Raw genomic sequence first — 71802 nt, forward strand, 5'->3', positions numbered from 1 at the left:
CTGGAGCAAGAAGGCTGGGGTTTATGAGTAAGATGAGGTAACAGGGGATCCGTAGAGTCAGCTAGCTACAGAAATAATCAGTCAGACGAGGCAGGGGAGACTCCATCGCACGAAGGCGCCAGGAACTGGGTCAACGCTGCTGAGAGCAAATTTGAGAAGCTAGTGGTAGGGATGAGGCTGGGTGAAACTGCAAATGTCCATTTAGAGACCTAGATCAAAGAGGCTGGTGGGGAACGGTGCCTGAATAGTGGAGGGAATCCCACTACAAGCAAGAGGAGGAGAGGGGGAAGACCGAGGCAGAGACCAGTAGCAAGACGGGCCTTAGCTGGATAATTAGCTAAGAAAAGCTGAGGTGTGAAGGCTGAGTAGCTGAGGACTGGAATGGATTGGATTGGAAGTACTGGGAGAAAGTCAAACAGCTCAGAGAGACAATAACAAATGCTAAATGCCTGCAAGCAAGTCTTTGTTGTGTTAAATCATGCCTCATAATCCTTCTTTTTTTTTTTTTTTTGCTCTCTGCTCCCTCCAAAACAGCTCTTTTTCCTCTACATTTCTCTAATCCAAAGCTCACAGTAACCAAATGAGTACAAGCTGTAAATGCGAAAAGAGGGGGATGGGTTCTAGCCACTGCTCCAAAAATACTGACTTATTTAATAAAATCACTCTTATCTTAAAATATTTCTATAGTCAGTGGTACAGATTTTTGTGTTATCTGAGTTTCCAAAAGAAGACTTCTGTTAGCTGTGTTTTTAGCTGGAAGGAGGAGCTGAAAGCCCATATCTGTTGCACTGCTCAGAAGAATTATTATATTCAAAAGGTTTTGATGTCCCAGTAAATTTCTCTGTCTCTGAGGTTAGATCAGAATGAAATCACCACTCACCCTTTGTTTCTTCATTTTGTAATTCAATTTGATATTTTTACCTGATGTGCATATACTTTACTTATCTGCAAATGTCATGTACCCATTAACTTCAGAAGAACACAGCATATTTCTGCTTTCTAGTTAATGATGACATTTGAACAATCTATTATAGGATAATTATTTACTTTGTGATCTAAATTATTTGTATAGAGTAGATAAGTAGCAAAACACGTGGTTGTGTTTCCTGAGGAACTCTGGTGCCTGTTTTAATTGCTTCTCCTCATTTTTAATTACATCTCTTTTCTGTATTTTCATGGCAGTTATATATTTGTCTTGTTCTCTTCCATCTAATTTTCTCTTAGCACAATAAAAATGCTTTTCCTTGAAGAAGACATTTAATGAGGCTAAAGCTTACTGCTTGTCACATGTCCAGCAATCACACAATTTGCAATGTGCGTCTGTGTTTTGCAAATGTTGCTGAAGATAAACAGTCCATATGTCAGAAATCTTATTTTTACAGATGGCAACATCACATCCATTGACTCTCAATACTGATACTTCACCTTCCTGAGTTTAAACTATCTCATACTTTTGTGTTTTTACATCTGACCCTTTTCCTACGTAACATATGGTTCTGTCTCTAGTTATAATTTTGCTAAATCATTGGAGATTACCAGTTTACTTTAGCAGGACTCATTTCTTGTCCTAAGTTTCTTCATTTGATATGTTAACATCATTCTATATCTTAGTCATGAATCAACCTCTACTAGCCAAAGAGATGTGGTAAAAAGACCTTCTCCACTCAGCGTTTGATAATTGGTGTGTCTACCAATTTCTTTTAAACAACAGCATTTGTTTGGTGGATTATATCAGTGATTCTACCCATTAGTAAATATTATTTTCCTTGAAGCAGTCAGTCAAACTTGTTACCAAAACATCTCGTTACCTTATTGTGTAAATATTTGTATGACACTACAGAGGGACACATATACAAGGAGGCGTGAGAACTGTGCAAACTGTGAGGAAGATGAGAACAAAGAAACTCAAATCTGATGCAATGAGAGACAGAAAGCCCAGGAAAGARTTCAAAGAGAAAGGTACTGGTTTATAGTAAGCGGCATTTTGTTTAGACTGAGAAAGAGAGCTGTCAAAAGCAAAGCCCGAGATAGGGCTATTCAGTTTGAAGTTTCAAGGTGTGAGGAAGAGTTTCACTATATGACTTATTTTTAGTTGTATACAGATAATTTTCCTCATATACTTAAGACTGACACAGGAGTGGGACATTCAGAGAGCCAAAATGTTATCTGCTTTTTTCAGTAATGCTTAATGTTGCTCTTGGATAGCTTGAAATTCTACCTTTAGGATGATTTTCTCAAGTGTTACTGTGTTCTGCTCCTTCTCTGCTGCCTTTTATGGTGGGATAGTGGGTGCACTGAATAAGTGTTGTGAAGATAAGGCATGTAGAAGTTCCCTTACTATTGACTGAAATTCTACAAAAGTGGGATCAGCACACCCTACCCACAAACTTGGGGAGTAGACAGCTCTCCAAACAGCAAATCATGTGAACCATTTTTGATGTAAATCCATTGCAATAGAGATCAGTTTGCAAAATCTTTTAGTTTTATATAAAATGTATTCCTTACTGGTACATATTCCAGAGCTCTTTTCATACTTGATATAGTTTACTAAATGTAATTATACTACTTATATCCTATTTGGCTATAACATGTTTTATATCCTGCCTGACCTTTTTAAAAATTTGCATAGCGGGAATTATATAGGAAACTAAATATCCATTAACTGCTGTTGCTAACTGAAAAATACTTCCTCAGAACATGCAGGAGACTGGTTATACATTTTTAGGTTTTACTAGGTTGTGATATCTCTTTGCTGGTTTAGAACTCACAGAATCACAGAATCACAGAATGGTTGAGGTTGGAAGGGACCTCTGGAGATCATCTAGTCCAACCCCCCTGCTCAAGCAGGGTCACCTAGAGCACATTGCACAGGATCGCGTCCAGGCGGGTTTTGAATATCTCCAGAGAAGGAGACTCCACAACCTCTCTGGGCAACCTGTTCCAGTGCTCTGTCACCCTCACAGTGAAAAAGTTTTTCCTCATGTTCAGATGGAAKTGTCTGTGTTTCAGTTTGTGCCCGTTGCCTCGCGTCCTGTYGCTCGGCACCACTGAAAAGAGTCTGGTCCCATCCTCTYGACACCCTCCCTTCAGATACTTGTACACGTTGATAAGATCTCCTCTCAGCCTTCTCTTCTCCAGGCTAAACAGGCCCAGCTCTCTCAGCCTTTCCTCATAAGAGAGATGCTCCAGTCCCCTCATCATCTTTGTAGCCCTTCGCTGGACTTGCTCCAGTAGTGCCACATCCCTCTTGTACTGGGGAGCCCAGAACTGGACGCAGTACTCCAGCTGTGGCCTCACCAGGGCTGACTAGAGGGGGAGAAACACCTCCCTCGACCTCCTGGCAACACTCTTCCTGATGCACCCCAGCATACCATTGGCCTTCTTGGCCACAAGGGCACATTGCTGCCTCATGCTTAACTTAGTGTCCACCAGCACTCCCAGGTCCTTCTCCGCAGAGCTGCTTTCCAGCAGGTCAACCCCCAACCTGTACTGGTGCATGGGGTTATTCCTCCCCAGATGCAGGACCCTGCACTTGCCTTTGTTGAACTTCATGAGGTTCCTCTCCGCCCACCTCTCCAGCCTGTCCAGGTCTCTCTGAATGGCAGCACAGCCCTCTGGTGTATCAGCCACTCCTCCCAGTTTTGTATCATCGGCAAACTTGATGAGGGTGCACCCTATCCCTTCATCCAGGATGAAGAAGTTGAACAAGACTGGAGCCAGTACTGACCCCTGGGGGACACCGCTAGCTACAGGCCTCCAACTAGACTCTGCGCTGCTGATCACAACCCTCTGAGCTCTGCCTTTCAGCCAGTTCTCAATCCACCTCACTGTCCACTCATCTAGCCCACACTTCCTGAGCTTGTCTATGAGGATGTTATGGGAGACAGTGTCAAAAGCCTTGCTGAAGTCTAGGTAGACAACATCCACTGCTCTCCCCTCATCTACCCAGCCAGTCATTCCATCATAGAAGGCTATCAGATTGGTTAAGCATGATTTCCCCTTGGTGAAGCCATGCTGACTACTMCTGATCACTTTCTTGYCCTCCACATGCTTGGAGATGGCCTCCAGGATGAGCTGCTCCATCACCTTTCCAGGGATGCAGGTGAGGCTGACTGGCCTGTAGTTCCCTGGGTCCTCCTTCCTGCCCTTTTTGAAGACTGGGGTGACATTGGCCTTCTTCCAGTCTTCAGGCACCTCTCCTGTTCTCCATGACCTTTCAAAGATGATGGAGAGTGGCTTAGCAATGACATCCGCCAGCTCCCTCAGCACTTGTGGGTGCATCCCATCAGGGTCCATGGATTTGTGGGTGTCAAGTYTGCTTAAATGATCTCTAACCCGATCCTCCTCCACCAAGGGGAAGTCTTCCTTTCTCCAGACTTTCTCTCTTGYCTCCAGGRTCTGGGRTTCCTGAGGSCTGGCCTGAGCAGTAAAGACWGAAGCAAAGAAGGCATTCAGTAACTCTGCCTTCTCTGCATCCTTCGTCACCAGGGCACCCAACCCATTCAGCAAAGGGCCCACAAAAAGGACCCTTACATTAAAGGCTGATCCAGAGATGCTCTTTCTTCTCACAGTAGAATCTGTGAAGCGTGAAGTGTGCCAGACTAATTCATTTCAGAAGGGCAAGAATCTGGAAACATTTAAAAGTAGTAACATTAGGTGGGTAAAGGAAATAGAACAGTGACATAACTGGAGGAGTGATGGCGAGACGGAAAGGAAGAGAAAGGAATAAATGTTGGAAAATCAGGAACTAGAAATACTGATGCAGGYGGAAAGAGAAATGAAATATAAATTTTAACAGAGATGAAATTTCATTAAAAAACTATGAAGGAAACATCACTCTTACTTGTGACCCTTGTCTCAGCTTACAATGAAAGCAGTTTTTACTCCAGGGCTGGGTTTGGACACTTCATCAAATTTTGGCATTTTGTGTACCCTACTGAAGTGGCTTGGGAAACTCTGGTAGTTCGGTAGGATCAAATAGAAATTCATTGGTGGGTTTTCTATATTCTATCACTGTCGTGGAAAGCTATGCAATAAATTTCTTCATCAGAAATAGAAGCCCTACACCTGAAAAAGAATATAAAACAAACAAAGATGAAAGATAAATTTGCGTGTAATTATATATGCAAACAAAACGCAGAAGAAGATGCAGTGTTATTTACAGAAGTTACGTTTAGCAGGCATTCTACAAAAACCTCAAATACAGTGTATCTAGGATAGCATAGATGAGCAGGCCAACAGGCTGAGAAAAGGCAATGGAGATGGCATTGCTGAAAGGCAGGAAATAGAAACAAGAGCTCTAAGACAGAATCACAGAGGTTTTATGTACTGTGTCTTAGACATCAATTTTCATGCTTTTCATACTTTAATTCAGGTTTTTGTGGCATTCAAATCATTATTGTTTTTGATTCCAATGCTTCTTTATTAAATAATAGTATCAATGTGTATTGACAAAGAAAATTCTTACTAGCTAATAATTCGAATCAATCAGGCTTTCCTCATTTCATGAAATGCTGGAGAGAAAAGTGAAGCATAAGCATCCTCAGATCTACAGTGTATATTTCAGGACATTAAACATTGTCAAATTGAACTAGGTGAGCAGCGGGTCAGCAGCTTACAATCAGACAAGGAAACGGCAGGAAACTCTCTTATTTAAAAATAATAAAGCTGTTCTAACAATGCAGCTGTGCAGGAAGACATTTTCAGAAGCACACCCAAAGCCAATCAGTGCTGAATTTCAACCACTCTGAAGAAAGTTTGTGCAAAGTTGAAATTTAGCTAGTTATTAGATTTTATTTTTAAGTAAAATAAATTTGAAACCTTGGATTCAAACAATCCTGAATGACTCTGGTTCTAGACATCAAAAGCCACCATCAAATTTGGAATTCTGCCAAACCATATGATGAATGCAAACAGTTACATTAATCTTTACCTCCCCACGGTAGGAAAGAAGCCTCAGGAAACAAAATAGTTTTTATGTATGTAGGAGGGAAAGGAAGAGAATTTGGCAATGAGCACTCACCTCAACTAACCTAAAGGGAACCAACTTTTAACAGTTTAGCTTCCAATATTAATTTTTATCTTCGAATCACATGCTTGTGTTTTCTGATTCTAGATGTGATACTCTTGATTATTATAACTTACAAGATTTTCTTCCCACAAAGTTAATATACTAGTAAGTACAGACTACTAATGTTTATGGAACCCAAATTAACCATTAAAGACCTTATGGCCCTGCAAGGATTATTATATTATATTATGTTATTATTATAAAGATTATATTTTGGAAACACAAACAATAATACAGTAGTAAAACAGCATAATCAAGTACAAAGGTTACCAATACAAGATATCCCCATTTCCCCATCTTACAGCCTTGTGGCCTGGATGTTTTCCCAGGCTATATAACATATATGTTGAATTTCCCCAGGTAGAGAAAAACCTACAATTCAGGTGACTTTCTTTCTGGGGGAATACTAACTATCCAGCTATCTTATAAGAATGGATGCCAATATTCTCCCTCCCCTCCTGTTCTCCCTCTCTTTCCCTCTCCTCTCCTACCCAGCCTGTACTTTTGAAGGAAAAGCATGAGAAAAACTGAACTGCTAAGTTCTTTCAAAAATATTTCTAAGTGCCTAGTGTCTGGAGATGCCTTGGATSCTAAACAGATGGAGGTGTTTACCCACAGCTTGATTTAGAAGCATAATCTCTGGAAAGGCCTGGGTCACTGATATTTTTCCCTTCCTCTTTGCTTTTCCAGTTTGTTAGTGGTATGTCTTCCCCATGCTCAGTGCGTGGGCTTCTTTGGCTTGCCCTTGTGAAGCATCATCTAGGAAGCTCGGACACTGAATTCTGGGATTTTGATTCTAGTTGAGGGATCGAGTACTGAAAACCTGAAGCCTCCAGCCCTGCCAGAAATTCCCCAGGAGGGTTGTGAGCCTGCCTGTAGAACTCAAAGATCTCAAAGGGCAGCATGAAATGATCCTTCCCTAACACATCCCTCCTGCCCAGAGGCGGGGTCATATGAAGAAGTGTCGCCATCTGCCCTAACAGAGCAGTGCCTGAGTCTTTTATGAGAACTGGTCTAACAGTGCAAAGTGAAAAGTCTTTCTAGTGGACATGGATCCTATCAAATCTTAATCAAAGTACCGCACTGTTTAAATATTTACCACCAAGATGAAATTAATTCAATCAATAATACCTAAAGAATATATTAAGCGTGCTTTTCTTTATGATGCAGTAATGATTGCAGCTAGGCACAAGAAAATGGTCATTTACAAAATAGGCAGTTAAACATTTGAACTGGTCTATAATATCTTTTCCTATTAAGTATGATTTCTGTATTGCAGTGTCCTCAGATCCATAAATGGAATATAGATACATTGTGTGGTGAAACTGTTAACAAGACTTGACTGTCTTCATGTAATTTATGCACAATACAGAGCAGGAAAAGATTGATAACATAAAAAAAGAACTTAAAAGATAAGTGTTTATTAAATTGTTAATTAGGCAGTATGAAAAAAATGATATCTTATAGGTGAGTACCTCTGTTCTTGGGGAAAAGCCTATTGCTGTGGTCTCCCCAGCAGTTAGGATATAAAACACTCCTTTGACATATTGCCTCTGTTAAGTAGGCCAGAAAAGCAAAGTCACAATAAGCAGGGGCTGGAATGGGTGGGTTAATGTTGCTGTGAATGTGGAGAGAGGTTTTGGATCTGAATTTCCTTCCATTTTAACTTGAATTCCAAAGGAAATTGGGCTTATGGGATGGCACTGCCTCTGTCTTGTTACCTGCCATTCTGTCATTCTCTATCTCCTTCAATAACTTTTGAACTTGCTAGCCAATTTCAACTGAATTTAACAGGGATGCAGAGGTCTCAGCAATATTAAATTTCTCCAAGCTGTAGGAAAATAGGCTGCTGAGAACAGGAGGAAGAGTCAAATTGGCATCCCGCTGTTGGGGACCCCGCAGAGTGAGCTCAATTATGTTATTAGATACCAACGAATCCCCAGGAGAGAGACATTATGAATACTCCAGTCACAGGAAGGCTTAGAGCAGAGCTTGCAGTTTATCAGACATTAAATAATCCAAGCAAATGTCACACAAAACCAGACTTAATAATTTCTACTCTTAGAATTATTTGTTTAGGTATCGAACTGTGACTGCAACAACAAATCAATGAGAGTTGTTTATCCCATAGTACCCTCCCATTCTCTTCTCTACATGCTGTGGAAGGGAAGTGTTAGGAAATTTTTATGTGTTTGCAGTTGGATCGGTTTCCCTCCTACAATTTTATTGTCTTTTTTTGTATAGTTATGCTGATTCACTATAAATGACAGGAGAGATGCTGATCTACAGAAAAAATTCTACAAGCAGTACTGACCAGCCTTCAACATATTTTTAAGAATCCAGTAGAGACCATTTCTATTTCTAAGTCCATGTGAGAAGTAAATATAGAACACAGCATAAAAATAATACCCTCAAAAATGACATTTGAAATGAAATTACAAAATTACAGAAAAAAATCTTCCATGGGAGTTTTCATAAAAAGTAGTGTTTTATAAATGTTGTGACCTAAACAAAAGCAGCAATTTGTATTAAAAAACATTTTAGTGACAAATTTCAAACCAGTCTTTCACAGAAAGCTGAAGAATTTTGCCATAAGCCTGGCAGTTCTGACAGGATATTTCTAAGCAAATGGTTCAATGCTTCAGAGAAGCCACTCGATGTCAATAAACTCCTTTGACTTCATCATCTCTCAGAAGAACTTAATGTGACCACTTGCGTCTATTTATAGCCATATTCTTTGTAAAGAAAGGTCAGATGAAAAGATACGGCAAGAAATACTCTGGCCCTCTTCTTAATCTTTGAGGAAAGAATGAAGAGTATTAATGTTTGTTATGGTTGTAGCACCTTTAGGTGCTCTTTTGGATAGCCCAGCTCTCCTCTGTATGTTATACCCATTTAAGTGTATATAAGGTGACTTTTACTGAGCACTACTGCTTATGATCTATTCAGAAAGAAAACTTGAGGGCTGTCATAAACAAGAAGACGGAAAAACAGACAAAATCTAATTGAAGATAGGATCGCATCCTTCCACAGTACACAATATGATAGATCTTGTGTATCTTTTAATGATTTTTTAAACTGAAGATCTTTACAAAATACATGTTTGTCTGACTACTAAGAAAGTGAAAGAATAGTTACAAAGTTTGTCCTGTGTTAAAGTAAATGGGAATATACAGAACAAGATATACAAGTAATGACAGATCTTTATTTTTTCCTGCATACTTCCATCTTTTCATCTTGTGCAATAAGCCAACAGAGGATAAATATGAGTTTCTTCATTTATATAAGCTTATGATGAAATAAGAGCAGACATGGAGTTGCTGAAGGCAGGGTTAATACAGTCCTAAAAGCTAAATTCTTCAGCTTTCAATCTCATTCAATCTCTTCTATTTTCTTATAGCTCAAAAGAAATAATCACCTTTTAAAGGTAAAGAAATCTTTCATGTCCTTTAGTGTATTGTTCAGTCCTTTCAACTAGCTATGCACATCACAAATTTGCTAAAACAAATAGAATATATCAAATCTGGTGGCCAGGAAACCATAAAATATAAGTGCTCCCAGCAGGAACATTGGAGAAAGCACTGAGCTGTGAAAATGTGTGACACAAGTCTGAAAGCAAAACTACGTGCAGTGGAATAAGATTTATAAAACTGGTGGTTCCCATCCACATTTCCCATTTTTAAAACTTTTGTTTTGCCTTTAGAATTAATGAATCTTGGATAAATTTCTTCAGATGGAACTGACAAGTTTTAAATTTTGCCCTTACCTACGATCACTACACCCTTATCCATGCCTTCAGCATGGTTCTTAAACACATGTTACTCTGAGGTAAACTGGAATGGGGTGGGTGCCAAATTCAGGCATCACGGAATATGTGGAATATGTCTTGCTGTTGATCTGAATCCACTTCTGTGAGTGCTATGCAGCCTCTGACCTGAAAGCCCTGCTGTGTTCAGAAGCTGGTTTTTGTGTCCCTCTGGGCTCAGGCTCCCGAAGAGAAGCAGCTTCAGGGGCCAAGATTTGGCGCTTCCAGGGGGATGCGCTTTGTGAGCCCCGCGCAGCCCAGGGACTGACCGAATTATGGCATTGCATTACCAAGAGGTGTGGGGCGCATGAGCCTGATGCTTGAAAGGCCGCACATAGGAACTGGAAGGGTCTTCAAAAGCGTGAACTGGGACAGATGTAACATTAGAGATCTGTGAAAGCTGAAGTTTGGGTTTTTTTTTTTTTCCTTTTAGGCTATTTTCCTCATCATTTAAATACTCCTCTAACTAAGAAGTAAAAGCTAATAGTGGCTGCAATACAGGATTTAGGGGAACCTCAGAAGTTTTTGTATTCTTATAGTACTTTATTAAATGATGGCTCCATTGAAACATTCTGCTCCTCACAGCTCAGATTGTAGCGGCATTTTGGTTCCTTTAGTTGTTTCTATTCTGCATACTCTATTTCATGAGTACTGTTAATCAGCAGTTTTTCTGTTTGCTTTTTTATTGCTGTTTGGCAGAGCAGGGAGGTAGAGGGCAGTTTTATGCGGTGCCTGCTTCCTGAATAGCACTGTGTGATGAATGTGTCTGTACTCAGGCACCTGGCTCCTAGGGACTCATCTAGAAAGCTGATGTGTCAGCATTAGGAGGCACCTTTACAGCCCAGTCCACACCAGAGCACTGAGTTCGAGACAAACCCCAACAGCCAAAAGCATTCACAGCCATACTGTTGCTGTAAGTGATGCTGATTTTTTTGAATAACAGCTTGAGAATTACAGTGGGAAACCTGGAGGAGATCTGAATCAGTGTTTTCCGTGTTCTGGAAGCATTCCCTAAGTATCAAGCTAAGTTATTTTAGGGTTGCCTGAGCTTAGGAATCGTGGAGGCCTTCGGGATCAAAATGTTGTGACTGAGTTAATTCAGCATTAAGTAAGTTTTACAACTCCTAGAAAGAGAGTTTCAGGCAGAACTGGGTTTATTCCCTCACCTGATTAATCATAATTTCTTTGAGGTTTTTACTCCCTTTTTACACTCTAATTTTTGCTTCTGCTTGATGTTAATTATTATTTCATTTATTACAGATGTCTGTGTTCTAAAATTAGCTACTGTATGGCTTCAGCTAACCAAATCGATCCAGACTCTCACATCAAGTGAGAAGGGAAGTTAGCAAATTTTCTCTTGATAATGTTGTGCCAGTTACCATGTGCATTGAAGGAAAATTTAACTTGTGAATGTGGATTCTCTTTGCTCAAAATCCAAAATATAACCACTTTATCAAATTAGAAAAATAGGACATGCAGACCAACRTAAGACATCTAACATACTAATCTGTCAAAACTCGATATGGTTCTAGTATTTTTAAATCACAGTGTCTTTTTTTTTCACATTTATCTCATCATATTGTTGCTGTATAGAAGCATCATCCTTTATGACTTTACACCCACATGCTCAGATCTGCACTCCTGTAATGACACGTCAGAGCTTGCTCTCATATACTTTTATAAGTCAGGAATAACCAAAAACTTTTTTTGAAGGTTGACCAACGTTCGCAGCATTTGCAGCTCATTTTACATGAGTCTTTAACTTTCCTGTGTAATGAAAAATATTCTGTTTCTTTGTCAAGTTTTAAGGTTAATGCAAATAAAATACACAGTGTCCCCCACTGATCTGGTGGTCAGTTGGTTGCACTCTGAATAATAAATCCTACCAGTGACAATGGTAATCTTATGATGTATTACACTAATATCTTTCCTTCATCCTGAATACCGTTCATCACCCAAGTAAATCAGAATATCCACAACTTTGTAGTGAGAAGTGATGTATTTGGCAAGAGCAGGGCTCACTTGAGATGCATCAGGAACAGAATCAAAATGCTCRTTATCAAATCATTTGCTCTGATTTATATGACAGAGAATCCCATCTGACTTCTACAAACAAAAGCAGAATGTCATCTTAGGGAAGTGATTATTTCTCACTATTGCAAGCAACCTTTTCTCTTTTTGCAATTTAGCTTCAATGTTTATTTCCCAGTGGTATAATATTAATGGGCTTGTTTAATTTTGCTTGCTCCACATTTTGCCACTGATGTTTWGTCCTGGCTCTGTCTTAGCATATATTTCATTCGGATGTCTTTTTGTCCCATCCTGGAAATATAAAGCAGAAAATTAATTCAGAACATGGTTTTAATATGCTGATTTCTCATGAATGCAAAACACGCCAATTAATCTTTCATTCTCTGTTTGAGTCCAAAACAAGTCCAAAACGTAGTTTCACCCAAGCAATCCTGAAGGGGTCTACATGAAGGAGTCTGGATATACTGTTTCTAAATCTATACTGCCATCAATCCTACTTTGCTTAAACTAGAGAAGTCTGATCCCTACTATTTATTCTGTGAGCAATAYTTGAACATATAACTATCACTTTAAAGTGTTTAACTCAAGTATTTGTAACAATCCAGCCATGGTAGAATATAGGTAGGGATAGACTGAAAATCTATGTGAGAAAAAGGATAGATTACCTTGCACTGAGCTGCTACTATCCTCTGAACAAACTAACTTAAAGATCTCTGGTATATATCCACTCTGTGCTGCAGTCATCAATCTGTGTTCAAACACCTCAATACTAAGTACATGAAATAAATGTTAGGAACCTGATTTTTTTTCTGAGGTGCATAAAATAGGATATACTACAATATAGACATACTTACAATCATGTCCAGATTGTCCACCTGAGTTTTCTTTCAGTAATACTACACCTTTGCCAGCTTTGGAGTTAATACAAAAATGAAAGTAGTGCCAGATTTGATTGGCTGTGAAAGCAAAAATGATACTTTGCTCACTTGTTTGTGCAGTGGAGTGGTTTGTCAATGAAGTTATGGGAATCTTGTGGGAAATTTTCAGTTAGCTTGTCCCTGTTGTTGCTGAACAGAGCAAATCTCCACGTGTTCATGACTTAACGCACAATGGACCAATGGAAATATGTAGATAGGGGCTCTGAATATTGTTGCAGCGTGACAAAAATTTCAAAGAGGAAGCAGAGCAAGACAAAAATAGCCTGCTCTCCTAGGGGGATGTTGGGTGATAATTATGTCTAGTGCATTAAATCATTGTCTTATACTTTCATCTGTTCTTCAAGGGAGAGAAAAGTTAAAGGAAAGTGCACAGGAAAGACATCAAGCTTGGAAAGATATTGCGGGAATTCTCGAGTCTTTCAATTATTTTCAGGGGAAAACATATTTTGTTTTATATACTGTTGAAGAAGACAATAGCAGAAGTTTCATTCTACTGTTTAAAAGCAGTTTCTGGTTTGGGATTTGCATTGTGGGGTGCCTTGGGCTGATGTGCAGGGGATGTGCGAATGGCTGGGAGGGATTGCCGTGCTGCCCAGGGTGAGATGCTGCTGAGCTCTGCAAGGACAGGGGAAGGCTCTTAGTGCACCTCCTGCCATACAGACTGCAGAGGTATCGTGGAATCCAGCCTCAGCCATAGCGTTTCAAAAGGATTACTTTCAGCTCAGCCTCCTCTCATTTCAAAAGCAATTGCATGCTTGGGAAGACAAGAGAAGGGTGTTGTGCTTTGGCACAGCACCAAAAAATAAGCCTTTGAGATGAATTAATAGGAAACTCAGTGACCAAGTCCAAAACACCTAACCTGCCCTGTGGTTGTGATCATTAATCAGCCTCTAAAGTTCAGCATTTTCACATCTCTCACATTTTAGATAAGAGCTTTATCTCCAGGAAATAACAGTAGAAACCATTCTTCTCCTACTTCCTCTAGCCCCAAACTTGTAAAGTTTGAATTCAGGAAAACAAAAAGGGAGGAGAATTCATAACCCTTGTAGTACGAAATGAATTAGGAAAATGATGACTTTATTCTTCTGTTTTAACCTAGGTCTATTTTCACTCCACCCTGGATACGCTGAGAAAGTACGTACGAGAAACATACCATACAGAGGTGAGCCAGTCTGGACTCAGTAAGTCAGTGGGTACTGCACACTCTCCACATGTCCGAAAACTAGGTCAGTAGTGTGTAATAACATATCAGAGATATAATGTGAGAGGACCAGACAGTTTAGTAAGAAATATGAGGTCTGACATGAACATTACTATTGTCTTGATGTATTAGTGTCAAGCTATTTATATCTTTCTAATGGCTTGGCTCACTGAAAAACAGAGTAATAAAATGTTACTTAAGCACTGGACTTAGAAATGGTCGCTCTAGCATGACATATACTTGTTTGTGTTTGGTAAGACTTTCCTTCTGTGTATGCTCTTCTATCAGAAAGATGAAAAATGCCACTGTATATTGAAAATGTTCATTTAGCTTTTCTCCACTTTACCTTTCAAGTTGTCTTTTCAATGTCCATCTTCCTGTGATTTAAACAGACCTGTACTGATAGCCTGTTTGTCCTGCTCCTCAGATTTCTGGCTAGGAATACGAGGCATCTTGTAAATTTTGTTACTTGCTTTGCCCCTTTTCACATTATTTTCTCCACCAACACTTTATTAACCTCCAGTCTGCTACTGTAGGTGCCATCAGTTGGCTCTGTAGAAACCAGTGAGGTAAAAAGAAACCAGTAAAGTAAAAAGTAAAAAACCGGTAAAGTAAAAAACTCATGCAKTAAAAACCCCTCCAAGCTCCAAATGGTTCTTACAACATCATCAAATCAATTTCTGTGCAAACAGACATTCTGTAAATCATAACAAATCATTCATTTTGAAAATTTTATGCATACATTGCAGTATCTCATTTAATACAAGCATTTTCACTCTTCATTTAGTTTAATTCATCTGACACTAATTATCCCAATGCATATTTTTTATTTGTGGTTTATTTCAGTCCCCAAATGAATGGGCTAGGAATGTAGTTCAAAGAGCATATATATGATGTGATACCCCATTTTTGTATATATAGATATAAAAAATATTTTGTTTGAGAAGTGTTGCTTTTGTGAAAACTGGCAAAGAGCACATCACATCTAAGTCATCAAGTCTGCTTCTTGTTATTTTAGGCAGTGATATCATATAATTCCTTTTCATGTTTAACAGCTCCTGGCCTAAATGTAGTTAGGTTTTGTGCTTTTAATGCTTAGACTGAGAAGGTGAATCTCAGTGCTGTGATGGTTAGAAAACCCCTTCAGTTGCCTTATACTTACTTGTGTGTCAAGATTGTCCTTGACTAGCACTTTTCTTTTGTTGTTGTTTAATTTCCAGTGCATAATAGAGGGAAATATTTTTTCTCAGATTTTTTTGTGTTGCTAGGTTGAAGGAAGCAAGTTCTTCTAGTCCTCGTTTGTGAACAGGGCTTCTGTTACCCAAATTATCTTGGTAACTTCTGTGCATTTGCAAGGAACTCCTGTCACTGGTAACTTAGGTGCGTGTCAGAGTTCTCAGAGCACTACAAGTACTTTTTACGTAGATGTACAGGTAATAATTGTCCTACTGGAAGACATACGTGTTCATACAATCAAACACTGTTGATACTCAGAGAAATTTCTTCTTTCATGACTGTTCTTGCTTAGCTGTTTCAACTTTCCTCTGAAACTTTTTTCTTGTCACATGAGCTATTAAAATAAGATTAAAAACCATAAATGATATTTCATTTTCTTATTTTTTGAAAATAGTGATACTATTTTTTTTAAGCCTTCGGGAAAAAGTCCTGCTTGGAAAGCCATTGAAAGTGAGAAATCCAGTGTGAGAATCCTGGGCTATGAAAATAGGGTGATAGTAATGTCTGACACTACAGATAGTTTCAATAAGTTCAATACACATATTGCTCATAGTTTGTTGTATGTGCAGCATGAGAAGATGAATGGTTAGCTTTCATTCATAACTCAGCATCAAGGGTTGTTATAATCTAATGAATTATTTTTGGTGTTGGAACCAGATGGTGTCTGTGATAAACTCTGCCATGAACTTTCAAAAAATCACTGAACTTCTTTTACCATATTTGGAAAGCACATATTGGTTGGTTCACTTCAGTAGATAGCCTTGGGATGTATCAGACCTATTTAGTTAAGTGCTCATTATTGTAATATCTGAGCACTAGAATTTCCATATTACTGGATTTTGTTTGCTTGTTCTCCTGTCTTTTTCTTGTAAGACTCTGTTTTACAGATATTGCTGACTTGACCTTACTGACTTGTCTAAATAGTCTCCAACCTGTACTTTTGAAATTAAAGCACAGTAACTACTATGTTTAGGTCTGGGATTTCCTGAACAGAAATATGTATGTGTATCAGGCAGTGGGTTTTTCATGTCTGAGATGTGCTGGAACTATTGTGCATGCAGTGTGCAAATGAACAGCTCCTGGGCAAAAAATCTGATGCATCTAAATTGTATTAGACTTGCTGCATATGTGCAGATCCAGTAGTGCAGGGCATGTATAATAGGTCCAACATAGCTTCCGGTACTTATAAGATAAAATTGATCTGTGCATATATATCTTTCCTTATCCCAGAGGCATGGGCAAATGTCCAAAAATAATTGGGCTGTATGCAGTGTGTAAAAGTAAACACTATTATACACTGGGAAAAGAGGGAGAATTGACAGGTTTGCATTGTCCTGATGGAATGGTTATGCCATTTGTTCCCTTTGGATTTTGTGATTTTTACCTCACTAAATGTACATAGGTAGTTACTCAAGTCACACAGTCTCCTCTCTTTTGTCATCGGATACCTGTTTAAAACAACAACAACAACAAAAGGTAATGGATAACAGTGAATAAAGAGGAATGCATAACAGGTAGTCTTCTTCATGCATGGCTTTCTTAGTAGGCATTTCCTAAACATCCTAAGCATGATTGCATATGAGAAATTCAGAACCGAAATAGTCAAATGGAAAAAGTATGTTTGCAGTAACTAACCACATCTAGCAAYGTAACTGATACATTTGGCCATTTAGCCATTTATTTCCTACTATCCCTGCAAGGGATAATGCCTGCATGGGATCAGATTTAAATATCTAGGTATAATTTTGTTTTGTTGAAGAACTGCTCTGAGGATGCAATGGTGCAACAAACTGTGTCAGTGTGGAGGATAGTCGTGAAATGCAGCTGGGGAGAGAAAGAAAGCTGAAAGAAGAAACTTCTTTCAGCTCGTGTTTTTTTTTCAGTATACTGAGCAAAGAATTCAGACTTAAAGACCATAAGCAAATAGGGCAGCAAAATAAACACCTGCAACTGATATGCACGGTCATTTGTGTGCACCAAAAAAAGAGTATTCAAGCGATTTAATTTTAGAAATTGAATTTAGGTTAGATAATTACCTGACTGCTCTAAGGAACCTTTGCTCTTTGCTTGGGTTCAGCATGAACGTCTTATCTGGGCTACAGAAAATGTCAAGTAATTTGAGTTAGCTGGCCTTCAGTTACAGAGAAAGAGGACCTATCTAACATAAAGTCCTTTGTATTTGCTAAGGGCATGCAGGTGGACAGTTATCATACCTCGGCTGATGCAGGGTAACTTTTACTTTGTGGTAGTCTGTGTGGCTAATCCTTTTGATTCAGGCTTCACTGGTTTGCTCCCTTTTTCACCATGTACTTTTTTTTTTAAAGGGAGTCAAGACAGATTTGTAATATAATGCCCAAGATGTTCAGTGTCTATTTTTTATGCTTTTGATGCCAATTTACATAAATACTTCCAAAATCTACTTATATAAACAGGGCATTTAAGAAATGCATGAATAGAAATAGCTATAAAATTCCTTGGGTTACACAGAGATTAGATCATTTAGCTTGTAATAAAAGGGAAATATTTTCAACATTTGAGCTGATATTTTCTGTTTGATGGAAAGTGATATCTTTCATTTAGATTTTACATCAGCAGTATATGTTAAAACTTCCTCTGATAATTATCACTTTATATCCTTAATCTACCTGCTAAAAGTACCATCACAAAGTGTCACTGAATGTAGTATGACCTTTTAATAGGTCTACTAAAGGCTGTTTTACTAGGCGTCATAACAAGAGATTGCAAAATGGTAGGCGGTTAATATAATGGAGATCTTTGCCTCCTGTGTTTATATACTACCTATCACATTAGGACAATGTTAACTGAACAGTGGATGCTACTGCAGAACTAATCATTACTGCTGTAGGTATCCGTGATTAACTAGCACCTTAACTGGGGGCAAAATAGCCAGTTATATTCACTTTTTGATAACATGCAAAAAACTTTAAAGAATCGATTAAATAAAATATGCTTTGGGGTATTTTAATCTCTAAATTTAAAGTAAAATTGTGATTTTCAATAAAGTAAGAGCAAACAGACATCTTGAATTTAGAATATTTCCCTATGTTCAGAGCAGGGCGGGCAAAATTTGAGAGGAAAATGACTTTCCAAGCAGGATGCCAGTCTGGCCTCTTTTCCTCATTAAAAGAAGCCCTCATTCTCCCATTGGGACTGAGCAAACTCTTCTTCCTCTTCTCTGGCTTWATAACTTCCCTTTCCCTGGATGATGAGCTCATCACTGGTCCAGTGGCTGGTAATATCAAGGAATGAAAAGGCACAGGCTCCGTGCTGCTTCCCAGGCTCTGCAGGAAGCGAGCTCAGCGGATTGCTGCTCCGCTCACTTGCTCCCTGGCTGCTCCCCCATGCTGCTTCCCAGCGGTGAGCAGGAGGATGCATGGCCAGCGGGGAGGTAGGCACGGAGCAGCACTTGGTGACAGCAGGTCTGTGGCTGTTCCTGTCAGGCTGTCCCCAGCAATCCTCTTGCCCACAGTCACTGTCTAAACTGCTTCTTCCTGCAGCCACCCGTGCTGAGATTTGATGGACTGTTCAGCAAGCAGCCAGAGCCAGGAAAATGAGAGGGGTCTCTCCATGGCCTTGCTTGGGAGGTGACATAGAGACCTAAAGTGCTGMTGCAGTGGTCTCTGGGGATAAAGGAATGACTCGTGTTGAATGTAGTAGCTCTGGATCCAGACTCTGATTCATGATACTGTATTTAGCTATACACGATTCATTCAGCCTTCTCCACTAGAGGGACRGCAGAAGGCTGGGAGAGATGGAGGGGGCTGTAGTGGCATCAGTTATTCCAAGTTAATCTACCTGTAAAAAGGAGCCAGCACTGCAAACAGCATTGAGTAAAATACTGCTAACTTTTCTGACCTAGCCAAAATCCAAGATCCTGTATGTTTTGCCTTTTAAGAGAAACTGTTAATTGTTAGTTATAAGGTAGTGAAAAGTCCTATTATCTTGAAACTAACTTCTAAAAATATTTTCTTGTCCCAATATCAAACCTCTTTTGGCATCAATGTGCACAACAACTCATTTGGATTTCTGCCAGAGTTACAGAGCGGTGTGGCTCAGACTGTGCTGAAATGTCCTTCTGTCTCTGAACTAGAACACAGCCTCTTGCTTTTCCACCTGAGCTGTTGCTCATCCACCCACAAATCATGTTGCCTTCCAAAACAATAATCAGCAGGGCTCCTCTGCTCAGATCATACAAGAAGCTTTTGGGTAGAAATACTGGCTCAGACATGTGTCTTTTATCACTATCATATATAAAGGGCAGTGGTTTAAATCCATCAGTTTAAAGCAGTACAAATTGCATCTTTGTTCTTTGAGGGAAATACAGACTGACTTTATTTTAATGTCTAGATAATGTACCTACTCTAATAGTACCCAGTAATATGTTTTTAATGTTGGCATCTGCCTGTACCAAGAAAGAACTCAGCAAGCATATAAAAAAGACATCAGGTTCTGCCAAAAATACTTCTGTAAGCTGTACCATATAGTCAAAGATAAAATCTAATATTGGAAATACCAGTGGTTTCATTGCCAGTTTGAATACACTGAGGAAAATAAAATATTTACTGTGAAGCATTCATAATTTGACTTCAGCTCTCCAGTTTTATTACAAGGAATGTCAACACTACCTTTTCTTATCATTCAGCTACTCAATATTCTTTGGCAGCTGTAATACTCCCATTCTCCTGCAGTTAAATTTTAATGATCACACTTTTCCCTGTCACAGCCCTTGAGCAATTAATGCTATCAAAAGGAAAAGTAACTTGTCAGATAACTGAACCAGTCACACAGCTGTGTGTTCTAAATAATTTCTTCATTAAAAATGTTCTTGTAAGGATTTCTGGATCCCTTCTGAGCTACACAAAGATGTTATTCCCAAATCTACTTAACTAAACAAATGTACCTAAAAGTTTAGTCGATCCTGCTTCAAGAAACAAAGAACCTGCATATTAGTTGCTGCCTTTTGTTCTTAATATTAAATAAAGTCATGAAATAAAGATAGATGTTGTTATGTTGTGTGTATATGTATAAATACATATACACATGTACAAATATTATACAAAAAAACCGAGAGGTGACATCTTGAAAAGTACTTAAGTATCTAGATTTTCAATGATTCTTAGCTTTCTAAAAGCTAATTAAGAGCCCCTATATGACTGAGGCACTCTGGAAAATTTTATCCAAATTCCAACCCCAAAGCATTTATCATTTATTTTAGATACGTGTCAATCAGGATAACAATTTGTAGTGTCACTGCATGGAGAACACACTGGTGAAGAAATGAAGAATAAATGTTCCCCCATATACACATATTTCACACAAGATAGGCTTAAGACTTTTTTTAGAAATAAAAATGTGATCATTTTTCTCCTTAGTCTGGTCATGCTATGTAAGGCTTCAAGTCTTACATACAGAATCTACATTGAACCGGCATCTGGCATCACTGTTTAACATCTTGTAATAGCAAAGTCATTCAGACCAGTTAGTTCAGAAAGTAGCAGAACTCTCATTATGTGTCTTGTCTCTATTTTTATCTCTATCTGATTCAAATGCATTAAAAACATGTTGTTCTTAAAAGACTGACATACTGTCAATCTAGAAGAGAAGTTTTAAAAGGTATCTACTGATTCCAAAAAAAGATTGGTAAATAATTAGATCTGGTCCAGTTGAAGCGTTGATTAAATATACTCATTCAAATTGTGGGTGTGTGTTTGTTTGTTTTTTTAACTTCTATGGCAATCAAGATGATAATCAGCTACTACTGTAATTCTCTGTGAATTAAGTACAAGATGAAAAATGTCCATAGCTAGTTCATGCATATCAAGGCATTTTCTTTGAAATAGCATTTGTTATTGATTAAAAAGAAATAATAGGTAGCTATTTGGAGAGGTAAACTGTTCTTCAGTCACAGTGAGAAGTGGTGCATGGTACCACTTTTATTCAAGCCAACCTTTCAAAGCTTGGGATACCAGCAAGTGTTTCCTAGGGTGTAACGTGTACAACCCTCAGGCTGCTTTGCACATGCACTAGTACCACTTTATTCTGCTAAAAACTGAAATGTTTAGTGATCATTTACAAAATTTGTAAATTCATTTCAAAAAAACTACTATAACATCCTACTCACTGTCAAAAAAATATTTTGTCTGGGCTGTATTGAAGTATTGGTTTTAGTCAAGTCACAGTCCTTTGCCTGACCATGATTTATCTTTCAGAAACATTGCCGATGTAACTATGTCAGTATAGCTCTGTGCTTAGGCTAATAAGGAGGACATGTGAACAGCTGAATTTCTCTGAGATGGCAATATATGAGATAAAAATAGCTTGGGAAATGCTGATGTAAAATATCAGAGTTCCTAGTGTCCTCTGATGGCTCTATGTAGACAGAAAAACTGGCAGCATGTTATCAGATGCATTTATGTGGTAACAATGATTTAGAACTGGTAGGGTGGGGGCAAAAGGCTATGTGTGTGCATATACATTTATACATACACATATGTGCAGGCACTGGCACAACTTTATTCCATTAAAAACTGAGATGTTTAGTGATCATTTACAAAATTTGTAAATTCATTTAAAAAAAAGGTACTAAAACATCTTATTGTCAAAAAAGTATTTTGTTTGGGCTGTGTTGAAGTATTGGTTTTAGTCAAGACACAGTCCTTTGCTTGAACATGATTTGACTTCTAAGAAGCACTTCAGTGCAATATGCTTATCAAATTTTACCAGTTTTTTCCTGGAAGTAAATTAGGGAAATTTTTATTTATTTTTTAATCCCAGCTGGTGATGAATGGATGCCTTGCAGTGTTATTTGTCCCAGAGATCCCACCTAGTTCTGGTTGTTTCAGCCTGAGCTGCATGATCTAGCTCTAGAGACAGTGCCTGTCATCAGCTCTTTGGGAGGTCCCCCTCCTGGGAGACCTGGCATCCTGGGGACTGGTTCTGAAGCTGACTGATGATTTGTCCCATTTACTGGAGACATGAAGCAATCCTAGCAGTTTTTCATAGCTGTTCCTTCTGGTTACTGCTATGTGTCAGTCTCTTATCTCTGCATCTCTCATCCCCATCCTTGTTTCCATCTCCTCTTCAGTCTTGGTTGCTGATCCTGGCTAAGGTTCCTCTTCTGCTTTCTATTTGCTGAGTGTTGGCTTAGCAAAAGGAAGGCTCATGCCTTCTGTCTCTTCACACTTGATTCCTGATCTCTGATTACCCCTGCCAGAGCACCAATCACTGTTGATGACCAAGCTGTCTACTCCTGCCTGTCTACTCCTCCCTGACTGTGTCTTACTCAGTCGGACTCCTCACCTTTGCCCAGTCTCCGGCAGTGCTGCTGTTTAGCTGTTAAACTTGGTAAATCCCAGCTTAACCAGTTTCCTGAACCTCAGTCCTGCTCCTGACCATGCTTCATACTCAGCCAAGTGGCTTGGCTCAATACTCTGCTCCTCTAGCAGCTGACTTCAGGTCCCGTTTCAGTTGACACCCTGCCCTGTTGCCTTTCCCTTCCAGGCTGACTCTAACCTCTAGGCAGAGCTGTCAATATCCTTTCAGGGATCATCTGAAAAGTTTAACAACTCATTCCCTGACTGGAGATTATTATTTTTATGAGCAGACTTTTTCTTGGATTTAGGAGCTATGAATATTTTTTTTCTGTGGCAGATTTCCTTTTGGACTTCTTAAAATAACTAATGGACATGAATCATTGACTGATGTGTTTTTAATGGCTCATTTTGGCAGTGAATAATTGATAGCTGTATAGAACTGTAGAAAATTGAATCCCAAATGGTTGTCTCATTGAAAAGAGACAGATGGTAACTAGCTCAGCTATCCTGATCTCTACAGAATCCCCTTTTTACTGCAGATTGCAAGATGGAGGCTTCAGGAATAAAAGTCTCCTGTTTTAGCACTAGTGATCAGTTAAAAGTTCCAGACAGCTATCTCTACTGCACATGTCCATGCTTAGTACAACATAAATGGAGATATTGTACTTACCAGCTATCACTTCCTACAAAATGAATATCAGTATTGCAGACACATTAGGATGGAAGATGGAAACTCACAGATAGCATTTCTAGTATAGGCAGCTGTTTATTAACATTAAAAAGTGTTGAATGTGAGCATTTTCCATATAAATAAAAATATTTACTCTTTTGGTAATCTTCTCTTGCCTTCAGGATCAGTTTATCAGAATAGGCCAAGTTCTCTGATCAAAACATTTTTAAAAGAAATCTTAAAAACTGACCTTTAAACAACATAAAAGCATGATCATTAACACTACTGAACAATCAAATTGTAGTATATCCTTTTCCACATGAGAAAAAAAGAATTGGATACAAAATTTAGGAAAAAAAATCTAAATTTACTTCACCTTTAAGCTTCCTAGTTTTGTTCGGTCTTAATTGTAAGTTTTGGATTGGGTTAAATGTCTTCCAAAAAATGGTAGGGAGCAAGAAAACAGTGGTTGAAAAATTATGTCCTCACACCTGCATCTTCTCAATGAATGCTTCAACTGTTATAGTGTTATATGAAGACAGGAGCTTGGTGGTTTTGTACCTCATCTACTTCCTTTCTTGCAGGCCCATCTACACATAGACCTTAGTGAAGCCTAGCACATAGTACTATGGCTGTCAAAAGAAGTCACTAAAGAAGTAGAGATTATGCATTTGATAAATAATTTGCAGGGCAGTAGCATAAAGCTATTACACGCTGAAGAGGGGTGCCTCAATTTTAGTATTTTTGTTTGATTCGGAAAACAGATCCTCAGTGCATCTTGCTAGCTCAGCAAAGTTAAATGAAAGAGTTTCCTCTAATATCACTTCTTCCTAGTCAGTTTAAAAGTAATTTGCAGATAACAGTTATATGGTCTTACAGCATAAGAAAGTGATTCTTACAGATCTTCACATTTTCAGCATGTGTTTTATATTAATACATTAATTACATCCATTTACACTGATTGATCTATCTAAAAATCCAGGGAGATTGCTGAATTTCTGTGAATATTTGCAGTGTTTTTCAAGTTTTGTCAAATCTACATTATATCCCCATGGACTTTAAAAAAAGTATTTCTAAATGGTAGAGGTAAAAAAAGATCCAAGAGAATAGCACTTTCAGTCACAGAGGAATTATCTTCAGATATCACACCTATTGAAATGTGAAATACCTTCAGGGAATCAAGGTAAATAAGGTATCTCTCAGAGAGTCAAGCTAAAGGGGTATTTTGTTAGAGGGTKTCTGTAATGTACATTACTGCAGTAGCTCAGACAGGAAACAGAAACAGCAGCTTGGTGAAAAACTCTCAAAGTAATCCTTAGTACATAGGAGACCTCTTCCCTGTGCATCTGAGATCTCTGAGAAGTACTTGATGTCTGTTTAAGGACTCTCACACAAACTTCACAGAAGCCATGGCAGATGTCGTTCAGCAAGATTTAGCTGGGGCCTGCAACTGTGGAGCCAGGAGCAGCAGGTGGCTTTGAGCTGACTTCACCCTGCAGTACTCTGGAAGGTGGCATTTAGCCTTTACTTAGTCAACTTCTAAAGGAGGGAGGGGGAYTGAGAAGCTAAGGTTTTAAAGATTTTTTTGACAGACTTTTCAGATTGCTATCTTGATTTGATTTTCGCTAGCTATTCTATTGATCCACTCAGAAGTAAGTGAAATTTGAAAGGTTAAAAATTTCTGAAGTCTAAGAATTGGTGTTTTAAAAAAATAAGCATCTGGGCAGGAAAGATACCTATTCAGCTGTWTCTTTGAAGTCAAGCATTCCTGCTGGAGTTCTGAAATTATTTTAATGTAATGTGATATAATACATATTATGGAAAATACATTAATTTAAGGTTGCAACACAGAAGTTTTTAGATGCTATTCTCACACATTTTCACGTTAGAGGCCAGTCTTGCTTCCCCTGGACCCTGCTGAAGTGTGGCTCAATCATGCAGTGAGAAGTGGCAAGATTTAGATAGGGGTATCAGCAGAAAGCCCAGTTTACAAAATAAATCTTGTGTAAAATATGATGTCTTCCTGCTCTGGGAAGGAGCAAAGGTTACAGTGCTAGAGCTGGTATTACATGAATTCAGTAATCACATCTCCTTGCAGAGGGAAAAAATGCTTCAGTGAGGAAGGAACAGAGTTATCCCTCAACAACTTGAGTTAAGAGATGAAAGCAGGTCTTCAGATGATGTTACGACTTAGTTCTGCTCTGTGATTTATACGTAGAAAGAATGTTTTCACCATTCAAGGCAAAAGTATCTCTATGATCTGAGCAAAAGCTTTCTTTCCCACTCCTTTTGACTGATTTTTCCTTTCTTGAATGGAATACTGCCCATGTAATACAGTCTACATAGTGCAGCCTGAACAATAAAATGGAAGACTAAATTCATTTAATAAATGCAAAGCAATCTACAACCCTTGCTCTAAATGAGCTGCTAAGAAAAAGATCATAGAGCTCTTTTGGATCATTTAGGAACATGTCAGCTTGGTGCTTAGAGGTGGTCAAAAAGGTAAATGGTAGGAATCACTGGGAAAGAAACACAGAACAAAACGTAAAGCAGTATTAAGCACTCATATATAGTGATGGTTTGCCCACACCTAGAATACTGCAATCTCCTCTTGTCAGAAAGGATGTAGTAGAATTGGTAAAAGACCATAACAGGGCAGAGATGWTGAGGGCATGATTATTCACTCTCACAGCAGAGGAATTAATGGACCTCAGGGCAGGCATGGCTTCAGGGAAAAGAACTCCTTGATGTTTCTCATGTCCAGTCCCTAAATAAGCTGACAGCTGAGGGCAGGAGTAGTACACTGAGTGTGGGCCCAAACATCTCTTTGCTCGTATGACCAAACTACAAGAACACACTTACGCTGGTCCCAGAGAGGCTGCAGGAGCCAGTGTGGGGAGAGGCAAAACCCCGAACTGAACAAAATGGCTAACTGAGCTCTAAAGAGCTCAATTCATCTTCTGATGACACATGTGAAGAAATTAAAAACAAAGAATGAAAGGACAGAGGAGTTAAGAGAGATAGTAAAATGTATTGGTCAATACAAGAAGGAACGACCATTACCTTTGGGGGAGTTTGATGCAGGAAAAGGCAGAGTGCACAGAATCACAGCACACAGACTTTGTCTCCATGTAGATAGACATAAGGCCATTTATGTCGGTGCTTCATCCTCATGAATATGTCATTCCTACAGAGAAAGCGGAATGTCTGGGAAAACCATCAGCCTGTAGTGTGCTGAATTCAAGGAACACCTTGACTGAGATGGGTTCTGATCCTGCACCTCTGAGCTGATGGGAAAGTCTAGCAATGCAAGTCCCTGGCAACACAATCAGGGCAAAATGAATGGGACATCAGCTCATCCCACTGGATTGGGACCCAGCTGGAGTCTGCCTGTGGTCAGTGGATGAATTTTCTATTTTCTCCTGGATAAGAAAAGAAATTTTCTGATTAAATAAGTAATTTAACAAACTTAAAATCTGTGACCATTCTTTATATTGAAAACAGCTGAGCATGCTATCTATCTGTTGATTTTGTGTGGCTGTGGGAATATAATAATCCAATCTTATTCTCCAGATGGACATCTATAAATAGATTACTTAGATCAGATATAGATTTTCACCTCAACACAGAGTGACTTAACATCATGACAAAGGGCAGTGGCTGAATTAATGAAGTTTTCTGGTGAATCTATTTTGCAAGTTAAATATCTAAAAAAATGTCCTATGGAAAGATTTTCCCAAGAAATATCTTTCTATTTAGCTGTATATCCTTGACATTTATTTGCCAAAGAGTTTTTCCTCTTAGAAGAGAAATTCTACTGCCACTTGCATTTTTAGATGCAAAAATAATTTGTTCCCAGCAGAGAATGCTGTAAATTGAATCATAAAACTGAGGAAAGGTCCAGGCCCTAGTGCCAGTTCAAATAATTTAAAACCCTCCTAAGTATCACAAAAATGGCAAAGCTTGTATACTTTAAAAACTATACAGATGCGGGATAAATTAATAGAGTAAATTAGGTGATTCTGATTGGGATTTGGTAATGTAGAATATAACAGCTGGGACTACAAAATGGTGTCTGCCAGAGTTATTCATGTCCTGCAGGGTAGGTACAGACACACTCACATACACTTTAACTGAGCTATTATGGCTTTGTAGTAAAAGAGTGATTTTTAAAGAGATGTAAAAGCTTTGATGTTTCGTTGAAAACAGTCCTGTTTTGAAATTGCCTTCTCTGGGGATCTGTCATACAAAATTAACATCAGACATACATCTATGGCAAGCATTTAGTTGCCCAATAATGTATATAACTATAAGCATACAGATTTATAGTATTTTTGAAATTTGAATTTAAAGTGCAAGCTTGCAATTCAAGAATGTGGAGAAGAGCATTTGATAAGCATGGCCTTTGCAGGGGTTTTATTGCACATTTAATTATGATCTTTTGTAGCTGTTAGTTTATTTTCGTCTGTATTGTATTCTCAGTGCACTCCTGTTCAGACTAACATCAGATTTTTAAATGCACAAAGGAAGTTAGGCATCCCGCAGTCTGACAGCCAACCGAATAACTTGTGCTAATCTCCTGGACAAGTTTCCACTTAAATAATGTTTTCTTAGTGCCCTCATAAATTTCCCTAAGGTTTTATGGTTATTGTTAATATCAGAAAAGTACAGGATATTGATACCATGGTTTCACAGTCCTCAGAACTGGATCTGTGTACTGCCAGATCATCCATCAAAGTTGGGTGCATCAGTGAGCCCCTGGGAAAGGAGTTTATAGTAGCTTTTATATCAGATTTACGGTGGATGTGGAACAAAATGTGTTACTTGATCAGCATAAAGCTTCTTTGTAAAAAGTTACTTGGTCAAAATGTTTGAGCATACTTTAAATGGCAAATTATTTTTATCTTGTATTGATACTTTGTGTAATGCAGTCACAGCATTTTTCATGCAATGATTTTGGCTTTGATATCACAACTCAGTGACGCACCCTCTGAACTAGCCTCTCACCTCCAGATTAGAAATGAAGGTGGTTGCTGGGTGATTTTGCTTTGCTTTAGCCAGAGCTGTGCTTCTGAAAGGATTTCAGCTGGATAAAACACACAAAAGAAACATGCCAATTTCATAGTTGACATATTCCAGGAATCCCCTTAAAGTAGCAGCCAGGTCTATTCCAAAAGATAACTAGCCATTTTCCATATCCTAGGGTAAAGCTCACATGCAAAGAAAGGAAGTAATTCTGACTTTTACTACAAAGCATTTCTAACAAACACTTCCAATGAAAGGAACAGTTAAAGGTAAGCTAGAAGAGATAAAAGGAACAAAACACAACACAGTATTATAAGGATTTATGGAGGAACACCAGTATTGGCCTCTTACACATCTGTCTGTTTTTTCCAGTTTTCTCAATGTCATTCTGGACTCTGGCTCACACAATGGTTGTATTTTCCATGTTTTCACTCTCCACAGAGCATGGACTATGTCACACATTAGAGGGAAGCATGTGATATAGAACTACTGTTCTTGTGTCCCACTCTACTTGTTTTAATTCTCAAAAGATTTTCATCAACAGCCTGACTGTGACAAGCTGGACTATAAAGGTGGACCTGTAGAAAGAAGGAAATCATGTTGCATTGGTCCTCCTGCTCTCTTCAGCTGAGAGGAACACAGGATCGGAGGAGCTCATCTCAAACGCACTGTGGAATTATGGAAATGAGGACTTTGCCAGGCAAAACTGTTTCAAATGACTGAGAACTGTCATTAGTATAGTCAGAAAACAACAAATTATACTACATGGTGCTTCCCCTTTGGAGGCTTTATTTTAAATTGTACTATAAACCCAAAGAATCTGGGATAATGATTTCACCTGAGTTTATAGATTGTGAGACATTAAGTTCCTGAGACATTCATTCAATTGATTTTACCTGCCTGTATTTAAGGAGAATTTTCTATTTTGAAAAAAGTTTGAATTCAAAATAAGAGCTCTTTTTTTACTTAACAAAATAAGAGCTGCTTTTACAGATAGGAATAGCCTTAAACAGTCTTAAACTGAAACTACAGAATGCTAAATACAGTAATGTACAAAAAAGAGGCAGAATGCAATTTGCAGCTAGCACCAACCTCTGTGGAATTACCTAGAAGGAGATTGGGCGGAATATACAGTGTTTCTAGGCTTCTCTGAATGCTTTTCCTCACATAATCCACTTCCCATGTCACTGAAAACATGAATATCTTATTCAGTAAATTGTATGCCCTCATGGAACACGAGTGGCTAAAAACAACTTGGTTCTGCACCCTAATAGACTCACTAAAGCAACTAATTGCCATCAGAAACAATCAGTTTCAAGCACAGGAAGTATTTTTACATTCCAGGCCTACAAATATCTTCAAAATATGAGCCTGGGAAGTTTCTAACTCTTTTAGATATTAAAATCATGGTCTCAATCAAAATATTGATTTTATCATATACTGTAATTTTCCCACACTTGTAAATCACTCTTTCAGTGCTTCAGATGTTATAAGTATCTGTTTTGTAGCTCTTCTGATCAAAGGGGCTAGCAACCTTCTCACCTCTTGCTTTGCTTACGTACCCATCTGCTTCACAGCTACTAACCACCCTTTTCTTCCTGTGGAGCTTGCTTTTTCTGTTTCACACCACAGAAATGGCTCATATGCCATTACTTGTAAGCCTTGTTCATTCAGCTCTATCTATCAGTCCACTAAGAGTCAATATGTTTTCCTGCAAACCTTGCGTCACGTACATACTTAAACCACCATGATTACAACACTTTCCCTTCTTTCAGCTTTTAAGTTCTCATTTATAGCTTTCCTGACACACAGCGAATGGACCACTCAGCACTAAAGGAAAAAGCTTGTTGAAGCTTGTTGAATTTTCGTAACAATGCATCCCATTCCTTTGCCTTGGTAGATTTAGCTCAACATATATGGGGCTTTGATGCTGAAGGAAATATTGCTGCATGCTGAGAACAGCAGCAGATCTGAATGACTTATTTTATATAAGGAAAGAGTTGTGTCCATACCAAGTGAAGAAAATATAGTATCCTTTGTTACTAAACTTAGAAAAAATTAGTTTGTACAGGACAGATTGCATCAAATGTATATTTGCATATGCAAGTTTCTGACACATTTGTTTTTTCTTCTTCTCATTATGTCTAATTAAAATGTTTGTAAACAGGCAATGTTTTTGTGTAATGTGCCATGTAATGTGTGCTTGGGGAACATTTTTTTTTAGCCAAACTAGCATCCAGAATTTTATATGGGGCAACAACAAGGAGATGGAGTCCTTCCAAAGTAAAGCAATTAGTGAAGACTTTCCTGTAGGAGAGAGTGATAGTGGCTTATCTTGCCTATTATACTGGAACAGCAATTGCTGCAGTAAGAAGCTTGACTGGACCAGAGCCAGCTTGAGAGAAAAGGGATACCATTATGCTACCTGACAGAAGAGACACTTATGGTATATGGAGCCATCTAAAGACAGGCAGCTTCAAACTGGAGTAATTAAGAGAAGATAACAAAGTTGGAGCAGTTATAAAAGGAATGGCATTTTATGAAGGTGTTTGTGAGGGGAGGCAGTCTGGAATTTTTTTTAATAATATTTGTTCTTGCTTGGAAAGTGATGCTTTATCAAAATAGAAACTTTATATGGATGTGTACCAGTCTTGAGGGAAAAAAAATCACAAAGCTTTCTCAAAACAATGGGAAGATAATGACTAATGATTAACTGACAGGTTTGTGGTCAGGACACTTGGGCTCTGAAAGACCTTGGGGGATGAATTCACAGCTGTACCTTTCATCACATCTCATTCCATGTGTCATGGGAGTTCAGTAACAGCCAAATTAATGGGCAGGGTTTGGCTTCATGAACTATCAATTATTTACATAAAGTAAAACAGCTCCAAGAAGGCAGGGATATATGAGTATATATATTTATGAATGAACAATAGCCAGTTAATCTGGACCCTGGCATGAACTCTTTGGGCTTTACCATCCACTTACTGCACTGACTATGCATGGGTTGATGTGCACTATGAGATCTGCCCTTCTCTAGAAGGGTCCTTACTGTTTTGGCCTCAGGCTCATGGGTGGGTTTAGTGGTGATTCTCATATGATCCACAAATGTGGATGTTTCTACGCACTGCTGTGTCAGAGGTGTTCCTTATTGCTGCAGGAGAAGATTCAGCAAACTCATACCATAAAACTTTTGTTCAATCTGAAGAGCATATCTTTGACGTTACCTCTACATGTGAAACACATAGTATTTCCTAACAAAAAAAAAGTTAGTTAACCTCCCAGAACTCCTACCCTGCATTCCAGCCAGCCAGGGGAGGGCAGGGGGCAGGGAAGAAGCCGTATGTGACATTTGACAGGCTTTTAACTTAATTCATGGTTGGCTGATAGTGAAATAATATTGCCATATACTTGGATATAAGAACCCAAATGATATTAGTTGAGAACGGTATGGTCAGGTGATTCTGAGATGCCACTTGAAAACTCTACTTAGGACAGACTACAAGAAACTTTAACTTAGCATAATACTGACTCAAGTTACAGCTTCCAAAGGGTCTAGTAATTTAAGAGTAGTGTATACCTGAAAACTCATAACAGATGATCTCGGTAAAAAAGCCTGACAGGACAATGGGGGAAGGCAGAATGGAGTTCAGCTTCCCAATGTAGTTTGGATACAAAACAAAGCATTTACTAATGTAAACTATATTGAACCTATTTTGGAGGGAAATGAGTCTCTGAATTTTTTTTTTTCTGAATGTTGTTAAAGATGTTGATTCTTAGTGCAAATTAATTTCAGTAAAACAGGAATGACACTTTAAAACAGAATGGACCCAAGAATTCTACTAAAGAGAGGAATAATCATATAGTCTAGGAATGCTTTTGACTGTAAGAAACAAAAACATTTTAGCAACAAGAACGTACCCTTCTGTGTAATACTGTAACATAGAAAAAAACATTCTGTATGTTCATGACTGGTGGTCAGTCTGAAGGTATGAGGATGGAGAACCTTCTAAAACTCTAATGCATTATTTATGTAAAGTAAATCAATTACTATGCAAGAAAACACTCCTATTTAACTTGTCTAGTAGCTGTGCACAGGAGTTGTTCGGTTTATGAAATGCTGGCAGTTATTTTTGTTCTTACATCCACATTATCAAAGTTATCAGTACTCATTCCTTTTAACCCCCTGTGGCACTAACTGAACATTCAGAGTGCTCTCCTTATATTTTCAGCACGGAGTAAAGGCTAATAAATTATTTGTTAAAACCTCTTTTTTTTTTAACCAAACAGTTCAATATATTTTAAACAGAGGAAGGTGAGTGCACAGAACAGCTAAGACATTTAATTTTACCAACACTGTTTGGCAGGGCATACTTAGATAAACTTTTAGCTAGAAATGACTTCAGAAAATGTAAAAGGCTTGACCTTATTTCGTTATTGTTTCTCTTTAGTTCCTAGATGAGATGCTGAAAGTTATTTTATCACATAGTGTGGAATGTTATGATTTACGGTTTAATTTACCCTAATTTTGGTTTTCATTGTTATTAATTGTCTTGAATACTTGAATAATTTTGGACTCCATGGGACTATAACGGTATTAGAATTTTGTTTGGGTTTTTGTTTTTTCCTGGCAAAAAACAATAAAACAAGGTCATTTCTCATCTAACTTTATTATTTTAACTTTATTAGTTTTCCTTTGCCTTATCTAAGTTTGAAGAGGAACAGAATAACAGTTAATGAAACACAGCAGCTGCAGTGCTATATTCCTCTTACTGTTTCTGAAGCAGTAATATGTTTTCAAAGCGTGCATTAATCTAAGAAGTATTGCTATACCTATTCTTTTTGTGTTACCTATTGAACATAAAAACAATTTCATGAATGAGTAATGAACCTCAGAACTGTCTGACTTCATATTCAATTCAGAGAAAGTTTGGGAACTCTTACCCAAACTTTCCCCAACTGCAGTGATTCTTACTAGTGGAAAAGGGGCCTCTACAGGCTCTGATTGAGATCTGGGCTCTGCTTTTTCAGAAGTAATCAAATAAATATGTTATAAGAGAGGGCGCGCTGGCTCCAAAGAGCCTACAGACTAATAGACAAGAGGTAGGAAGGGAAACAGGATTACAACAAATCTGCTGTAGGATCACAGTCACTGAATACGCTGCATTCCCCTCCTGCCCCCAGTTTGTTCGCTTTTTGTGGGGGGAAAAGGAACGAGGGGGCTTACAGATGATAAAATGTATACATTATATTCTCATTTAACTAATTAATCCTTGATACAGAATACTACTGAAATGTAACTGTGTGAGAATTTCACAGTGTTCCCAAGATAGTCATGCAGTAACCTGATTTAAATACAATAAATCACATACACATAATAAACCTTGATATTTCATCATCTTCCTGAAAGGACGTTTTCCTCCAGACAGGGAACATACCCAGTATAAACAGGAGGCAGCTTCTCGCAATCTCAAACAAAAGAGCAAATAGAAACAATGATGTTAAATATCCTTGAGCCAGCTAAGGACTCTTTGCTCAGCCTTGGTGAGCACTGATCCCTGGGAGGAGACCCGCTGACTCCAGTGATACTATTTCTGTGACTAAGTGCTCAGCCACACAAGCAGGGGTTACACAACTCTGCATAGCAGCCCACCATAACTTTGTCAGAAATGTTTCACATCTCTCAGGCTGATTAATTTCTTTCTTACCACACTGTGGAGTAATGCATAGGATGTATTAGTTCAGGGGTCAAGAAGATCCAAATGGTTTTGCCAGTCTGGTACAATATATTCTTTTTTTGTCAATATGTGTTCTGTGGGAGACGATTTATACACACCATTTCTATATGAAATGAAATAAAAGAGGTAGTTTTTAAAAGCCTGTTAGAGACCAAGAGACCCACTGATGGGCTGAATGTCACATGACTCATTAGTGTCTCTGAACTTGCGTGCCTTCTACGTAGTAAACAGCTTCTTTAAAAAGTGAAGCGGTGTGTGCAACTCAAGAAATATTTTCAATACAACAGTTTCATAAAGATTGACTTGCTACTGACAGCTTTTTTACTGTTTTAGTCCAATATACTTTTCTCTGGGTTGTGTAAATTACTTTCTACTAAGAATTACGAAATGGGATTTTTTTTAATTGTTCAAGTACTTTTGTGCTCTTTTACACAAGAAGTTTCTGCTGCTAAACATCATGAGCATGATATTGGCTAAGTGTGACTGGGTTTATAGATTTGCAAAGGGGGCAAGAGGAAGTCAGAATCTTTTTTCATCTCCTCTTTTCCACTTGCTTTCACAGATTAAGGACTTAATCCATCTCATTTCCATTTAAACAGATTATGGAGCACTCAGTGGAGCAGCTCCACCAGTAGGTCGGAGATGGTGACAATTTGAGGGGCGGGCAGTTACCTTAGCTGCTGACATAGCTGCAGCTGGACTTACAAAAAGCCTGTGAGACTGTCTGGACTTTGAATCTAGAAATGCAGGAATGAGCCTGGTTTGCCTCCTATCTGGAGCAAGCAGGCAGTATTAAGAGCTGATATACAAGAGTTTCCAGGACATACCCAGGTGTAGTGTACGATTGTACTGGTTTTACAGAATCAGAGATGAATTTAGTTATATTGTATAGGCACATATATTGTATGTGAAAGGGAGCAGTACTATAGGGGGAGAACATGGGTGAAGAATACAGTTCTCGCCACCCTTTTCTACCACTAGCTAATCTAGCAAGAGGACAGGAATAAACATGTGCTGGTGTTGGCTGATAATAAATTAGTACTATCAGAAGAGAGTTTATGAATCAGCAGTGTGCCTGAGCTGCAACAGCCTTTTGCTCTAATCCCAAGGTGATTCAGTTCAAATGCCATACTTTGCTCAGAGGTATATCTAAAATGAGTTTATCTCAAAATTCCTGGTTTAGGACCACGTTCTGAAACAGGTAAGCGTTTCTTCTGCAGCCCCATGAAAGCCAAGAACCTACATGTAGAGTAGATGTATAGCTTAACATGAGACAGGACCTTACATAGCTGCGTGGCTCAGAGTCCTTAACATCAACATGCATTACGACAGTTTGGCTGTCCTTTCTGGCACTGTAACAGGAGGGGAGAAGCTTCATTGCTTAATTAAATTTAACTAATAATTTTGCAAGGATAAAAAAGCAGACTTACCCTTGAATTCTGTGGATATGAATAAGTAATGCCCAACTGTTTCCAAATACATTTCAAGGCATTGTTTTATGGCAACAAGTTTATCTGAGGTGAACTGGCAAAAACTGTTTTCTGGTTTTCCAAAAGCTTCTGTGCCAGCTGGTTCATGTACCCTTATCTGGGTACATGGAGAGGATTCCATGCTTGAAAACTAAACTGACATTTAATAGACAGATACTGCAGTTGTGGTTAGCATTCTAGTCAAGTACACAGAGACTGACATTCTGATAATTTCTTTACATTACCTCCTGTGGCAGCTGTGTTTCTCCTCCCAGGTTGCATTCAAACTTGTTAATTCGTCATTTTCAAGATTGGTAACTGGAGTATTGAGGCAACATTTACGTAGGTGAGTTAAGGAAAAACGGTATTTACCCTTACAAGTTTGCATATTGCCCAAAATAAAATGGAGGTTGATCAAGATTTTATTTATTAAATATATAAATATTCATATATAAATTTGGAATTCTTTGCAAATAACAAAGAAGTCTGGCCAATAAGCATTATTTGTATCTTATTTAGCTGGGAGTTGTATATGCAGTTATCACTAGTATAGGAGGATGTCCAAGATTAATTAGATGGTCATGGCAAGATAACTCATGGACTCATAGCAAGCTAGAATTTGTTCCATGGCTGATTGATTGTGCTGCTTACTGTTCATGTCACTGGAGAGTGGGGAAAGTGTGTGTAATAAAAAAAGCCATAAGTTGTGTATTACTGCAGAAAGAGCAAAGATTTGAATATATGTGATGCATCTGGTCTCAAGGGGAGAAGGTGAAATTACTTTGTGAATTCTCTGTACTTACAGCCTTGGCATAAGCATCTACAGGAATGTTGCAAAGGTCCTCTGTAAGTGAGACTCACTCTACAGGCAGGTAGGAATGGGTGATAAAAGTGGTGCTAACAATCTTACACTTCAGAGAGAAGAAAGAAAAATGATCAAAACATAGAGAGCCATGCACAAGGGACATCATGCCATTGTAGTCAGTAAAACCRAGGAGAATCACTATGATTAGAGGTGCATCAAGAAGTCTGAATTTGATTTTATCCTAGTGCTGTGAGCTGCTAAGATTGCAGAGGAAGAATAAAGCTGGAAGGGGGTTGATTTTTGCACAGACAACTTTAAATTCCTACCACCAATGTTTAAAATCTACTTTAGAGTAGTCCAGTATTGGTAAAGATCAGTCCTTGAAGTAATGCTATTCATAGACTAATAACAGAACATCTCTGAGATGTGACAAACCCACTTATTACATGCAATTCTGTGAAAAAGCTGAACATCTAATTTGTATTGAAATCAATGGAAGCTAGAATATTCTGCTTCTTACAGAACTGGGCTTTTATGCGGAAAAAGGGATGTTAAACAGTGTGACTTTCACCTTTGCTATTGGAAATGTTTGTGGAAGAAATCTGTCGAGAGCTCTGCAGTGAGTGTTGCATCTGTTATGTTCTATAGAGGATAATTTATGTAATTAAAATGGTTTATTATCCTAAGGGAAGAAACGTATCTTTATTGGCATGTAGTCAGATCAGGTTATATGTTGTTGTTATAAGCTTTATCACAAAGTTAAATCATTGTGAGGCTTCATGGATCATCTCAGGGCCACCTGCTTCTTGCAGGAAGGGCACTGGCAAGAGAGGGGGAATTCTTCCTGGAACCTGTCTCCTGCAGCACCAGCTCGCAATACCCTCCTCTGCTGGAAGATCCAGGTGAAAAACTTGCTGAATGGAAAACAGTCACAAACCTTATTATGTTTAAGAGGGATGGAGCTTCTTAAAAAATAAAAAAGTAAGTAAATAAAATTGGCTGATATCCATTTGTCAAAGTTAGTGTTCTGCTGGCATGCCTTGATTTGTTTTTCCAGAAAGATTATTTTGTTGAGATCAGCTTTTCAGAAGACATAGAGCCACCCAAAACAAAATGCCAGGTTAGATGGTCTTCACTAGCATTTAGGTCATGTGAATTGGGCCCTATCAGATTCTGTGTTAGATTGGAATGTTTCAGGGTTTTTTGTGGCATACCAAATTTTGATTTGGAGTATATTTTTATCTTTGCATTTTTAATGTTTTACATTCATATAATTTCATTATTTTAATTCTAAAATCCAGGATATAAATCTAGGTCTCAACCCTGCAATAGCAGGCAAGAAACTCTGTAGTATAGATTTGGAAATTTCTTATAGGTTCATCTTTTTGACTTGGGCAATAACTTTGCCACAGTCATTAACTGTTAGTCTGAATTTCCTGGAACTCATTTACGGCAGCTAAAACCCACTGAGAAATGTTAAAAAGAAATGGAATCAGAAATTATTGTGAGAATTATTTTGAGCATAATTAATAAATGAAATGCACCTAGCATATTGTTTAGTCTATTATGTTAATGGCAACATGTTGGTACAATGGCCATTACATGATGCTCTGTTTTTTAGCAGAAAGTTGCATTTCAGAGAAGCATGCTAAGGAATGGGTTACGGACTGATTCCTAAATACCTAATTCACAATCTGTTAAAATCCGGTCAGCCTGATATCTGTCCTTACACGTATTGTGTCTCTGACCAAAGACTTGAGATTCCTCCCTAAATTCATTCATGAAGCCATCTGGCTATGTAATACAATCAGCTTTCATGTCCATTTTACTTTCTAGTCTGTTTCTCAACATGATCTGAACATTTTAAATTTCTTCAATACGTAAGACCTGCTTCTGTCACTGAATGGGACAGGTCTTGATTAGACTAGACTGATTTAAAGGATAAAATAAATCTGAGTAGCTTTGTTAAAATTGTGTGCTGAGTTTCATAAGATGTCCCACTGTAACTTGCCAGACATATTACGAGCAAAGGACATGCAAGTCACTAGCAGTTAACACAGAAGCACTTTAGCTGAGCATGTCTTTAATGGTCATATCCTGGAAATTATTTTCTATATGGTGCTTTTAAGTATTAACCAGTGATTGTATCTGTAACTCAACAAAATACACCATTATGCTCTTACGATAATTTATAAGCAATTGAACCTACACATACAAGATGCAATCACCGTGTTAGTGAGTACCTTATTTTCTTGCTTTCAGATAGATACAGTCAAACCTTTAATTCTAATACCATTTGATTTTCTCCTTTCCCCAAATCTTTAGCTGGATTTTGGTATAGTCAGAAATGTTATTCTATGTAAAATGGACTAATTACTCAGTATAAAAGCTCCCTGAACATCAGTGGGCCAGGTTCATATTTTTGATTCATGATATGAAACTTTTCCCTTAGCCATATCGCTTTTGCAGTGTTAGGGAATTAACTGGATTTTCTCTTGGCTCCTATATCAGCAACAAACAGCAGTCAGTAAAGTTCTAATTACAGACTTCTATAACACAAAAAGAGAGTGCAGATTCAGTTTGATTTACATTTTCAAAGAAGTTCATTTTGCACTTTGATAGTTCTTTCTCCTAGATCCTTCTGAGCTTGTTTTGTTTCTTCTTTACTGCTCAGTGCTTTATGATTTCAGTAGTTACATGATTTTATTTTCACCTCTTTGTTTCAGCACACTTCCATTAATGGGAGCTATGTCAGACTGTGGAAACCTAGGAGAGCTGCTGAGTACCTGGTTTTGTCTGCGGGCTCAGACTGCCTCCTGCCTCTACCTGAGAACAAGACCCAGCTATGCACTTCTACTGCTCTATCCTAGTTTCCATGGGAAGAAGGTGCACAGGGTAGATGAGACCTGCAGTATGCTCCAAAAGGTACTGATCTAAACACCTGGGGAACCACCTCCCCCAGGGGTGCTATATCATGTCCCATCACAAAGAGTGTGGAAAAGCGCATTTTTAATGTTTCTGTGCTTCTCAATATTAACCCCAACTACCTGAAATTAAACTCTTAAATGCCATGGGAGTAGTTGTTGCTCTGCTCTTTGCAGACCAAATTCTGAAACAAAGGTTATGCTCAGGAAAATGTGTGTAAGAGTGCATCTCTGTCTGTTGTGAATAGGCTGAAAAGCAAAAATAGTCATCCAGATTTTGATTATTTACCAAATTGCAGAACACTTTTGAAGGCTACAAACTGCTAGTTGTTATTTATGTGGGAAACATAATTTGAGTAAAGCACAAGGGCCTAATGGGGCTTACATTATTGGGTTTAAAAAAGCAAAGCGGGTGGGAAGCCGTAAGTCTTATGCTATACAAAAACTCACATGCAGGTTTCCTGTAGTACTAACATACAAAAGACATTGAGGAACATTAGATCACTCACAAAGTGGTAATAAAAGCACCTTACCCAACTGTTGCATATTATAATCATCTTAGGGAAGAGTTCTCAAAATAAATATTGAAGATGTGAAAACAGGTTTGAGTTATATGTGGGTACGTGGTTTCTTCACAGATACAGTATATTAAGCTTCCTTCCCCCTTCAGGGGTTTCCTTGTACTGTAATTCAGCTTTGCACTGTTTGGTGAGCTGCCCAGTAGGCTGCAGGGCAGCCTGTAGGCATGCAGGCAGCAGTATGAACATTTCTGTGCTCTGGCTAGTCTCAGCTAATTCATAGTCCCTTGGGGCCTGCAACCTGTTCTTATTAAAAAACACAATGTCTTTTGGATCAAAAACTAAATCATCCTTTGCTTTATTATTTCTTAACATTACATATGTTAGCTATTGATAATTTTCTTTATTGCAGTCTCTTTTGAAGCATTTTCTGTGACTCTGAGTATTATTTGTGCCACCACATACTTTCACAAGGAAAGAAAGCTCATTAGAGAACAAATTCAAACACAACCTCTCATTTTTGTATGAATTTCAGCTTCATTACAATTGCACTCTCTATTAGGTTGTTACCCTTCTTGCCTACTCCTTATAAAAGTAGTTCTATACTATTAAAATATAGTATATCAGAATTATTATAGAGTGCTTTAGACTTCCATTGGCATGCTTCTTCATTTCAAAAACTGTTTAAAAAAGCCTCCGTGCAAGCCTCAGTTTGGAGAGCTATGATGTATCAAAGCTTGATTCATCAAGCAATTTCTCATAGCTCCTGCCTTTCTATAATCCCTTCCCAAATTACATCAGAGTTGTAGGCAGTTGTGCTAAGGGAACATTTTGTCGGTTCTATGTCCAATGACAGCATTTTAGAAGCTCATTTAAACCCCTGCCATCACAGTTTCCTTCCAAAACAATCAAGACCTGGATCTACTAAATCAAATAGATACTACTGCATGGATAGTAGCTTCTATGAACATTTGTGAGAGACTATGGTCTGAATATCAATCAACATATGTGCAGATGCTGCTTTACGGACAATTAATGTAAATTAGCTTCCTAAAATGTTTATTTCCACAAAATTGACTATGAGCTCACATTACTCAGCCAAACTAGATCCATATCTTTGCTGTCCCACAAGTCTTCGCTCTAGATGTAATCTAATGCCCCGAATCTGTAAGCACTGGGAAGGATCAGGAGGTCTCAATCAGAACTATCTCTAAGGATTAACTAAGGGTCTGTTGTATTAATTCAAATACTAGAGCCTTTATTATTTGTAATTAGGATTCCCCCCAAAATCTCAGATTAGCCATTTTTAAGCAATAAAGATTTTGGATTCTCCCACCAATACTTTGCATTATTAATTTACTCTTACTTTGTTAAAGCTTAACTAATTTTTCTTTCATCAGTGTTGCTGGATATGAAGACTTGTGAAGAGAAAGATAGTTGATTCAATGCAGCTAAATCATTTTAATTCATATTTATCCAGGATAGCAATGCAGAAAACTGCAAGTAGGAGTAAGTGACAGGTGCATAATTAGGTGCAAATTGCTTGCACATTTATATGAAGTAAAACAGTCAAATATCATATAATGAAATGAAAGAGCTTTTAAGGAAGACTATCAATATTTAAGTGCCATGACTGCCAAATAATCATTAGTCATTTTCTGTCTGCTAACATATAGGAGTGAATTTTTGACAATGCCTCTTGGATTAATTTAGATTTAATCAGGATGCAAAAGTAATATTTCATGAAGACTAGAAGCAGCATTTTCACAGAGCTGCACCCATGGGTATGATAAAATGGGATCTAGGGAGAGCAAGAGCTGTCTTCCAGAAATTCTGTGCTTTGGGGCGAAGCCAGCAGAGGCTGAGAGCCTTGTCAAGCACCGTGCCTAGGCACGTAACTCAGAGCTGTAAATGTCACTATGAGGGCTAGACACTGAAATGTTAGGTTTAGCAGTGCTGAGCTTTTCTGTGGCTAAATCCCAGGTCTGGATCTATCAGCTTAATATAGTTGATTCTGAATACCTCAAAATAGCTTTGAAAATGGAAGGAATCGTTAGAACATGACCTGAATGGGAATGAATACATCTCCAGGATAGTATATTGAACAGATGCCAACTTCTACTAGTGAATAAAAAATTTATTCTAATCCACCATGAAATTGAAAACACACAAGTAAAATGCTATGGCATAATAACACAGAAAAGGCAATCAGTCAGTGCAGCTACCTAAATTTATGCTCTTTTATAATGAAATAAATGATCAAAACTAGAAGAAGACATTAAAGATACAGTAAATAAATGTCCAGTCAAGGTGGTTTCTAAAATGTGTAGGGCATGTAAGAGAAAAAAGGAAAGATAATGACTGCAGTAAAGCCTTCATATGATACTAGAAAGATGACAGAAACCTTTGCTCATAGCGTCATCTCTCTGAAGTTAAGAGGTCTATTTCTTTGCAAGTCTTTCTATGGGACATCTCACCCAGATATGACTGGGGAGCTAGGGTCCAGCAACATAAATAATAACAGGTTTAAAAGYGATTAATGAATTCTGGAAGCATTAAGCTTAAAAGTTTAGGTCAGGGTGTTTTGAAAGAGGTTTATTTTTTAATTTTGAATTCTTGGTCATTGTAGCTATTCCCCTCACTATGGACCATGGCATTAAAAAAAAAAGGATAGGAAGGAAAATTTAGTACTTAAAAGAGTCTTTGCCACCTCCTGCATATCTTGAGCCCCTCCTCTTGGAAAACCAGTTTAAAATCTTCTAAGTCAAGACACCTAACATTGTGAGACTTTTTTTTTAATTTTGGCCTAAGTCACTTGCCCAAGGCAATACAGGAAGCTTGTGACTGAAGCAAGAAAAGAACCTGGATTTCCTGAGCCTGCTCTAGTATCAGAGCTAAGGGATAACTGTGTAAGTATTTGCAGGATTTTAGGTCTTAATGGTAATGAGCAGGGACTGGTACTTAGGGTAGAAAATCTTATCTCTGTGAGTGGTATCATTCTGCTCAGTGAGACTTTAGAAAAATGGCTTAATGGCTTCACATAGCAAACTGCTTGGGCAATGCTGGACGTGGCTGCAAGGGAGATTGAGGAAAAGARTTACAAAGGAGTGCAATCACTCTGCAGATGTACGACAAGCGGCATGAAGCTTCAACGAGCAGGACTGATAGGTGGCAACAGCCTCTGAAGTTCTCTAGTAAATCCTCTCCTATGCCAAAGTATATTTTATTCACATATGTATTTGAGGGGCCTGTATTTATTACCTTTGTATTTATGGAACATATACTTGTATGCTGATTTTATTCTTGACTTCATTATTTTCCCTTGAAGACCTGCTTTTGTAAAGGGATTCATTAGGACTGACAACAGTGAGTGGGTGTTTTCTGCTTTGATTTTAAATCAGCAATTAACTCCATCCAGCAGCATTCTAATTGACAGCTAGAAATTCCATGTAGTACAATAAAGGAATAAAYGACAATGGAAAGGACATGGCATCCAGCTAGCAGTCTCCACAGTAGCAACAGAAAAAACAAGATATTTATAGGAAGGACAAAATGGATGCTCTTGCTTCCAAACTTGGAGGTATTATCCTGTCACAGTGCTTCATTTTAATGTGTTTGTCAGACCAATAATAAGTTAATTTTAACTATGCGGTAATCCACCAGCCCATCAACAAAATAGCACTGTCCATGAGTAAATATGAAAATGATGTACTGTGCTATTAGTGAAGAGCTGGATTTGTCAAGGAGGAGAAATTAAGGACATACTTTTGCTAATCACAATTCACACCCATAAATATTTGCTACTGTTTTGCAGCAGACCTAAATATATTTTCCTGAATGAATCTGTTCTATTAGCTGGAATTTTATTCTTTGCTTCTATCTCCAGAGAACATTATCCTCCTTCTCATATGTGACTTCAAAAATAAAATCTTTAGGCTTTGCCTTTTCTATAAATGCCTTTGCTTCACCTTGGCATTTCCTACTGCAGCAGTAGGCCCTGCTCTATCGCAACACTCTGCTGCTGACATCCCTTGAGCTCTCAGGGGCATAAACTGACGGTGTGATTATATGTCTAGTTAAGCAGACTTTCTTGTTCTTAACTTTTCTCCAACCAAGTGTCAAAAAATTATTACGCAGAGAGGGAAACAAAAATGAATGAAGTAAATCATACCCACTATTCTCACTGCCAGTTCCTGGCATAAAGTCTTCTCAGATGATATCTTCTCTGATGCATGAAGCAATGTTGTGTTGGCTTATGAGCTAGAGGATGCAGCCAGTGTATCAAGCCATGTGAGCAAAAGCCCGGCTCAAGGCTGCAGTGAATAGTGTGCTCACTGACAGGGCTTTTCTAAGCACCAGATACGGCCAGATGGCAAATCCTTGACTGGCACGGTCTGGCACATCAGGTCACAGAGGAGAGATGAGACTAAGGCAGTGCTGCAAACGCACGAGAAAGAGTGTTTCAGCTGCGTGGTAGCAGAAAGTCAGGGGTGAGTTATGTGAGACTGGTTGCTGGACATTATATAATATGGAACACAAAGACATAATCATACATAGTTAGGCAGACTGGAAAGATTGTTACACTGCCCTCCCTTCCCTCCCCCGCATCCTCTTCTTCCACAATGCCTATTCAGCATCTTTATAATTAATATTTATTAATCAGTCTGCCATAATTGGAGTAGATTATAGAAGATTTACACTACACACTCTAATAGCATTGAAGGAAACCAGAGGGTAAATAAACTCCTTCCAGACCAAAATTTGGGTGTTGATTATTTATTAGTGTGATCAAGAGGCCATGAAAAAAATAAACCCTCTAAAAGTGGAGAATATTAAATTATTTTCTGAAAGTTCATATCTAAATTATTACAAAACACACTGATTCATTTTAAAGGTATAATGGACTCCTTGGTGTCTTGGGCTCCTAGAATGTGGAATTCACTTGTTTATCTCTACCTGTAGGGGACTACTTTGATCTAGATCTGTGTCTTGTTTGCTTTTTGGATTCCTGCAATCAAAAGGCATGCTTCAGTGCCCAGTGCCTGATGTGAGCATTTACGTACCACATTTCCATGTGTTCCCAATACAGAAGTTCAGATGGATTTGCTCCTCTTCCTGGGTGCCCTGATATTACACAGTGCCAGGCTGTGTACCAGAAATACCATGTAGTTTCCTGGAAGCAGTATAGATACAGCAGCTTCTTACTCTCCCTACAACAAAGTGGAGGTTAGACTAGCAGAAGCTGAGTGCCACACTAAAAGGTGAGGCTGCTTTATGTACCTGAGCCAGCTCATTTCAACTTAGCATGGATAATGCTGGTACTGCAGTGTAGATTCACCCTGAAATAAACTCAGGCCACGATTTGGTATAACAAACTTGCAATACTTTCTATTGCTGGTAAACAGGCTTCCAGCCTCAGAGGATACAGCTGCCAGCATCATTAGAATTCTTCACAGCAAACATGTTGACAGACTGTTTTACACCCAAACCAGAGCAATTCACTTGCACAAACATCRAGTTCAAAAGTGAACTCTTTGAGATTGTTCTATCCCAATAAAGATGTGGGGTCAGCTCATCAGCTGGTATAGACTGACATAAATCCAAAGCCTTCGCAGAGGGAACCAGATACATTTTTGTGTAACAGTTGCTGGTAGAAATCAAGTATCTCAAAGCAAGAGAACCTCTCCCACCACAGACCCACTCTTTCAGTAACTGAGAGTTTCATCCATAGGATCTGTGAAAAAAAATGCATTAGAAAGGGACAAGCCATTTAAATAGCCAGCCTACACACAGGGCCTAATAATGGTAGAGAAATCTCTAGTGGTGGAGGCAGAAAAAATGGTGTTCTCACAACTGAGAAAATGGAAATAAATTTATGGAGTTTATAGGTTGCATTTTTGAAGGTGAAGATTGTTAGGTTATGTGATTAAAAGMTCACCTCCGTGAAAACAAAGGAGTACAGAGGCACAACGACAGTCAGGGGAACCCCAAAAACCAAAACAGAGAAAATGGAGCCCCTGACCAGCCACCCCCCCCACCCGGCTGTCCCAGGGGAGCCACCAGTCCCATGGGCCAAGGGTGACACCAGTCACTGTGAGTCAGCAGGAGAGGCTCTCTGGAGCGCCTTACCGACTGAGGGGGTTTCTGCTGGGGGGTGGGACACATTATGGGTGCCAGAAAGAGTATTTTAGCATTGTATGAGACTTACTGTGGGATGTTTAGGGGAGGAACCAAAGGCAAGGAAAGGGAGGGATCAAGGTGGATTGAGGAGGAAGAAGTGTGGGAAAACAGAGGGAAAAGGGGATAAAAGGGGCCGGCCGCATGTGAACAGGTGGCCGGTCAGTACACTTATCTGGCTGTACCAGGCACCTGATCAATTCAGTCTGTCCTATCTTCTTATTAAACTCCATTTCTAACTATTTTCCTGGGTGAGGGGCTGTCTGCTCTGTGTGCATGTAGGTCTACTTGCCAGCGACTGGAGCCAGACCACGGGCCATAGGGGCCTGCGTGCCCAGGGTGCTTGCAACTGGAGAGACCAGAGTACATGCATAGTGTGTGAGCGCATATGTCAGTGAGTGTCATCACCAGCAGGGAGCAAGCTGGACTAGCCGATGAGAGGGATATCGGCTTGGGAGCCAGGTATCAAAGCAACCGMAAGTCTGGGCCAGATGCTGGAGAAACCAGATGGTTGGCGAGTTGGCTACTGGAGGGACCAGGAGGCCTAAGCCAGCCACTGGGGAGACTGTGGGGTCTGGGGGTCAACTAAGAGACCTGTTTGCATGTGTGTGTCTCCACATGAGGCAGCAGGAGACCAGGGAATCTAGGGTCTGCTACTGGGTGTCTAGAGCCATTTACTGGGGGATCCAAAACACATGTGCATGTGTGTGTGTGTGCGCGCAGGTCTCAGTAGCAGCAGACCAGGGATCCAGGGGCCAGCTACTGGGTAGACTACGTCTAAGGCCAGCTACTGGAGGGACCTGTATTGTATAAGTGTATATATTTCCCACTAATGGACCTTCATCCTGAACTGTCAGAGAGGAGGACAGGATTAGGCCCTCTGTGTTTGTGTGAGTGTTTCTGTCTGTGTCAGTTTGTGTAGCTGCACACATATATACATCTTTAGGGCAGTCTAGGCACCGGAACATACAGTTTATTTTTCAGCACATACACACACACAAAACATATCTTGCTTATCAACTTATGCATATGACCCAAAATTATAATATAATTAGTCATGAAAAGATGTTCACTTTTTGGCCATCTGGTCGATCCATTTGACAATGCAGGATTGTTTCCACTACTGTATCCAAGACATTAAGCAAATAACATTAAACAGCTTAATAGAAACAGGGAGAAACTGAGCTGAAAACAAATCTGATAATCTTTACTAAAACTTTGAAACAATAAAGTATTTTAACATGTTAGCTTGCTTTCTTTTTTTCTTTTTAAGCTTTTACAGAAAGCACAACCTCCAGGCTTAGACACAGCCTTTGCAATCACTTGCATTATCCTTAACTACTAGTTTCAATATAAACTCTGATCCTGGTGATTTTGGCTATAAAAATCATATCTTCTGGGGAACCGTGTAATGGCTATGAAATAAACTCTTTTTATTGCTATAGTCATGCAGCACTTGTGGCAGCAATACAGAAAACACTCTCATTCTGGGGTGACATTGGTAAAGATTAGTTTGGGCTTCTTCTTCTGCTGACCAGCATATGTTATAACAATATAAACAGTGACTTTTATAGCCCAGACCTTTCCAAACACAGAGGGAAACAGATTGCTTTCCCCTGCTAACTTCCCTGTAATAATAACTCTAAGATTCTCAATAGCAGTACACATTTGAAATCAGATTTTAAAGTGCTAGATGAAGGTGTTCTACTYTAAAATCATTGTACAGATGCAGAAACTGAGACAGAGGGAATAAAAAGTATGTGCAATGGTCGCCATGCAGATCTGCAGCAGAACTGGAAACAGACTCCAGATCTCCCAAGGCCTGGTCCAAAGCCTTGTCTTACAGGTCACATGCTAAACTTCCAGCAAATTATTTTATATAAAAGTCATACTTAGCAAAAAAACTTGAGATCTCTATTGTAATGTAATTGGAGTCATCAAGAGTGCTATTTTCCATGCAGTCCCATTGGTGAATGTCTCTGCCAATAACTTCTGAACCCACCACCTAATTCCAACAACATTTAGCAGAAATGTTGGAATAATTAAGTTCCCGTTAGCATCATTCACACAGGTGGCTGAACAGATGGGAGATACCCTGCAAGTGCTCTGAATGAAGGAAAAGTTGATGCCTGGGCTCATTCCTTGAGACCAGAGGATCTGCACAAGAGAGACCTCTCAATACACTCCCACTTCCAGAGGCACTTTTACTGGAGCTTGTTCTTGAAAGAAGTGGGATTGCTGAACACAAGGAGACCAGACAAGGAGCACTGTGTCTCCTTTGCATTACTCAACAGCTTTCTGCAATGCAGTGACAAGAAAATGGAGAGGAGCTGGTGTCAAGTCAGGGAATTGCAAGGATCAACTGGAGCAAACAGCTGTGTGATTTTAAGTGCAAAGTGACTCCTTCAGCTAGCCAGAAATTGTCATGCAATCCTCAACTGTTCAGATTAAGCTTCTCTTAGCAGCTGGGAGAGAATCTATACATGTGAGAAATACTATAAATGCTTTATTTTTTTTTATTACTTCTCCAGTGTCTTCTGGACAACACTTTCTTTTGACAACATTGCATGTCATAGTGGGCAAAGAGTAGGCAAAAGCTGGTAAGTAATTCAAAAATATATAAATTGTCCCTTAACATTCAAGAGGTAAAAGGAAAGGTTAATAGAGTAAAAAAATGTGCTTTCAGTAATTGAATGCCTGTTCAAGTTTTCATTAAGCAAAGATTCAAACCCAGTCATTATGGTTTCAGTAAAATGTTTTCARTCTGACAGATATTTCTGAAAATATTATTTCCAGGTTGACCTGAAAGTTTGTATAGGAATTCAGTGRTCTGAAATGAATTATGGCATTTTCTTTTGCAGTTATTTTTTGAACTGTGAGCAAAACAGTTATTGTCACAACAGCCCTGAATAGCTAGACTCAACCATATCCATATTGCAGTATTTATTACAGCATTAGGATGTTTTAGGTGGGATGCTGGTGTGGTGGGACATCAGAGCGTAGGGGATATAAAACTACAATAACAAAAAAGTCTCCCCTGTGCCATAGGCTGTATATATATTTATACATGTATTCAGTTTCTTGGAGCAATAAAAGTAACATTTGAAAATAAACACTAGAAGAAACAGGAAGTTCCAGGAGATGACCATTGCTACATGTCCAGTGTTTCCTCATTCAGAAACATGTGTTGGTGGCTGAGACCAGCTCCATCCTAGCCCATCTCATTCTACTTGCAGTCTTGCATAAAGTCTCTCAGCCAGGGGCCTGGTATTAAACTGCCTCTTAAGAAGAGCATAAATCTTTCCTAGTTCCTATGTAATATCTGTAGCCCCATTTGGATGTCTCAGATACCCTAGAGACATCTTGAATGGCACTAGATACATATATTCAGGCAAAGTAAACCTTTAGGCATAGTACATCCTACACAGTCCAAGGAAGAAAGAATCTAGGAAGAGCCCTGTTTTCCCTTCTTCTATATGGTTAAGACTTAATCCATATTGGAGAGGTTGCTATGCATGTGAATTTGAAAGGGGAAGGCATTAAGGAAATTTTTGCACTTTTATATAGCTTATTAAGACTCACATCTTATTCATGTTAAGTTATTAGCTCAGTGTTACAGGCTTGCTATCCACCAGGCAGTTATGACTGAATTAACTTCATAATTGTTAACCAATTCAGCAAAATGATATACACTTATTTTCCCCTTAATCATAAATAAACACTATTCCCATCTTTTCATCCTATTCACCACTGCACTCCTGGCAAGCATTTTTTCCTTTTTTCCTCTTTGTAGGCAAGTTTTCAAGGGCAGTCGAAACCAAGGTTGAGAAAAATCATGACTCACCCACTCATGACTGCTATGGCAAAACTACTGCATTGTAATTTCATGGGGACACAAAGGCCAAGAGTTATGTTATGTTTCACCAGCCATTTAAAGCTACTAACCTTGAAGGCAATGGCAGCCGTTGACTCTAGAAGGCTGAATCTGGTAAGTGCTGAGCAACAGAGCGAAGGGCTGAGCAGCTTTAACTGCCAGTAAAGTCATCAGGAGAAGAAGGGCTCAGCATCTCAAGGGTTTGGCCCCTGACTGCTGGTCATTTAAAACTGTCTGGGCTGAACTGCTGATTCTAGAAAGGTTACTTGTTATTGTAGCTTGTTTTAGGTAGCAAAGTAAGGCACCCAGTGACTGTATAGCTAATAACTCAATTTAGGATCTGATCTTGAAGAATGCCTCTATTCCACTGAACTTCGCTGGGAGCTGATGACATCTGGCACTCTGCAGGGTCAAGCCCTGAGAGCAAAGACAAATGCAATGCTCCTCAGTTGATTTATCACAAATCTATGCAGTGAAGATTGGCTAGCAATATAATAGCCTGAGCTCAGAATGACAGATTGGAGCGATAAAGCCATTTAAAAGTTATGATGCAATATGGAGTATTTATTGACCTGTGGTGTATTGTAGCTGCAATTACAAGGCATCTGGCAAAATTCTGTGGTAGGTAGGGACTAATCTATAAGCATGATTAATTTCCGTAGTAATTTGGCTGAAGGTCTGTAAAGCCAAATTAATTCTCCTGTTACAACGCTATGGAGATATTCACTTTTTAAGACTAGAAGGTTTAAGCTACACTTTTCTGTCTATAACAGCTGACCAGTCCCTTGATTAACACTGAAGTTTTTTCCAGTAGGTTTAAAGTTATTGAAGCCTATATAATTTGTTCTCAGTCTTTGTTATAGGCTGCCCTTGGAGCTTTCTTTACCTGATTTTAATTAAGAATATATCTGAGCTTGAAAGTAATACCTGAAACTGAGAAGAGATTTGAAAAAACAACAGTACTGGAAAGTCATTTGTATTCAGAACATGCAAGTGATGTGGGGATATTGCTAGCTGGTACCCTCGATACCATAGCCATTTTATTCATTTCTGTACAATCCTAGTAGTTGAGCTCAAGTATTGTTGTTATTATTATTTGTATTTCCAGACAAATTAGTTTCTGGGTATTAAATTAGGTATGTGTTTGAAGGTTTTACTGTTTTGTTCTTTGGTGCCTCCTTCTTTCTCTCACTATTAGTGTGRTTCTAATAATTTCAGGGGGAAAAATTACTGGGAGGTTAGATACTGGCTGTGGGCTTCACTGAGTTTAAATTATCATTCTTCCAATCCTGTAGAATGAGGATTTTCATCTGCTGCTGACCAAAACAGAGGACAAATTGGAAGCCTATTTTCAGTTCTTAATCATGCAAAAGTCCCTTTACCCAACACTGTACCCCAAAGCTATTTTGCACATCACTAGGCTGGGATTTTTACCCAAGATTTCAAATATTTCTTCTAGGAAGGTGAGGGAGGGGAAAAAAAGAGGATTACTTTGTTCCTTATCTTGTTTTTGTGATAGCTGGTGGTAAAACTGGTGGAGATGAGGATGTGCTGAGCCTTGCACAGTGTTAAGTTCTGAACACCATACTCCCCCTCATTAATTTTACCTAAGACTCATATGTAGTCTAATCACAGAATAAGTGGGCAGCTGTTAAAAACATCTAGTTGTTCTTAAATTAAATGTGCTGTAAACAATGATTGCTTTTCTAAATATTCCTGAGGTTATTAGTATAACAAAGGAATTTTAGTTACTTCAAAACAATCTTAGCAGACTGCATCTACTGATTCTAATATAAAGTGTTTTTAAGGTTGCTTTTGCTACAACATGAATGTTTAACATCATGTTAACTCTGACTTTTTTTTTAGTACAAACAGAGGGGCAGCTTTCTCATACCCTCTTTCTCTGAAAATCTGTCAAATGCACAGGTGTTAACAAGCCCTCTGAAAACAATGATCAGTGCCTTCAATCACATGTGTTTTGTTAAGTACCATAAATGGAATTGAAGCGACATACTGCATGAAGTCCTTCAAAACTATTTGGAGATACACATGTGGAAAGTTACAGATCCAGTTCTGATCTCACTCCATTTTTAATATAAATTATGGTCATGAAGAGCTTTGCAGTGCTTTAAAATACAACTGAGCCTCCTTTGCTTATATCACTTGAAGCATTTGGTCTGGGAGACACACTTCAGAAACATGTACTGATTCTGCCTCCACCCCAGATGCTGCCACAGGAGCCCCTTGGTGCGCGAGTCAGGGAGGCTGGGGCTCAGCTCCCTCTGAGGAGGGCACTCACCCTATTTCTCCTGGCAGAAAAGCACAGCCTAGCTGTCAGGCTACAAATTAAGCTAAAAGTGAGGATGTGCTTTTGCTGATTCCAGCTGAAGCTGATTTTTTCCCTGCAGTATTCGAAGGTCTAGAAAGGAAGATGATGTGCGAGAGCTGAGTATAAGACATCAGGCTGGAAGTTCAGGCATTTATCAGAGAAGGAATAGCATGGAGGATTGACTTCCAAACTTGTTTTTGTATTACATTAAACTGTAATTTGGTAAAATATTGAAATAGTCATTTCAAGCAGGCACTAGAAAAGAAATCTCCTCTCTCTTAGGAACCTAATTTCAAGAGAAAGTTAAGGGCTATGACCATCCCCCATGCCCTTGGGAGAAAGAAAAACCTCCCTCCAGGGTTATCTGAGGTACTAAGGCAGCTCCAAAAATGGGTTGGGTTTAAGATACCACCAAGTCCAGTACTGCCTCCTGAGTAACGTGGAGCTATGTGTGAATCTCTGATCCTGCAAGGTGTGGGCAATCTCAGCATTCGTTGGAGTTATAATTTATTGAGAACTGAGAGCACTCCTTGCCTTGCAAGATCAGGCGCCTAGACAGCAACATGTTTTCTTGTTCACTGAAAAACTCACCCATGACTATGAAACTGAAGAAGCAGGAAGAATTATACAGCAGCAGCAGAAAAAAAAAAAAAAAGGAAAAACTGTGTGTAAGCCTTAGCAGGGAATCTGTAAACAGCACAATGAGCTCATCACATACAGCCCAGCCATAGCTCAGAAGCAAAGGGAGGATATTTGTGTAGAGTCAAGGGGGAGAAATGTTGCATCTGGCTGAGACTGGGACCCCACAATTGCTGTGAATACTTAACTCCTGGTAGCTGCATAAAATCAGTGGGATCCTGCTGTAATTAGGGAAACAAGGGGCTGAAGTGTAAGCAAAGTGCAGCTTTTGAAAAAGAAAGATTAAAGAAGTCTGCAATGAGCACATCCTTTTCTCTGATTGCTGAATTTTATCACATTGAATTAGGGAAGGAAAAGAAATAAAAGAAAAGGTAATGAAAGTGCAAGCTAGCAGAGCTATCTGGTCCCTTCTTCCTCACCTGCTCACTCAAGACTCCAAAGAGAACTAACCAAAGGTGCACGATGAGCTAATGGCAACCCACTTGGGCAGGCTGGGGCTGAGCCCAGGCAGGTGCAGAGGAAGGAAAAGCTGCCTGGCAGGGCAAGCACAGGCGACGCAGCCCCCTGGAGAGGAAGGTAGTTGTGCCAGGGAGCAGAGTCAGTATCTACCAAGCCACCTCCAGAGCTGCTCTTACTCTAGTATATTTGGATTTTTATAAAGCAATATTGATAATGTACCTGTGGTATTTTCATAATTAGTTATCAATAACAAATAGTTGATAAAGTATTACATGCATATCTGCTCATAAACACCACTGTTGTGTAGAGTGAACTATCAATGACACTAGAGTGAAAATGTGTGTAAAAGTGAACTGTAGCAGGTTCCCTGAGACTATAAGCTAGCAGAGGCATTAGAAGTACAGACACAGGATGGTACCCTGGACGATACACTCAGATGGTGAATTGCTGATATAGAATTGTATAACACTAAAGGGAAGCTGCCCACATAACCAATAGTATGGATGGAGCTGTCTTTTAAGTGTGTATAAGACCACAGCAGAAATGCCTGAGAACACTGTCACCACACATCAGAGTTGGGTATGCAGAACTGATTGCTCTGATACACTGCATGGCATCGCTACATGTCTAAATATTGTCTTCTTATCGCCGAAGGCAAGTATTTGGTCTGAAGTTTTGTGACTGTGTTTGTTTGCTCAGTCCCCATCTCAGACTCCACTGTAGCTCACTTCTGAACTGGAGGTTATTGAATGATGTACCCTGAGCTCTTCACCCAGGTTACCCAGTGGAAGGACTCCCAGGTGCCTGCTCCTTCCCCCCATGGCCCACTTCAYTCTGCCGGAGAAGCCCAACCTTGGCAACAGCTCTGACATAGTATGGCAGCATTGGGCCAAACAAGGGGAATGATGATGGCATGGGAGGGCAATCTGTGTGTTTCTCTGATCTGACCAGACCATCACAAACCTTTCTGTGATGACCTTTCTGGTCATGCAAACTGATTTTAAACCTCCCTTTGGAGCAACAATATACATGAAATCTGAAACTTCAGCTGAGTTTTCTTTAAACCTCTCAAACTGTATTTTTCATGTCTGATCTCTCAAAGCAACTGAACTGATACTTCTGAAATTTTGCATTTAAACTTGTTTCTAAGCTTCTCAAGCATGAAAAGAAAGACACAGTTATCAGTAGAGTGATGCAGAGCCTTATCCCCTAGCTACATCACTAGAGCATGATGAATTGGTGTTTAACAAAATTCCTTAATGCTACAGGCAATGACACAATTAAATCTAAGTCTTGCCTTTACTTTTCCTTTTTACTGTACAAGTAAGAAACTCAGAAATAGCTGTAACTGTTATTTTATCCCAGATCCCCAGGGGATAGTTCCTCACTGAGGTATGACAACATGTAAAATTTGATGTTCTGAATGGCTCTGGGACAGTCTAGAGGTTGAAGTGAAAAGTAAACTCTCTAATTCTGAAGGAAATAAGACACTATGCTTGAAGACACTAACTTTCCTTATATTGGTGTGACTGTACAGAGATCTCTTCAGTAGACTCAGTATTTCTTAATTCAAGGGTCTTTTTATTTGTCCCTTTGAAACATTTGGCACTGGCTGCTGTTGGAAACGATATTGAACTATAGGATCTACTTGGCTGAGACACTGTGGCAGTTTCTGTGCCCCCCTTTTTGGTATTTCTTTTTTAAAAGAGGAATTGTGGGATTGGGAGTGACTTGTATTCAATTAAGTGTGACGTATCTGTCCCTATAATAATTTGTATAAATATTTACACATTTGTAAATATTTATACAGAATTTTTATGGTTAAATGCAATGTTTGTCTCCAAAGAAAATAAATTCTCCCAAGCAATTTGATTTTAAGGGATATGAAAACAATATTGAGTTATTAACCACAAAGTTTATTTTCATTGACTGCCTAGTACTCAGGCATAATGTCTGGTTAAGAAATACTTATCTGACAAGATTTTCCAATTGTATATAATTTAGAAAATTATAATCATAGCTAAAATCAAATGAAAACATCATTAAGTTGATACAGAGCAAAATAAAATGGCTCAACACCAAATAATAAAATTAATTATGTTAGCTAACAATACGGAATAAAATAACAATTCCTGCAAAAATCAAAGGCAGAATTCTTCATTTATCTATCAGTTACAAAAAAACAAGGTATTACCAAATCCAGTACTAAACAATGTCTTTTTATATCCTGTCCACTGGTGTTAGGATTGCTGAACTTAGAGCAAACCAAATGTAAGTAAACAAGTTTGATGATAACTGTAAATATTGCTTTAATTAAATAGATGTTAATAACTAGTAGTTGAGAAAGTGTTATATAAATGTATACATATATTCTTTTAAGAAACTATTGTTGTGCCCCTAGAATCAGAATAAAAGTAGAGTGAATTATTAGTAGATTGTAGCAGTGGCTCCAGAGGGTACTAGTATAGGATGACAGCAAAGGCCTTGAAAGTGTGTGCAGACACAGGTTGAGACCATGAGTCCCAGAGCAATAAATGCAAATCACCAATTACTGATAAAGAATTGTGTAACGACACTTAGAAACTGCCCACAAGTGAAAACATGGGTGGAGCTGTCTTTAAAGGTATATAAGACTGCAACAAAAAAAGATTAGGAGCATGGCTGCTGTTGTCACTTCAGAGTTGAATATGCAGAACTAACTACTCTGGTTTCTGGTAATGCCATATACGTAATAATGTAATGTATGTATTACCTTATTGTCATTAAAGGGAAATACATCTTTAACACTTTAATTTGGTCCAGTCTCCTTCCCCTGAGGCTTGGTCATAACTTTGATGCAACACGTTCAAATCACCTACATGCAGGAGAGGCTCGAACTGTAGCTTAATACCAGCTGTCTCACAGCATTACAGCAATGGGTTATTTGCCTGTGTTACTTTTGGCTTTATATGGATTCTTTTAATTTGGGACAATATTTAGGTAAACAATTTAATGAAAGTAACAGTATTTCAGGACTGAAATCTGGTCCTCAGCCACTAATATTTCTGTGTTTGCAGCTCTTTCAGACAGAAAACCTGTCTTAATTGTTGGAGATGTCATTACCTACAGGTAGTTCTCAGTGTTGGTGTTTTAGTTGCAAGTGTATATCTGTGCATTTCACTCTCTAATATCTATATACAGACTTTATCTGGCCACTGAGGATTAAAAACAGGTTAAATTCACTAGAGCAGGTGTACTGTTTCTAATTTGAAAAAAAGTTGTTACTTATGCAAGGTAGTTATCTATTCTGTTGGGATCCTATGTATTTCATCTGAAAGCCCCCAGGAATACATTAAGCAACATGATAGTCATTTGTCACTCATCCTACCCTGAGGGAGAAATTGCATATTAAATGCAGTGCTCTGTTCCTTTTAAAAAATGTATGCATACTGCTTTGTCTTCATTGACTTTGTTGTTATACAGTACTACGTTTTTAAATCTGACATGAAGGTTTTGGAAGTCAGTGCTACATTTTAAGGTGTGGAGATAATATGAAATTAGAAGTTAGAAGGGGTTTTGCTTCTTTTTCAGCTCCTAAGGGTTATGAGATGGTAGTCTTCTTGTCCTTGGGAACTCCTGGTAAGGAACCGCAGGACTCAGAATTTGAGATATTTCTCTTCTGAAATCATCTGACAAATACATGGAATCAGAGCACAATCATTTCTTGTCGTTTAAGTCTTCCTTAAAGTTTCCTTAGGAAGTCACCCAATGTAAAAGTATCTCATTAGGTATGGTCAGATAGTAATGCATAATGAGGCAGCTGAACAGCGGCTATTTTGTGCCAGGCAACGCTTTAGGCTCCTCTTGGTCTTCAGTTCCTTCAGGACTCCATTTCACCTTGAAAAGCTGGTTCCAGATTTTCTGTCTCATCTCTACCAGATTAAGCTTCTAAAATATTAGATAGTAGGAAGATGTGAATGGGAGTCAGCTACTTCCATATACTCAAGTAATAAACTATTGCAGATTCATATCTGTCTGGTCTAAAAAACAAAAGTTCTGTATTTTAAAAACAATATTAACCAATTCAGAACATCCAGTGTTTCGTTGTTTTTAACAATGTTAAAAAACAGCCTTTTTCTCTTCACCCTCCACCTTCCTGTGACTCCTCACAGCTTAAGTCTTCTCCCAAAACAAAATGACTTAATAAAACAGTTTACTTCAAAAGGCAGGAAAATAAACCTAAAAATAAATTCTAGGAATTCTAGATTCTTTAATGTTCATGAGTTAAGACTGCATTTTTATAGAGACTGTCTCCTGCTTATAAGGAAAATCTGGACTAATAATTGATAGTATTTTAAATTGTCTATTTCATGTACTCTGAGTTGTTGACTAGATCTGAATTTTTAATAGATTTTTACCATCTATTGGAATTTGTAGATTTTCATGAGGGTGCTAGGGAAGAGGCAGTTTCTAAAGAAACTCTTTAACATACTGGATGCTTTAATCTCCTCTGTCTTCTTTCACTCCCATCACACCCTGTTCCTTCACCTGCTCTGATGTTAATCAGAATGACTGGGTCATGGTCTTTTATAAGCTTGCTAGCTTAATTCTTTTTTAAGGTCATCTGTGAATTGACTTTAGTAACCAATTATAAATTGGATGGCATTTTAATATTCAACCCCTTCCCTGAGCTTTAATCTAGACATGCTAAGAGACAAGAAGAAACCCAAAGGACTTTGCATTTTAGGAGGCAAGATGATGAATTCCATTACCCAATACCTTTATAATTTCTCCTGCCTGGACACCCTTATCTTTCCCACTGACTTCAAAGGGAATTGAGAGAAATGCAGCATCTTCCAGAAACAGCTTTTTATTCTTTCAGCTAATATAACTGTATATGATCTCTGGAGACACCTGTCAATATTGGTACTTGAGGCACTTAAGTTTGACATTAAGCGTTCTGTGCTATTATTAATGGATCTCTACTAAGGCAGCAAAAGCAGATCCCTCTCTCTCCCCCCCTCTCTCTCCCCCCCTCTCTCTCCCCCCAGGCTTAAATTATGGTTTTGATATGGAACTMTGYAAMATTTGGGGGTTTGGTAGGCTTTTGTTCTAAGCCACAAGCAGGAGGTGACAGCTGTTTAGTGTTTTAATTTTGTATTTATATGAATTGCAAAGAGCAAAACAAACAGCTTATATGATGAACCTTTGTTCTTGCTCAGTTTATGAGTGTTGATTTCACTGCCATTTAGTGCTGCCAAGAGCTGATCCATATAAAGTCAAGATAATAAATTCAACCCTTGCCTGTGTCCTTTTCTTTTATATTTTCTTTTTGAATGTATGTGGCAGGCATATAGTGTTGGAAAAATAACTGCTTCCTTTTTCTGCAGAACTTACACATCACAGGTAGCAACAGTGGGAACTGCCCCACAGCCACCGAGGCTTTAGCCATTCTCAGGCAGATGACTGCAAGAATGAGAATTAATCCAGACTCTCCACCTAGGCATGAGCATGACATCCTAAGGCTACTGAACTTCTTAAGAATTATGGCATTGGGGCAATGGAGCAAAGGAGCATCATATTGTATCATCAGTTATCTCCACCAGCTTCTTTCCATACAGTGTACAGATTTTTTAAAAAGCTCATAATCTGCATACACTCATGATCTGAAGATAACGATAAAGTTCCCTGTTATCTCATAGAACTATTTCAAATATTTTTATCTTAAGAACAGAAATCAGGCTTAGTGTTGGGCATGTAGAAATGCTGATGCTCCAGTAATTTCTGTAACCTATTTCTCTGTCACTGGATAATAGCTGTTTTCACTTCTACTATGGTTAGAAACAGAGAATGTCAAACTAAAATAGATCTTTTTAAATACATTTTACTAAAATAGAAATGGTATTTTCTCCTTTTAAAGATAAGTAATTTTGAGATTTACAGTTCAATGTCGTTTCCAGGAACCATTAATTTATACTTTCTGAAGTGCTTTGGGTGGTAGCCTGAACTGGGTGCCTTCCTGAATTTAGTGGTAAAATTCCCACTGTTTTAAATGAAGCAATTTGTTCTCAGTCTACACATATTTATACAGTTATTCTTATGCACACACACTTGGATAAATCACTTTAGTTCAGCTCCTATGCCTGCTCACTCTTTGAAATTACTTTTTGTCAGCACAGGGTCAATCAAGTTAACTCCTGAAAACGTTAATTCTGCGTCTGAGTACATGAGGATTTTTATACACTGCATGTTGCTACTTGACCTGGCCAGGGGACAGCGCTCCCCATCTCCTGAGTGAACTACAGCCTCTAATGGAGGAGCCCCAGAAGTGACCAGACTCTGCCAGGCAGGGCTGTACATGCCACTGGGTTTATTAGTGACCGCTGCAATGGCAAGAAAGACAAGAGCTGGAAGATCTGGATGTGACTGGCAGAGTGACCAGCAGCCCTCACAGTGTCCTGGCCCTCCCTCGGAGGTGATTGTCCTGGCAGTTGGCAAAAGGGAAGATAYGCCTGTTCTGCTCCAGTTTAAAACCCCGAGTTTTAGCATGAACTGCCAAGGAAGGCAGATATAAATTGTCCAGCTGGATTCCTCCTGGAAGCAGCTGACACAGAGGAGTGCCATTCCCTCCCTGGGAATCATCACTAGAGGGACAAGCAAGTGCGGAGGGTGCTAACTTCTCAGGCCAACATGGGTTCAGGCTTCCCACGAGCCATCTGCAAACGCCTGAACTTGCAAACGCAAGGGAGGGAGACGTGCGTGGGGTGCGCACCCCACCAGGAGCGGGCCAGGCAGCCACTTCCCTCTGCCCCTTCGCTCCTTCTGGCTGGGACGCCGGAGGGCCAGGGCCAGGTCCGGACTGGCGAGCTGCTTCCCTCGGTGCTTCTCCTGCGCAGGAGTGCGCTATTGCTCCTAGCTATGTAAAGGATGATTTCCCAGGAGTCTCCCTGTCTCTCTTTTTTCCTTCTCTCCCTATTAGTGGAATGACAAATTGAAAATTAAGGTTTGACTCAGAAGGTGCATTTTCAGTCTCCTCTAGCTGTAAAAATACCCTTCTGTACCAGAGGTCTGTCTGTCAGTTATGCAGCTATGCCTCCCTGGCCCATAAAGTAATTTGGGTTTCTGTCAGGAACACAAGGGTGGATTGCACTGCAAAATAATGTTTTGTTACTTTCTAATATGCTAAAGAAGCCATAAAGCTGTGGAAACTTGCACTGTGGACTGAGTGAGCCCCAGAATATACCATATAAGCACAAAGAGGACTTATATACTTATTTATTTTCCTGTTCCATCAGTAGCCCAGTATGAATGAGAAGCACAAGTTTCACATTTGTATTTAGGAGGTCATTTGTCAAACACGGAGAAATAAATTAGGGAGAACATTAATGGTGACAAACATACAAGAACAGTAAAAGCATTGGCTTCCCTTGGGAATGAGGAGAGCAAGGATTCAGGACTCTCTGGTCCAGTTGCCATAAATCCAGCATATCAGCAATGAGTGTATCCAGTCACGCTTTTTGAATTGGCATTGCATATACACATGTAATTAATAGGTGTGACTGTACAAGTTTAAATTTGAATACTAAAGCTGAAAGGCTCCTTTTCAAGGAAGGATGTTTCATGTAACATTTGCTTGACCTAGAAAGAAAGTAATTTAAATTATTCTAAGATTCCTTAATCCTGTTTAACTGCTTATTTTCCTGAGAGAGCCTGAAAATTCAGTGACTCTTACAGACTTTTCTTGTGATTATAGTTTACTCCCATCACATAAAAAATAGAAAAAAAATATTGTGTATGTTGTATGACCTCTATAATTAAACTGGTAAGCTAATCTTTCCGTTGTCAGAACAACATGACAGTTTGTCTCTGTAGTGACTAATGCAGCCTGTCTGGCAGGGCGTATTCATAGTTGGAAGCTTTATCTCTTTTGTCTCCTTGTCTGTCTCCCACCAAAGAGTTCTGGCTGAATCACAAAATACCAACCAAGCCCCCTTCCTATTTCCTATGGCAATGTTACCAATTGTGAACAGCACTTGAAGTCACAATTACTTCAGCATCTTTATTAAAATATAATGTTGAGATTTTAACTAAGATTAAGTATATTCATTCCCCTAAATTTTGTTACATTGAAATACAAAGCCTTTGGGAATTACCGGAGGAAGTAACTTCCTCCCTCCCTCCTCCCCCCTTTTTTGAATATTTAAACTGTAAAGACTAAAAATCCCTTTTTCATACACTGACACAAAGTACAGGTAAGACTAAAACCAATACATTTAAAAGTGGATGATTCTCATTGGCTTTACAGCAGCAAACATTGCCATCCTGAAATGGCAAGAAACTTAACACAGAACATTTCAGCAAAAGTGCTGTTTCTCTACATATTTTTGTAAGATCTCTTTTGTAAAGCTATTGGAATAGGCTAGGTAGGCCTCAATTTAGTATCTACATCAAAGGAACAGTCTATGTCAAATGCAGTGTTCCTAACTCATTTAAAGTTGGAGATGTCCTTAAGCCCTTTCTGTTAGGGAAGAAAGAAGTGGGAGAGGTTTGTTTATTCCAAATCCCCACTGATACACTTCCAGTACATCAGAAAACTGGTATTTAGTCAGTCTCTCTCTCAAAAAAAACCACAACCCCACACCAAAAAACAGAACGGAAAAAAGACAGCTCAATAATTACTGTGCTTACTTGAGTGTAAGTGATCTATGCTCAAATCATGCCTCTGTCAAATTGTGGAATAGGGATATGAAGCAAAACCCCACGCTTCAGGGGAAGACCAGTCTTAGATGGGTTTCTATATCAGTCTGTCCTGACAAAATTTTTCTACTGGATACAAAATACAGAAATACTCACTGCAGCAGAAGTAATCCTACTTTGTTATAAAAAAATGCTCAGCCTTCAGGTTACAGAATTGCCCTTATCTGTCCTTTTACCATCTGACTATGTTTTTTGCAAGGCTCTATGCAATAGAGGTGTTTAGTGGATTTGATTCACATGAGATCAGAGAATAAGAATAATAAGAATGGATGGGCCTGAAAGCTGAGCATCTGCATCACAGGTGAGTCTGGTCTCCAAGAGGCTTCTCCTGGAGAAGGTGTCTGCTCATAAGATGTAGGTAGACTCCCTGCTTCCCCCCAGCCCCTCTGTGGCTGCAAGGCCACATGGAAGAGGCTCATGGACAGGATTTTGTGCATTGCAACACATATGAGAACACTATTATGCCAAAAATATTTTATATAAGCATATCTTATTTATACTTGACACGCAGTAACTATTGTTCTTTGGTTGTTTATGTTTTATTCCCCTTGCCATCTGCTAATATAGTCTTGGTCTGACTCCCATCTTTTACTGACACACATCAGAATTGCTTCTAGATCTGTGAATGGGGAAGGGTTTGCCTTTTTTTTTTTTCTCAGTTCAGATCAGTATCAGCAGGGATGGGTCAAAGACCTTTCAGTTGTCATTCCTTTATTATTTATTAACATTCAATTGTCTCTAACCTGCTATTGACCTTTTCTATTCAACTAATATAAAACCTATTCAACTAATATAAAACCAAGGCCCTTTGAATCCAAATGCCAAGTAGTCCAACTGGATTCCAGGGCACTGTCCTGAGTAATGCATAGCTAAAGTAACGGCATGCAACACTCAGAGCCCCTGCTTGCCTTACCTGGGAAAACGGTACTAAATGTGAATGATCCACCCAGGGAATTTGGTCTGCCTGTAGAGATCATTGCTGCCTAAATTAAATTCCTGCAGGTTCTAGCCTCTCCCTCACATTACACTATATTCGATGAACACTGAGGAACAAATTACTGCAACTCTGCTTTTGCACTGCAAAACTAAACAAAATATATGGTGGCTGCAGTATGAAACTAGTGGAACAGTGATGACAGTTGCTCCCTTTATAGAAGACGTGTGCACACCAACAGTCTTCAAGGGCAGCCTCTGACTGGCATCACTCTAAATTAAGCTAGGAATTGAGGTTGCTTCTGTTCTCACAAACTATTATTCATGGCTTACTTTAAATATGATTATATGGATTTTATTTTATTTTTTAAAGTTATATAGTAGTTAGGGCTTTATTTTATAATATGAATAGATTGCCTGTCTTTCTCAAGGATCCCCATAATGTAAGGGGACAAATTATCACAAATGTTCAGATACGGGCAGAAGAGTCTAGATATTCATTTTGCATACACACAGCAGAATGGACTAGCTGTATGCTCAGATGGGAGTCAGTTTGCATAGCTCTACTGGAGACATATAATGTTTACATGCTGTCTGTAACCCTGAGATTTTAGTATCTGCAGTACAAAGACTGTATCTTTACAGATACTTATATGATACAATCTAATGTGAATAATAATACAAGGAAACTGGGGCCTGTGACACAACCATCATACAAAAATAACATTACAATAATCATAATAACAAAACCTGTTTGTGGCTGAAAATGTAGAACGATTCTGTCATGCAAATGCACAAGTGCTAATGCATTGCCAGTGCAACTCTGTTCTAAAATGAGTTTGCTCAATAAAGACTAGTTTTGTTCTTCATGGAAACAGTTGGTCTTCAATGCCTTTAGCACCGATAGACCTTAATTTTTAAGACTTTGTTTGAAAAAAACCTTACTTACTGTCATAACAGAGATGATTATTTCATTTAAATTATGAAAGCTCGTCAGTGCTGCTAGGATTTTAACCTCAGCATGAAAGAAATACAGGTATTATATGACTACCACTTAGCCATTGCAATAGCAATGGCCATAAGCCATTTTTAGTAAGTAAGCATTTCTTTAGTAAAGTGTCATTTTAATTTTCCTGTTTTAACTAGACAAGGACTAACACCACTGTTCTGAATACCCCACATTCTGGAGTGTGTGAAGTTCATAGGTATATATTAATTTGTTTCTTTAGCCTATCTCTGCTTTCAAAATGCATTCCCTCCAGAGCATAATAATAACTTATCTGTGTTTTTTATGTCATGAAAATTTTAAGATCCTAGGTACTGTTTTATGAGTATAGAGCCATTTAGGATAATAAGTATACCTGCAACCATTTAAAATGCAAATACAAAGAAGAGCAGTGTTTCCCTTTTTGCCACGATAAGCAAGACAGTAACACACCTGTGTGCCATACAGCAAGATCCTCTGAAGTCTTCTCCCCTTCTATAGCACATTAATAATTTCAACCAAACAATAAGGAGCATTTAAAACATTAGACACTTTGGAGATGAAAATGCTTCAAGAAAGGAGATTGTTTAAAAAGGGAAGGGGAAAAAGAGGCATTGGTAAAGTGAACTAAAACCTTTTTTGATGGGCCAGTCTCACAAAAAGAATGGCAATAGGTATTCCCCTAAAAGGCATGTTTACCTCCCATAACCTCCAAGWCAACAATAATTTCACTAGGCTCAGAATATTCTTCCTTCCTTTTATTTTTTTCATTTTGAATTGATTGCTCATGTAGACGAGCATCTGCTGCCTCCCTATCTCACAGCTGCTCTCTCTTTAATTTATTCTCACTAGTCTGTATTTCTTGCCCTTTCTCAACCAAATACTTCAAGACACTCTCTTAAAGGGTCAGTCTGGGCAAAATGCCAGGAAGTGAAATCACCTCTTTACCATTGTTTTTCCTGCTATTTTACTTTATTTCCCTAGGAAACTTTGCCTCATTCAAATAATCCGCCAGTTTTGAGAGTTTGTTGTGTAATTGCACTTCTATRGGAAGTTACTAAAAATGGAGAGTTTCTCACTTTAAATGAAAATTCATTAATTTACCAAATTATTTCTGTTTAGGTCAAAAAATAGGTTTTGAGGATTGAAAGCCATATGATATGATGTAGGCAAAAATGGAATTAATTTCTCATTCTTCTCTTTGGGTAGTTTTTTCTTAGGATGGGAGGATAGTAGAACCACACACATTTTTTGAGCCCTTTGAAATCTATGGCTTAGAGAGGCTTCTGATAAAATCCCAATGGACCGGAAAGGAAACGGTACATATGAGGTGTCAGACTCATTCTGATAATAACGCTTTTTAAGTATGGCTTTTGAGCCACAAAGTAAGTTTAAGGGTGTGAACTTCCATCAGCATACAGTGGATCTCGCAGAGCTGCCTGTAGGAGTACATTCAAAATCAAAGAACCAATATACTCTTTACGTGGTAACTACTTTTTATTTCAGCTATTATTGTTATTTAGCAGCACTGCGTTGCCTGGGATCGGGCGGATGCCATGCCAAGCTGCCGCGGGGGCTGTGCAGCCGTTCAAATGCRCCTGCGGTCACCCCCAGGCGCTTGTGCGGCACCGGCCTGCCGTAACCCAGCCCCTCAGCTCCCTCCTGCTCCTCGTACTGCCGCAGTAGTGAGTAATCTCACCTTCCTTCTGATTCCTTCCCTATTCTCTTCTCTTTGTGTCTACTCACTTTTTTGTGTCTACTCACTTCTTTTCTGCCTGTCCATTTTATTCTATGCAGGAACTCTCCATTCCCTCAGCTTTACCCTTCGCTGTCTGTCACTCTCAAACTTATTCTAACACCATACTGCTCAGGTATCAAATAGCTGATGTCAGCAATAATGAGATTAATGAGAGGAGTAATATTTACATTGGTGCCTCCTTCTTTCAGACTTCTTTGGACTATTCCCTGTCATTGGGAATAGTGACAGCTTGCACTTGAAAAGACTTCTTTACAATTGCAAGCACTTAAAATGTCTTTATATTCATATACACTATATATATATATATATATATATATATATATATATACACACAGACATCTATATACGTGCACACACAAATGAAAACTTAGACTCTGCAGTGTGCGGGTACTTCACAGGGACCACTAAAATATATCAAACCAGTCAAAGCTCCGACCCACTGCTGGGTGCTTGTCGTTCAAAGTAAAGAGTAAAGAGAAGATGATGCAAGGAAGGTTGATCATACCATGACATATTTCAGTGCTTTTGCTGCTTTTGGCATCTCTAAGTGAAAACTACAGCATATGTCTGTAGTCTGCCTCCAGTTCATGTGGACCCGCTCCCACCAACATATACTCGGCATGAAGCTCCAAGATGGCAACCAGACAGTGCTATGTAATACAGCACATTGGAAGAATTTAGAACCTGGGATGGAATGCATATGAATTATCCAGTAAACAAMAGAAAGGAGAGTGGGCTAGAGCGGGAACAAAACATATTTATAGACTACAGTATTTTTAGAAAAGATTTAAAACATTTAATTTGAGAGTTCTGGAGTTCATTTCCTCTAGCTAATTACAGGTCTGGAATCTTTGTTAATAACTCATTAAAGATGAATGGAAGTGTTAACAGAATACATTATTTTCTTGCATAATTAGTAGTGGAAACATGACAATCAAAATGGAAACAGGTTTTAAGGGTAATGTATACATATTGTGTAATGCTACATTAGCATCTTTTTGTTTGTGCATTGAGTCTATTAAACATCACTTAAACAGGTGAGGATTAGTTCTACTTTATGTCCATGTCATAAATGGAAAAGACAAACCACTCTGTTCATAAAAGCAGTTAAATATTATGCCTTAGTTTGAAAACTCCTGTAGCTATATGATAATGTCATTGGAAATAGCTATTACAGTAGGCAGGAACTTGCAGGACCCCTGCTGGGTTATCTTTTCCAACTGTGTAAGTGAACCTTGTTATCTATGTAGTCCTTTTGAGAAATGAATAATTAACTTCTTGTGATGAAGCAAGTTGTTATAATAGGACAGAAACTCTCATTTTCATTTCTTTTTCTGCTTTCTGTGAACTAATAAAAGCATGCAAGATCTCACCTGGCATTTTTATTCCCTGTTGCAAGCTGTTTGATTGTTTGAATGCAGTCAAATTCAGGAGAAATCCTGGTGCACTCAATAAATGACACAGTTCTCACTGACTTAAGAGGTATCAAGAGGGTCTGATTTTTACCTAAGTATTTTCCTAAAGAAGAATATACCTCTTTAGTGAGAAAACACATTTCTGTGCTTCAGCACAACTTACATGTAGGACTGCCTCATTATTTGATAAACCACTTTTTAAATGAAGATATCAATCTCCTGTAGCACTGAGTGAAGACAGGATAACTTAACCTATCATTTTCGGAGCATGCTCTCAAACAACAGTAATTCTCACTTGGTCAGAAAATCTTTTTCCATTGGGATGTTTCAGTCTAAATTATTATCTAGCTCGTCTCAGAGCACTGGAAGAAGGGGGATATGCTTTGGCCTTACTCACAATAACTTCAGCAGTGATGTGCGGATCCAGTAGTGATACTGGTTGGGAGCAGGGGGAGGAGCGAGTTTGCAGGGACAAGGCTGCAGCCTCCTCCCTGACCAAGGGTGTTGAGCCCATCATACACCTTATTGCCTTGTTGGAGCAAGCTGGAAGGCYGGAGCAACACAAACGGGCAGTGGGGTGAGCTTATTGATCCTCTCCTTCCATCCTCTCTTCCTCTCCACACTTTCCACCTCCCCCCAAGAAATCTGTATCACACAATAGATGGTAACAGGTTTCTTGAGCCGTCCTGCATGCACAGGACAGCTGCAGAGAGAGGCGCCCCGAGCAGCCTTCCTTTGTGCGTACGAAAGAGAAGCTGTGGCTGCTTCTGCTGCTAGACGCTGCTCCCAGGTTTGTAGCAGAACGGGTGGTTGGCAGCGATAGCTCTAAACCAGACACTTTCCCACATCCCCTTTGAGAACGAGAAGCATCACCAGCCAGCTAAGGTACCTTACTTGTACCCTAAACACTGCAGTGTTATGTAATCGTTCTACTTATCGCCTTCATAGCCAGGCAGATCTCTTTTATTGCACCATCCATCTCTTCTGCCTCTGCAAAGCAAAATACAGCTCCTAGTAAGAGCAGGTTGCTGGATCTCTCTATGAGCCTACTTCTGATGAAAATATATTCCCTTAAGCCCTACCAGTTGTGAGGCATGTGCTTGCATATGGCTGACATATTTCCTGGTTAAGCAAAAAAAGAATAGTTTTAATTTACCACATAAAAACGCAGGAAAGTATCCACCCTAAAAAAGAAAAGTAGTTTTACTAATTCAGCACTTCTCTCATTATTCATTAGTCAAAACATACATATTATTATAACATAGATATAGCTACATAATGAAATAAAAATTGACAGGCTCTTACTTCCAATTAAAGAAAGCCACATATTTTTCAAAGCCTTAGATCTTACAGGCAGAAGACTAAGAAGTGCTACAAAGCAAAGGCTACAGCTAAAATAATAAGGTTTTTACCACTGAGCAAAACAGCTACATTATGACTTATACATCAATTAGTCATATAACGTTCACATTCATATAATAAAGTCTTCTTTATATATGGAAGTTTAATGCCTCCCAATGTGACTGGTAGCTGCATTTGTGTATGAGTAGCTAATCCTCTCATTCAGGAAAGGAATTCTTCAGAAAAAAACCCACATAGATACTTGATGGAATAGGTTTTTTTATTTATTTACTTAAAATGGAACCAGAAGAACATTCAAAAACAGAGGAAGAGCTGTTTTCTGGAGACCTAGTAGACTGGTTATTTTCTAAATGATTCTGTGCTGCAGGACTCTTGGGGGCAACAACAGGAAAAAACGCAGGTAGATAGGCAGATCAGGCAGATGTATAGCTACTGTCTCTGATTTTCTGTTGGTTAAAGCCTTCAGCTTTGTCACTTACGGTTTTCATATTTCTCTTTGTTATGAGTTTCTCTTAAGAGACTAGAGGGCCTGAGGCATTGGTGGCTAACCTGTTGTTTCTAAATTGCTGGTTCAAATATAGCCTAGGAAATTAAAGTCATGGCCTGTGTGAAATGAGTTGCTAGCATCTGTCAAATACGTGGTGGACAGGCCATCACAGATGGTTCAAATCATGCCCTTGTTGACAGTCTAAAAGAGAAGCCAGGGAACAAATGTTTTCAGAGGCTGAATTGCAGTCTCCTTTCTAGGGACAGAGCCTTAAGAATAGGTGTGAAGCATCGAATGGAACTGTTTTATTGCTTCTGTTTTATTTTTTCTGTTTATACAGGCTTGTTTCTATTTACCTGCAATAAATTAATCCTATTCTGAAAGAGAAAACAAAATGAAGCTGTAGGATAACAGGTTCATCCTTGGCAAAGTCTTGTCAGCAYACTCTAACAAGGAGGCAGTAGTAAGCTGTGCATCTCTCATATAACTTCTCTTCTCTCCCAAATCTATCAACGATATTTTGGGGAAAAAGGGCTCAAGCTACTAACCTGACAGGGGTTTATAAAAGCGTAGCCTTTATGTATCATCAAGAAACATCAAAGGACTAAAGGTACAGTTAATTTTGTATAGGTTCATTGAAGGCTAGACCCAAAAAAGAATTAGAAATCTGACGATAGAGCTTCCAGATGCAAACTGGAACAGCATCTGGTGATACAGATGATAGATGCCAACTGACCTGCACCTTTCCAGCTTGGAGGCCAAGCAGAGACAGCAAGGGCCGCCCTGTGCTCATCCGCACAAGCACATTATTTGGCACCTCTCTGCCCTGAGGCACAGTGGAGAGGAAACTAACTGGGGAGTGAGAACTCCAGTGGGCAGCACAGCTCGGAAAATGTAAGTGCTACAGCACTGTAGATTGTGACTTCTGTGGCTGTAACATACAGTACATCTATACACCTTGATTAATTAGATTTCTGATTTCCTCTAGAATTAAATCAACAGGTTTTTGTTTTATTACAAAACCTATTTTCCATAAAAATTAAATCTACTGGCACCCTAAAYGTAATTATTCTCCCCACAATAAATAAACATATAGCAAATTTAGCCAAGCAGTTTAATTCTCTTGAAATACAGTGAAAATATAGGCAACATTTGAACCAGTTTCACTTCCACTCAATGCCAAGTGAAAACAAAATAAAAACTAACTGAATGTAATATTCTGCTTAAAAACAGTTGTTAATGTGCAAATTAAATTTAGCCCTAATCCACTTTTTCTATTATATTTAGAAATGTTGCTTTGTTAACTCTTACAATTATGATAAATAGAATTTGTGTATATGTCACTATCTACTGGGACTGTACAAGCATTTAGCAAAATGTTTCCCCAAAGCAAACATTAATTAACTAATAGATGCACATTCTGGGGAGAAACTGATATTTAATTCTTATCTTTTCATATAGATGTGAAATAAGTGTTTAAATCATTCTGCTTGAAAAGACACAAACAATGCTTGAAAGTCTGCTTCATTTGAAAAAAAAATCAAGTTAATTCTTGAGAATTCACCAAAGTGGACAAGGAGGAAAACCAGAATTTGATCTTTTTAGTATCTTATTTTGCTTTATTGTGGCCTCTATGTTCAGCTAGGGAACAGGAGTGCAAATACTATTCAAAATATAGGCAGAAAAATGGAAGGTTAGAAACAACTGCTACCAAGCTACAGTTTCCCATCATTCAGGAGTCAGGGAGAAGACAGGCAAAACAAGGAATGGGCAAGGAATGGGCAACACATCTCCAGCTCTAAAGCATACCAAATGTGAACTAGTAGAGCCTCTAATTTACTGTAACAGTGCAGATACTTTGTGCAGGACTCTGAGTCTACCTGGATCCTGGACCCAAGACTGTAGAACTTACTCCCTCAAGAAACAGCAGCTACTGATGAAAGTACTTTTTTAATTCCAGATAGATTTTCCCCCTTTTTTCTTTGCTTTTTCTGGATAGTCACACACTAGGAATTTGTAAAACATCATATATATGAAACTCAAATCATGGCGATGGATTCTTCCAAAGTGAGCTGGAAAATGAAATGCACGTAGTCTTATGCTGCTTAAAAAGCCTAGGAGAGAGACTCAGATGTGTGCTGTATCTAAGCATACATGCAAGATAGCAGCAGAGATTCCAGCTCTTACAGTAAGGAGTATGAAAATGAGGCAATTTATAAAGTGTCTACAAAGGAACAGTTGTAGTGGATCAATTGAACTCATTTAAAAGCGATCCACTGAAAGTTAGTGTAGACCCCTAATGTAAGATGCGTTTAAACCAGTTTGCTTGAAACCAGTAAGCTAAATCAATTTTATGAAGTGTAAAACTGGCTTAAGTATTGGGAACTGAAGGGTTGCACTACTTCACCTAACGCCCAAACTTGATTTTTTTAAGGAAAATGTTCTTAAACCAGGCCCAGTTCCTCCTGCGAGCCGCCTCTGAAACACACTGCCAGGAGTCAGGGGACAGGAGCGCTGCGCAGGGGCACCCAGGCATCTCCTTGACACGCGCCAGAGACAGGGCCTGCGACCGCCCACCTCCGCCGCCTGGGCTCAGGGTGCCTCGCCACCTACTCGCCCTTCGGAGTACTGGCAAAAAATGGGATTTTCCACCGTCTTTCTCCCCCCCTTCCGAAACCCTTCGGCCGGGGCTGGGCTACCGTTTCCTGGCTGCGAAGGCAGCTGCTTGTCACCCGCTCGCCAGCAAATGAAGGCGGCCGAGGCCGGGCCSGGGGGTCCGTGACAGGCTCCCGACACGTTTCCTCTGGCAGGGCCGTGGGAGGGCTGCGCGCGGCCGGGACCGAGCGGCGCCCGGCGGAGGCGGCCGCGCCCGCGGGACGATGC

The 71802-nt window shown here is 38.9% G+C and overlaps 1 long non-coding RNA gene across 3 annotated transcripts; it reads left to right on the forward strand.

Annotated features, from left to right (window-relative positions):
* Window positions 1-35129: 35129 nt before the first annotated feature.
* On the forward strand, window positions 35130-50952 carry LOC112977948. Of its 3 annotated transcripts, XR_003257712.1 has the most exons (7): window positions 35130-35249; window positions 35793-35863; window positions 36323-36389; window positions 37135-37303; window positions 39049-39247; window positions 48473-48541; window positions 49735-50952. It is a non-coding gene; the product is annotated as an uncharacterized LOC112977948 (long non-coding RNA). The 3 variants fall into 3 exon arrangements; XR_003257713.1 differs by lacking the exons at window positions 48473-48541; window positions 49735-50952 and having other exon boundaries at window positions 35775-35863; window positions 39049-40167; XR_003257711.1 differs by lacking the exons at window positions 48473-48541; window positions 49735-50952 and having other exon boundaries at window positions 39049-40167.
* The last annotated feature ends 20850 nt before the right edge of the window (window positions 50953-71802 follow it).

Source organism: Apteryx rowi, unplaced genomic scaffold (assembly GCF_003343035.1).
Source record: "Apteryx rowi isolate R43461 unplaced genomic scaffold, aptRow1 scaffold_88, whole genome shotgun sequence".
NCBI classification, from domain to species: Eukaryota; Metazoa; Chordata; class Aves; order Apterygiformes; family Apterygidae; genus Apteryx; species Apteryx rowi.